The 71599-nt window shown below is 48.1% G+C and overlaps 2 protein-coding genes and 3 long non-coding RNA genes across 5 annotated transcripts; 2 read left to right on the top strand and 3 right to left on the bottom strand.

The window, feature by feature from the left end:
• Positions 1–23378: 23378 nt before the first annotated feature.
• Positions 23379–29201, bottom strand: LOC123070983 (aspartic proteinase 36). Its single transcript, XM_044494418.1, has 10 exons — positions 28634–29201; positions 26750–26879; positions 26372–26631; positions 25289–25516; positions 24854–25016; positions 24670–24743; positions 24483–24579; positions 24304–24364; positions 23827–23898; positions 23379–23722 (listed from the first exon to the last, which is right to left on the bottom strand). Exons 1-10 carry the CDS (start codon positions 28888–28890, stop codon positions 23556–23558), a joined length of 1509 nt encoding a protein of 502 aa, XP_044350353.1. The 5' UTR covers positions 28891–29201; the 3' UTR covers positions 23379–23555.
• Positions 29202–32967: 3766 nt separating this feature from the next.
• Positions 32968–35612, top strand: LOC123070982 (uncharacterized). Its single transcript, XR_006434062.1, has 2 exons — positions 32968–33844; positions 35377–35612. It is a non-coding gene; the product is annotated as an uncharacterized lncRNA (long non-coding RNA).
• A 4996-nt stretch (positions 35613–40608) lies between these two features.
• LOC123070981 (uncharacterized) lies at positions 40609–47570 on the top strand. The gene is made up of 2 exons (XR_006434061.1): positions 40609–42046; positions 42115–47570. It is a non-coding gene; the product is annotated as an uncharacterized lncRNA (long non-coding RNA).
• On the bottom strand, positions 46075–46906 carry LOC123070980 (uncharacterized). Its single transcript, XR_006434060.1, has 2 exons — positions 46530–46906; positions 46075–46394 (listed from the first exon to the last, which is right to left on the bottom strand). It is a non-coding gene; the product is annotated as an uncharacterized lncRNA (long non-coding RNA).
• Positions 47571–55497: 7927 nt separating the features above from the next.
• On the bottom strand, positions 55498–66794 carry LOC123070978 (conserved oligomeric Golgi complex subunit 1). Its single transcript, XM_044494417.1, has 6 exons — positions 64489–66794; positions 62760–62954; positions 57930–58219; positions 57659–57844; positions 56731–56911; positions 55498–56243 (listed from the first exon to the last, which is right to left on the bottom strand). Exons 1-6 carry the CDS (start codon positions 66700–66702, stop codon positions 56103–56105), a joined length of 3207 nt encoding a protein of 1068 aa, XP_044350352.1. The 5' UTR covers positions 66703–66794; the 3' UTR covers positions 55498–56102.
• Positions 66795–71599: the final 4805 nt, after the last annotated feature.

The raw sequence follows: 71599 nt of genomic DNA, 5'->3' as shown, positions 1-71599 counted from the left end.
AAGCTGTACTGCTTGTTCCCTTTCAAATCCGGCCGTTGTGGGATCCCTTCCTGCCAACATTTGGTAAGAGGACCAAGGCCACTATAAATAGGACTGTCCACCACCATAGAGAGGGGAGGGAAGGTCGAGCTGATCCACACCAGGTCACCCTAGATCAAGAACTCCTCACCTCCTGAGGTTGGTTCATCCACTGTACTAGTTCATCATCAGCCTACAAGGCAATCCACCACACCACACTGGATTAGGGTATTACACCACAACGGTGGCCCGCACCAGTATAAACTGTTATGTCTCTTTGTCTCTTCGGGCTTGACGCGCTAGGCTTAGGAGGTTTGCGAGTAGGTAGGTTGGGTAGGTTGAGATCTCCACACGCACCCTAGAGTTCGAACCTCTCAAGGGTTTGCGGAACCCGTAATCTGACAAATGGACTTGCTGACATAAGCGGTAGCGAGGGCTAAGCTTGCCACGCCAGAGTCTGATTCCTCAGATTCCTCCTCTTCCACATTATCCTTAGATTCAGCTTCAGAGTCCATTTCCTTGCCAATGAATGCTCGGGCCTTCTGGGAACTGCTCTTCTTGTGAGATTAAGACTTTGAAGATTTTGATGATGAAGACTTTTAAGATTTCTTCTTCTTCTTTGAGTCATCAGAATCATCATCTTTGTACTTCTTCTTCTTTGAATCCTTTTCCCACAAAGGACAATTAGACATGTAGTGACCAGGTTTTTGCATTTGTGCTAAGTTCTCTTTTTGTAGTCACGAGACGAGGAATCATCATTTCTTGAAGACTTTCCAAAGCGACCATGGCGAGAGAACTTCTAGAATTTCCTCATGAGCATTGCGAGCTCCTGGCTTAGTTCTTCAGGATCACCAAGGCTGCTACCAGAGTCTTCAGCTTCAGACTCAAAGACTGCCTTGGCCTTCAGTGCATGTGATCTTCCATAGCTCGGTCCATAGAGGTCTCTCTTCTTAGCAAGCTGGAACTCATGAGTGTTCAGTCTCTCGAGGATATCAGCGGGATCTAGTGACTTGTAATCAGCTCGCTCTTGAATCATCAGCGCAAGAGTATCGAATGTGGAATCAAGTGATCTCAGCAATTTCTTCACCACCTCATGATCGGTGATGTCAGTGGCACCAAGTGCTTGAAGCTCATTTGAGATGTTAGTGAGGCGATCGAAGGTTTGCTGAACATTTTCATTGTCAAGTCTTTTGAAGCGGTTGAAGAGATTGCGAAGAACATCAACTCGGTAGTCACGTTGAGTTGAGACTCCTTCGTTGACCTTGGACATCCTATCCCAAATCAGCTTGGCAGTTTCCAGGGCACTCACTCCGCCGTACTGTCCTTTGCATAGATGGCTACATATGATATTCTTCGCTTGAGAATCGAGTTGCTTGAATCTCTTCACATTAGCAGCATTCACAGACGGAGTGACAGAGGGAACGCCATTTTCCACAACATACCAAAGATCGTTATCAATTGCCTCAAGATGCATGTGTATCTTGTTCTTCTAGTAGGGGTAGTCCGTCCCATCAAAGGTAGGACACCCAGCCGAGACCTTGATCATGCCTGCAGTCGACATAACTAAAACTCCAGGTGGTTAAACCAAAATCACACAGAACAAGGGAGTAACTTGCTTTGATACCAATTGAAAGTGCGTTAAGTCGACTAGAGGGGGGGTGAATAGGCAATTTTTATAAATTCATCACTGAGGAATTTCAGGGTGAGGAAATTCCTAAGTCACGAACAACTAGCAGCGGAATAAGTACTCAGGTATAAGCATAACAGAGCAATAGCATAATCATCATGGTGAAATAAAAGACAAAAATAGAGTATAGGAAGCGTAAACACAGGATAAGCAGGCTGAAGACAATGTGACTGAAGAAATCGGATTGAGGAAATTGAGAAAGTCTTCAGTCAAAGTCTTCAAACAGTAATGATTAGGTTCATCAACATGTGAATGAGGAAATTAAAGGGTTGAGGAAATAGAACCGGTAGGCTTGGTGAAGACAATGATTTGGTAAACCAGTTCCAACTGTTGTGATAGTTGTACGTCTGGTTGGAGCGGCTGAGTATTTAAACTCGAGGACACACAGTCCCGGACACACAATCCTCACCGTATTCTCCTTGAGCTAAGATCACACAGACCTCGCCCAACACTCGTGGTAAGTCTTCATAGGTGACTTCAATCCTTCACAGACTTGGTCACTCGGTGATCCACAATTCCTCTTGGATGCTCAGACCATGACGCCTAACCGTCTGGAGGATACACAGTCCTTAAAGGTAACAAGCGTCAGTTCCACATAGGAACTATCTCTTTAGTGATGCTCAATCACTTTGGGTTTGTAGGTTTGGGTTTGGATTTGGGTTTTCCTCACTTGATGATTTTCGCTCGAAGTCCTCGGAGGATGGGATGCTCTCAAATTACAAGTGTCAGTTTCTCTCGGAGAGCCAACCAACTAGTGGTTGTAGGGGGCGGCTATTTATAGCCTCGGGGACAGCCCGACATGATAAGACATAAATGTCCTTCAATGATATGACCGTTAGGTGGTAGGATATTTTGGACAGCTGGCGCGTAGCACAACAATGGTTGGATTTTAGGTTCGAATTCCTCGAGGCTATCATGTTCCTCACTGTGTAGGCAATCCGCACTGGCGAATTCCTAACTCCTTAGTCAGGACAAATTCCTCAGAGACCAGAAGATCTTCATCTCTGTCACTGAAGAAATTGACTGAACTGATATGAGATTTCCAATGGCTTCACTCAAAAGGATTGGGTAGGTGTAGGATTTTGACATGAGCATCACTTGGAAATCAGTTTCCTTAGTATTACCTCGACCCCCTTTAACAGTATGGTGTTTCCTATGACCCAGGAAAGAGAAAATGAAACTATGAAAACAAAAGTCTTCACGCTTAATAATCCTCGCATGAATATCCAAGTCTTAAAGGTCACACCAATTTCTTCACTTTCAAAGTCTTCAGGAGAACCAAAGTCTTCAGCTGAAGACATTCATTTTTAGGGGTCGACATTCACTGTAAATATCAAACTCCTCATCGACTTATAGAGCCTGTGTACACTCACAAACATATTAGTCCCTTAACCTAGAAGTCTTCAATACATCAAAATCACTAATGGGCACTAGATGCACTTACAGTAGCCCTGGCTTTTTTTACGTGTTCAGACTTAGCATGTTTGCATATAGTACAGTTCCGAACATATGCATGTATGTCATGTTTCATTGTAGGCCCTGCAAGAAGACCTTTAATTCGCTGGTAAGTGGTTTGCAAACCTGAATGCCCTCTAACATCACTAGCATGTAAAGACATCATAATGGCCTGATGTGCTTCAGTGTTATGAAGCCAAATTTTGTTTCTGTATCTGGTGACCCCTTGATGGAGAAAGTACCCTTTGTCATTTGTTCCTGTCAGTGCCAGTTCCTACAACAAATCTTTGTCTGCAAGGAACAGTTGTAAGCTTCAATCACTACTGATAGCCATTTGGGTGTGCAAAGGAAATAGAAACTAATTACATAGGTGCATGGGACCTTGACACAACATCAACTACAACCTTGGCCAAACCTTTTCTCTAGGCAATGTTATATTGGAGATCCAACAGATTGAGAAATGCTTCATGTTGCATAGAGCTACTCAACTTTGGGTCTTGCAAATGTGTCAAGCTTTTGTGATTAGTGGAAATGGTGAAAGGGCTTGTTGTAGGTATGATTTCCATTTCTTTCTCTATAGCAAGTAACACAACCAAGCACTCCTTCTTGTGTGTAGGGAGGGCCTGGGACTTGGGGCATGTTTGGATCATTTCCTGGAGATGTTTTGTCTGGCCTGAACCATGCCTGAAACCTGTCTGGGAGTTGTTTGGTTGGTGACCTGAATAATTAGTCGCTGGCCTGGCCTGGAACACCCGGGCATGGTGATTAGCCACCCAGATGTACGAAATTGGATGCCTGGAGCGCAACAAAATCTGCCTGGTGTTAGTCGGGAGCATCACATGCATCATTCTAATGGGCTGGGGCGTCATGGTTGGGTCGATATGGGCCGCTGATGGTGCTTATTCACTTCGTATTACTTACCACGCTCAGGCCACCAACCAAATGTCTCTATGGTAGGCAAGCCTGACCAATCAAGATTCATCGATTTCTCAGGCATTGCCCAAGCGCTGATTTTCTCCAAGCATGAATGTGAGGATGGCAACCAAACTAGCCCTTAGGTCCTAGAGCTTTGCTCAGGTAAGAGAAAGGCTGGCCCTCCTGCATGAGCACAACTCCAATGCCTTAACTGTTAGCATCTGTCTCTACAGCAAAATGTTTCTGAAAGTCTGGAAGGGCTAACACTGGAGTTGCAGCAATGCTTCTTTCAAGTGATGAAAGGCAGCTTTAGTAATAGGGGTCTAAGTGAAGACCGTGTCCACATGGTGAACTTACCTCACACCACACGACTTGAAGAACTTTGTCTATGAACGTCGAAATAGAAAACTTACAACATGAGAGTTGTGTGGAACGAAGAGATGAAGCTAGTGGTCAAAGAAAATTTCAGAAGATCGATCAAGAGGGTAGGTGAGAGGGGTTAAATAGAACATGATCATATAACAGACACACATGAACGTGTTATAGCACAATACAATAGGAAGGTGTGAGCGTAGAAGCAAAAAACTTACAACATAAAAGTCGTGTGAAACAACGAGATGAAGCTAGTGGTCAAAGAAATTTTCAAACGGTCGAGCATGTGCAAAGAATTTGCTAAAATTCATCTAAAATGCACCAAACATGAACACAAAACTAAGGATTTGTTGTAAATATGCCCTAGAGGCAATAATAAAATGGTTATTATTATATTTCCTTGTTCATGATAATTGTCTGTTGTTCATGCTATAATTGTATTAACCAAAAACCATAATACATATGTGAATACATAGACCGTAATATGTCCCTAGTAAGCCTCTAGTTGACTAGCTCGTTGATCAATAGATGGTTGTGGTTTCCTGACCGTGGACATTGGATGTCGTTGATAACGGGATCACATCATTAGGAGAATGATGTGATGGACAAGACCCAATCCTAAACATAGCACAAGATCGTGTAGTTCGTCTGCTAAGAGTTTTCTAATGTCAAGTATCATTTCCTTAGACCATGAGATTGTGCAACTCCCGGATACCGTAGGAATGCTTTGAGTGTACCAAACATCACAACGTAACTGGGTGGCTATAAAGGTGCACTACAGGTATCTCCGAAAGTGTCTGTTGGGTTGGCACGAATCGAGACTGGGATTTGTCACCCTGTATGACGGAGAGGTATCTCTGGGCCCACTCGGTAATGCATCATCATAATGAGCTCAATGTGACCAAGGAGTTAGTCACGGGATCATGCATTACGAAACGAGTAAAGAGACTTGCCGGTAACGAGATTGAACGAGGTATTGGGATACCGACGATCGAGTCTTGGGCAAGTAACATACCGTTTGACAAAGGGAATTGTATACGGGATTGATTGAATCCCCAACATCGTGGTTCATCCGATGAGATCATACTGGAACATGTGGGAGTCAACATGGGTATCCAGATCCCGCTGTTGGTTATTGGCCGGAGAGATGTCTCGGTCATGTCTGCATGCTTCCCGAACCCGTAGGGTCTACACACTTAAGGTTCGGTGACGCTAGAGTTGTTATGGGAAATAGTATATGGTTACCGAAGGTTGTTCAAAGTCCCGGATGAGATACCGCATGTCACGAGGAGTTCCGGAATGGTCCAGAGGTAAAAGATTTATATATGGGAAGTCCAGTTCCAGTCACCGGAATAGTTTCGGGGGTTATCGGTATTGTACCGGGACCACTGAAAGGTGTCCGGGGGTCCACCGGGTGGGGCCACCTGCCCCAGGGGACTTAGTGGGCTGAACAAAGGGTGGGAACCAGCCCCTGGTGGGCTGGTGCGCCCCCCCCCCCCCAAAGGCCCAAGGCGCCTAGGGTTGAAAACCCTAGGGGGTGGGGGCGCGTCCCACCAAACTTGGGGGGCAAGCTCCCCCCTTGGTCGCCGCCTCGCCTTAGATGAGATATAAGGGGGCCGTCCAATCTCCCCTTCCCCTATAAATAGTGGGGGGAGGGCTGCCGCACCCCTTCCCTAGCGCAACCCCTCCCTCCCCAACACCTCCTCCTCCTCCGTACAGCTTGGCGAAGCCCTGCAGAAATACCACAAGCTCCACCACCACGCCGTCGTGCTGCCGGAGATCTCCCTCAACTTCTCCTCTCCCCTTGCTGGATCAAGAAGGAGGAGACGTCCCCGGGTTGTACGTGTGTTGAACGCGGAGGCCCATCCATTCGGCGCTAGATCGGATCTTCCGCGATTTGAATCGCCGCGAGTACGACTCCATCATTCGCGTTCTTGTAACGCTTCCGCTTAGCGATCCTCAAAGGTATGAAGATGCATTCCCTCTCTCTCTTGTTGCTAGAATCTCCTAGATTGATCTTGGTGACACGTAGGAAATTTTTTAATTATTGCTACGTTCCCCAACAGTGGCATCATGAGCTAGGTCTATGCGTATATTCTATGCACGAGTAGAACACAAATAGTTGTGGGCGTTGGTTTGTTTAATTTGCTTACCGTTACTAGTATTATCTTGATTCGACAACATTGTGGGATGAAGCGGCCCGGGCCAACCTTGCACGTACGCTTACGTGAGACAGGTTCCAACGGTAGATATGCACTTGTTGCATAAGGTGGCTAGCGGGTGTCTGTCTCACCCACTTTATTCGCATCGGATTCGATGAAAAGGGTCATTATGAAGGGTAAATAGCAATTGTCATATCACCATTGTGGCTTTTGTGTAGGTAAGAAACGTTCTTGCTAGAAACCCATAGCAGCCATGTAAAACATGCAACAATAATTAGAGGACGTCTAACTTGTTTTTGCAAGGTATGCTATGTGAGGTGATATGGCCAAAAAGATGTGATGAATGATATATGTGATGTAGGAGATTGATCATGTTCTTGTAATAGGAATCACGACTTGCATGTCGATGAGTATGACAACCGGCAGGAGCCATAGGAGTTGTCTTAATTTATTGGATGACATGCGTGTCAATGAAAACGCGTGTAATTACTTTACTTTATTGCTAACCATTAGCCATAGTAGTAGAAGTAATAGTTGGTGAGACAACTTCATGAAGACACGATGATGGAGATCATGATGATGCAGATCATGGTGTCATGCCGGTGATGAAGGTGATCATGCCGCGCCCCGAAGATGGAGATCAAAGGCGCAAGTGATATTGGCCATATCATGTCACTCTATGATTTGCATGTGATGTTTGTCATGTTTACATCTTATTTGCTTAGAACGACGGTAGCATAAATAAGATGACCTCTCACTAAAAAAATTCAAGGAAGTGTTCCCGCTAACTGTGCACCATTGCTAAGGTTCGTTGTTACGAAGCACCACGTGATGATCGGGTGTGATAGATTCTAACGTTCGCATACAACGGGTGTAAGCCAGATTTACACATGCAAAACACTTAGGTTGACTTGACGAGCCCGGCATGTACATACATGGCCTCGGAACAGGAGAGACCAAAAGGTCGAACATGAGTCGTATAGCAGATATGATCAACATGGAGATGTTCACCGATGATGACTAGTCTGTCTCACATGATGATCAGACACAGCCTAGTTGATTCGGATCATGAACATAGATGGATGTCTATCTGAGTGGGAGTTCATTAAATAATTTGATTAGATGAACTTAATTATCATGAACATAGTCTAAAATATCTTTACAATATGTCTTGTAGATCAAATGGCCCACGCTAATGTTTCCCTCAACTTCAACGCATTCCTAGAGAAAACCAAGCTGAAAGACGATGGTAGCAACTATGCGGACTGGGTCCAAAACTTGAGGATCATCCTCGTAGCTGCCAAGAAAGCATATGTCCTTGAAGCACCGCTAGGTGACGCACCCATTTTCCCAGCAACTCAAGACGTTATGAACGCCTGGCAGTCGCGTAGTGATGATTACTCCCTGGTTCAGTGCGGCATGCTTTACAGCTTAGAACCGGGGCTCCAAAAGCATTTTGAGTAGCACAGAGCATATGAGATGTTCCAAGAGCTGAAAATGGTTTTCCAAGCTCATGCCCGGGTCGAGAGATATGAAGTCTCTGACAAGTTCTACAGTTGTAAGATGGAGGAAAACAGTTCTGTCAGCAAGCATATACTCACTATGTCTGGGTTGCACAATTGTTTGTCTCAGCTGGGAGTTAATCTTCCAGATGACTCGGTCATTGACAGGATCCTCCAGTCGCTCCCACCTAGCTACAAGAGCTTTGTGATGAACTACAATATGCAAGGGATGGAGAAGTCCATTCCTGAGTTGTATTCAATGCTGAAATCAGCGGAGGTGGAAATCAAAAAGGAACATCAAGTGTTGATGGTGAATAAGACCACTAGTTTCAAGAAAGGCAAGGGTAAAAAGAACTTCAAGAAGGGCGGCAAGGGATTTGTCGCGCCCGGTAAATCAGTTGTCGGGAAGAAGCCAAACAATGGACCCACGCCTGAGACTCAGTGCTTTTATCGCAAGGGAAATGGTCAGTGGAAGCGGAACTGCCCCAAGTACTTAGTGGATAAGAAGGCCGGCAACGCCAAAGGTATATGTGATATACATGTTATTGATGTTTACCTTACCAGCGCTCGTAGTAGCTCCTGGGTATTTGATACCGGTGCGGTTGCTCATATTTGTAACTCAAAACAGGAGCTGTGAAATAAGCGGAGACTGGCGAAGGACGAGGTGATGATGCGCGTCGGGAATGGTTCCAAAGTCGATGTGATCGACATCGGCACGCTATCTCTACATCTACCTACGGGATTAGTTTTAAACCTCAATAATTGTTATTTAGTGCCAGCTTTGAGCATGAACATTGTATCTGGATCTCGTTTAATGCGAGATGGCTACTCATTTAAATCCGAGAATAATGGTTGTTCTATTTATATGAGAGATATGTTTTATGGTCATGCCCCGCTGGTCAATGGTTTATTTTTATTGAATCTCGAACGTGATGTTACACATATTCATAGTGTTAATACCAAAAGATGTAAGGTTGATAATGATAGTCCGACATACTTGTGGCACTGCCACCTTGGTCACATTGGTGTCAAACGCATGAATAAACTCCATGCATATGGACTTTTGGAGTCTCTTGATTATGAATCATTTGACACATGCGAACCATGCCTCATGGGTAAAATGACCAAGACTCCGTTCTCCGGAACAATGGAGCGAGCAACCAACTTGTTGGAAATCATACATACTGATGTGTGCGGTCCAATGAGCATTGAGGCTCGCAGTGGTTATCGTTATGTTCTCACCCTCACTGATGACTTAAGTAGATATGGGTATGTCTACTTAATGAAACACAAGTCTGAGACCTTTGAAAAGTTCAAGGAATTTCAGAGTGAGGTAGAGAATCAACGTGACAGGGAAATAAAGTTCTTACGATCAGATCGTGGAGGAGAATATTTGAGTCACAAGTTTGGTACGCACTTAAGGAAATGTGGAATTGTTTCACAACTCACGCCGCCTGGAACACCTCGGTATAATGGTGTGTCCGAACATCGTAATCACACTCTATTGGATATGGTGCGATCTATGATGTCTCTTACCAATTTACCGTTATCATTTTGGGGTTATGCTTTAGAGACAACCGCATTCACTTTAAATAGGGCACCGTCTAAACCCGTTGAGACGACACCGTATGAATTATGGTTTGGGAAGAAACCTAAGTTGTCGTTTCTAAAAGGTTTGGGGATGCGATGCTTATGTCAAGAAACTTCAAGCTGAAAAGCTCGAACCCAAGTCGGAAAAATGTGTCTTCATGGGATACCCTAAGGAAACCATTGGGTATACCTTCTACCTCAGATCCGAAGGCAAGATCTTTGTTGCCAAGAACGGATCCTTTCTGGAGAAAGAGTATCTCTCAAAAGAAGTAACTGGGAGGAAAGTAGAACTTGATGAAGTACTGCCTCTTGAACCAGAAAGTAGCACAGCTCAGGAAGATGTTTCTATGGTGCCTGCACCGACTAGAGAGGAAGTTAATGATGATGATCATGAAACTTCAGATCAAGTTACTACTGAACTTCGTAGGTCCACAAGGACACGTTCCACACCAGAATGGTATGGGAACCATGTCCTAGAAATCATGTTGTTAGACAATGGTGAACCTTCGAGCTATGAAGAAGCGATGGCGGGCCCGGATTCCAACAAATGGCTTGAAGCCATGAAATCCGAGATAGGATCCATGTATGAAAACAAAGTATGGACTTTGACAGACTTTTCGATGATCAGCAAGCCATTGAAAATAAATGGATCTTTAAGAAGAAGACTGGCGCGGATGGTAATGTGACCGTCTATAAGGCTCGGCTTGTCGCTAAGGGTTATCAACAAGTTCAAGGGGTTGACTACGATGAGATCTTCTCACCCATAGCAAAGCTGAAGTCCGTCTGAATCATGTTAGCAGTTGCCGTATTCTATGATTATGAGATATGGCAAATGGATGTCAAAACGACATTCCCTAACAGTTTCCTTAAGGAAGAATTGTATATGATGCAGTCGAAGGGTTTTGTTGATCCTAAGAATGCTGACAAGGTGTGCAAACTCCAGCGCTCCATCTATGGGCTAGTGCAAGCATCTCGGAGTTGGAAAATTCGCTTTGATGAAATGATCAAAGCATTTGGGTTTATGCAGACTTATGGAGAAGCCTGTGTTTACAAGAAAGTGAGTGGGAGCTCTGTAGCATTTCTCATATTATATGTGGATGACATACTATTGATGGGAAATGATATAGAACTTTTGGAAAGCATAAAGGCCTACTTGAATAAGTGTTTTTCAATGAAGGACCTTGGAGAAGTTGCTTACATATTAGGCATCAAGATCTATAGAGATAGATCGAGATGCCTCATTGGTCTTTCACAAGGCACATACCTTGATAAGATATTGAAGAAGTTCAATATGGATCAGTCCAAGAAGGGGTTCTTGCCTGTATTGCAAGGTGTGAAATTGAGCACGGCTCAATGCCCGACCTCGACAGAAGATAGAGAAAAGATGAGTGTCATCCCCTATGCCTCAGCCATAGGGTCTATTATGTATGCCATGTTCTGTACCAGACCTGATGTGAACCTTGCCGTAAGTTTGGTAGGGAGGTACCAAAGTAATCCCGGCATGGAACACTGGACATCGGTCAAGAATATCCTGAAGTACCTGAAAGGGACTAAGGATATGTTTCTCGTTTATGGAGGTGGCGAAGAGCTCGTCGTAAAGGGTTATGTTGATGCTAGCTTCGACACAGATCTGGATGACTCCAAGTCACAAACCGAATACGTATACATTTTGAATGGTGGGGCAGTCAGCTGGTGCAGTTGCAAGCAAAGCGTCGTGGCAGGGTCTACATGTGAAGCGGAGTACATGGCAGCCTCGGAGGCAACACATGAAGCAGTCTGCATGAAGGAGTTCATCACCGACCTAGGAGTTATTCCTAATGCGTCGGGCCCGATGACTCTCTTCCGTGACAACACTGGAGCCATTTCCCATGCCAAGGAGCCCAGGTTTCACAAGAAGACCAGGCATATCAAGCGTCTCTTCAAATCCATTCGTGAAAGTGTTCAAGATGGAGACATAGATATTTGTAAAGTACATACGAATCTGAATGTCGTAGATCCGTTGACTAAACCTCTTCCAAGAGCAAAACATGATCAACACCAGAACTCTATGGGTGTTCGATTCATCACAATGTAACTAGATTATTGACTCCAGTGCAAGTGGGAGACAGTTGGAAATATGCCCTAGAGGCAATAATAAAATGGTTATTATTATATTTCCTTGTTCATGATAATTGTCTGTTGTTCATGCTATAATTGTATTAACCGGAAACCATAATACATGTGTGAATACATAGACCATAAGCGAGGATGATGGTGTTTCGGTCTGGCGACGCGGGGGGCGATTCTGCGAGCGGCGACGCTCGAGGGCCCACGGCGGAGGAGGGCGGCTGGACGGTGGTGCGGCCTACCGAGGGGCGCGCGCGGTGGAGCGTGCCGTCCGACGGGCGGTCCCTCACCCTACCCCTCTCCGACAGCAGGTTCTGGGCGCTGGAGGGGATCGACTCCGACGGCGACGAGGAGGAGATGAGTAGCCAGGTAAGTGGTGGTGGTGGTTCGCCGAGGCCCCGTGCGGCGCTCTCGGTGGGTGACTTTGTCACTCGTGCGGAGGAGCTTGGGGGCTCCTTTGTGGCTGGCCACCGGCGCACCTTTGCCCCTGGTGGTCATGGCGGCGGCGCCTGGCGCCGCGGATCTGGCATCCGCCGAAGGGTGTGGATGCGGGCCCTGAGGGCCGCTCGTGTGTCCTGCCGGAGGTGGGTTGCCGGGATCTGGTGTTGGCTGGACTGCTCCAGGTCTCGGCGTGCTCGCCGGCGTTGACAGGGGTTGACGATGGCGGCGGGGATACCCATGGCAGGGAGCCGGGGATCCAGGCTAGGGTTTTGGGAGAGCCGTCGGCTAGGCCTGTGCCTTTGCTGGGCCTGGTGGACTGGCCCAGCCTACCAGGGAGTGGGCCGGGGGGCCCAGCGGCCATTCTGCCCGTCTCTCTGCCAGTGGGGGTGTAGGGGTGCTCCCTAGTGCTTGGGCCTGGCCAGCCTGGCCCAGTGGCCACGTGTGCGCCTGTGTCTAGGCCCAGGCCCACCGCAGAGGCGGACGCGCGGCCGCCCACCCATATATATAGGTGGGTGTGGCTGCCAAAGGGTGCCCTAGATCTTTCGCTAGGGTTTCCTGCCTCCCCCTCTCAAGTGTGGCGCTTCGGGCATCTCGCTCGCCGCCTGCATCGCTCCATCCCTCCCCCTCCCCTCTCCTTCTCATTCGCCGCCGTAGTGTGGATGGGATCCCGCCGCGTGGACAAGCCGCCCATGTCACCTCCGATCCCGGCGATGGAGCGTCAGCGCGAGCAAGATTTGCGGGCGAAGGCGCTCGCGAAGGTGCTGGCGCCACCGGCGGATGACGGAGGCTGGGGGCCGCCGCCTCCTTGGTGGCTCGTGGAGCAAGAAAGGAAGGCACAGGAGGAGCGCGAGCGCAAAAAGAAGAGGAAGGAGGAGTATCGGCGCCGGGGCCTGGAGCAGAAGAAGGAGCTCAAGAGGAAGGAGTCCCAGCTTCCTCCGAGTGGCGAGCGGATTGGGGATCCGTTGGCCAAGAAGCAGAAGCAAAAGGGGGTCGGCTTGGCGTTGCTGCAGTTGGTGGCTGGGCCGTCGGCTTCGAAGGGTTCGGTCGACGCCCCGATTCTAGTGGAGGAGTTCGACGGGCCGGAGTGCTTCAAGTGTGGCTGGGTGGGTCACTACCAAAACATGTGCCACTACAAGCCCCTTTGCATCGTCTGCCATGAGAAGGGGCACATGTCGGCGCACTGCCCCACGCAAGGGCGGCCTCTGTTGCTCCAGATCATGGGCAACGCCATCCCCGGCGAGGGATTCTTCTGCCTGCCCTAGGTGGAGACAGAGGGCGAGGAGGTTTGCGCCCCGCAGGTGGCGGACGCAGTGATCATCTCGGCGGCGCCTGGTCTGCTGTCGATCCCTCTCTTGGAGGCCAAGTTCCCCCACCTCTTCGAGGGGGAGTGGGATTGGCAGGTGACGGCCATCGGCGACGACTTGTTCTCGGTTGTTTTCCCCACCAAGGCCATGCTGCGGATGGCGACCCGCAGCGGCAAGTTGTACCTCTCCCTCAACGACATCATGACGGAAATCAAGGAAGCGCGTTCGGAGGAGCCCAAGGCCGAGATCATGTCGGACGTGTGGGTCAAGTTGTGGGGTGTGACGCCCAAGCACCGTCGTGTGGATCGCCTTATGGCTGGGACTGTGATGATCGGGCGCCCAATGGAGGTGGACAAGGCGTCCCTGGTGGGGCTCGGCCCTGCGCGGATGCGCTTCGCGTGTCGATCCCCGGCCAAGCTAAGAGGGTATGTCCAAGTGTGGTTCAACAGTGAGGGCTTCACCATTCGAATGGAGGCCGAGGCGGGGGGGCTGCAGGGCGCGGCTCCCCCTCCCCCTCCCACAGCTAAGGCGGACCAGGGGCTGGATGGCAAGGACAAAGACCGCGACACGAGCATGGGTGATGACTCCATTGATACCGCATCTTGGGACAAGCTCGGGCTCAAGGACAACGATGCTCCGGCCACGGCTCCGGCTGCTGGTGCCACGAAGGACCAGGAGGAGCGTCAGGTGGTGGTGGGCAGCAACGAGACGGACTTCAACCAGTACGGATCCAAATTATCGCTCGGCCTCGACCTCGACAAGGGCGTCTAGGCGTCGTGCGACTCGGAGGGCCGCTCGATGCTTGTCACTCCGGTGGCAGTGGAGGTGGGTGAGCCGCGCGCCTTCTTGACGCATTCCCCCAAGTCTGCGTCCGGCCTCGGTGGGGGCGGGACGCGGCTTCCCAAGAAGCCGACGGGCCGCAAGTCTACCCCGGTGGCGCCGGTGAGTCCACCCTCGGTTCGTGCGGGCACGCCTGCCTCACACCGCCCGGTGGTGATGGCGCTGGCCTCCCCTAAGGGCCCGGCTGGTGATCCCTCATCGGCCACCCCCCTCCCTGCCTCTAACGCGCTTCGGGCGGAGGTGTCCAAGGTGGCGCCCATATCCACGGCAAAGCGCTCCAAGGCGGTGGTGACGACTCCGGCGGCGCAGGAGCGGGCAAGCTCGCGCTTGAAGGGTGCCAAGGGCAACCTTCCAGCTCTCCAACGCGCCCAACTCTTGCTGGCTCAGAAGAACAGGGAAATCGAAGGTAATCCCATGCCCCGTTTTACGATCTTTGACAAATATTCCGATGAGTGTCTAGGGGGAATCTTAGAGGATAGTGGCGTTGTTATGTCTGATGAGGGTGAAGCGCGCGAGCTTCTGTCTCTCATCCGTGCTAAGGAAATCGCGTAGGCCGCGCTCGCCCAGGCATCGTCGGCCCGCGTTGCGCCAGCCGCAAAAGAAGCAGGGGCTTCTCTGGTGGCTGTTGCGCGGCCCGATCAGGAGGACTTAGCAGCAGATGTTGCGCCGTCCCCCTCAACCCGTCGTCCTGTCAAGACACGGTGAGTGGCCCAAGCAGTTACCGCTCACGGTATCCGCCTCCGCAATCGCATTATTTAATGTGTTTCATCTTCTGGAACATCCGTGGCTTCGGCCACGCTGGGAGGCGGGCCCAGTTAAAAGAATTCATTCGTGAAGAGGGGATCGACGTAGTAGGCTTGCAGGAAACCATCAAGGCTGATTTTAACCATCGGGATCTGTTAGCTGTCGACCCTCTTGAGCGTTTTGCGTGGCAGTGGGTGTCGGCATTGGGGCACTCGGGGGGTATGTTGCTTGGCATCAACCACGTGTGCTGCGAGGTGGTAACGTGGGACGCTGGTAGATTCTTTTTGTCTGCACACGTGCGCCACCGCGCAACTATTCGCGAGTGGGAGGTTATTGTGGTTTACGGCCCTGCCGATCACTCACACTCGCAGGAGTTCCTAGGGGAACTTCAGGAGAAGGTTGCGTCATTGGGGGTGCGTAACTTTCCACTACTGGTGGGTGGCGATTTCAACTTAATCCGTTCGGGTGCGGATAAGAATAACGACATCATTAACTGGACAAGGGTGTCCTTGTTTAATAATTCGATTGCTTCTATGGCCCTTAGGGAAGTGGCTAGCATGGGCGCATGCTACACTTGGACCAACAAGCAGCTTACGCCGGCCCGGTTGGTGCTAGACCGGGTGTTTATGTCCGTGGAGTGGGAGATGCTTTTCCCCTTGTGCTCTCTGCATGCCGAAATGAGGATAGGGTTGGACCATGTTCCCCTAATCCTCTCCTCAGGGGAGGAGAGGTTAAAACGTAGCCCTCGTTTTTTCTTCGAAACCGCGTGGTTAGAGTCTCCGGACTTTGAGCAAATCTTCCTCACCAAATGGGAGAACTGTGTCGCCCGGGTCGGGCACACGCATGGGCCTATGGAGTTCTGGATTACCGTAGGGGCGGTTTTGCGTGCGACCCTCAAAGGGTGGGGGGCCAACCAAGGCCGCGAAGATAAGCTGCTCCGATTGCATTTGACCGCGGACCTAGCCCAATTGGATGCAGCGGCAGATGTGCAGGTCTTCTCGGAGCAAGACTGGGCTCAGCGATACGCGTTACAAGCCTAGGTCGAGTCCCTCCTAAGAGCAGAGGAGGCGTACTGGCGTAGACGCGGTGGTCTCAAGTGGACTCTCAAGGGTGACGCGAACACTAAATACTTTCATGCCTACGCTAACGGCCGGCGCCGCAAGTGTGCCATTCTGAGATTGCAATCCGAGTAGGAACTCCTCTTGCGTCAACAGGACATCGTCCGTCACATCTACGAGTTCTACATCCAACTCATGGGCTCTAGGGAGGAGTCCCATGCTAGGCTGCAGTCAGATGTTTGGGACCCCGCGTTGCGGGTCACGGACAAGGAAAATGAGGGCCTGGGGTTGGCCTTCCTCCCTGAAGAGATTGACAAGGCAGCTCTTGGGATGAAATCGGACACCGCCCCCGGTCCGGATGGTTGGCTGGTGGCGATGTTTAAACGGTTTTGGCAAGTGCTTAAAGGACCAATTTTCGATGTTTGTAATGGGTTTATGCAGGGTACGGTAGATATCTCTCGCCTGAACTTTGGGGTTCTCTCTCTTATCCCCAAAGTTCCAGGTGCGGATCATATTAGGATTCTTCGCCCGATTGCGCTGATTAACGTCCCGTTTAAAATCTATGCTAAGGCTTGTTCTACGCGCTTGTCTCCGATAGCTCATTGTATCATTAGTAGGAACCAGTCGGCATTTATTCGTGGTCGCAACATCTTGGAGGGACCATTGGCCCTCCAAGAGATCGTACACTCGCTCAAACGTTCCCGCGAGCCGGCAATTCTTCTAAAATTAGACTTTGAGAAGGCGTATGATCGAGTGAACTGGGAGTTTCTTCGACAAGTCCTCCTGGACCGAGGTTTCTCGTCGGTTTGGGTTCACCGCATGATGCAACTGGTCTCGGGGGGCCAAACAGCAATTGCGGTGAACGAAGAAGTAGGGAACTTCTTCCGCAACAAGCGAGGGTTGCGTCAAGGGGACCCAGCCTCACCGTTGCTTTTTAACTTTGTGGCAGACGCTTTGGGCGCCATGCTAGACAAAGCCCATTTGGCTGGCCACATCAGGGGAGTGGCTGGCAACCTGATTACAGGGGGGGTGTCGCACCTGCAGTATGCAGATGACACACTCCTTCTTTTTGAGCCGGATACACATAGTATCGCAATGGTCAAAGCCGTTCTCTTGTGCTTTGAACTCATGTCTGGGCTAAAAATAAACTTCCACAAATGTGAAGTGGTGTCCATAGGGATGGACGCGGCCGAAAGTCAGCGGGTAGCCAACTTGCTTAACTGCAAACTTGGGCAGTTTCCGTTCACTTACCTTAGTCTCCCAATCGCGGCGAAGAAATGCTCGATTGACAATTGGGAACCTCTCAACTCCAAGGTTGCGGACCGGGTTTGTCCATGGAGAGGTAGATTTATGTCTTCAGGGGCTAGACTAATATTAACTAACTCCAGCCTCTCATCACTACCTATGTTTGCCATGGGTCTGTTCTTGTTGGCTGATGGGGTCCACACCAAAATGGACACCCCGAGGGCCCGTTTCTTTTGGGCGGGAGCGGGACCTAAACGGAAGTACCATATGGTTAAATGGCAAGCCGTTTGTCATCCCAAAGCCCAGGGGGGCCTCAGGATCATCAACTCTAAGTTGATGAACATTGCACTCATGTGCAAGTGGATCTGGAAGCTGTCTCATGGAGAGACTGGACTCTGGGCTGACCTCCTTCATGCGAAATACTTCCCGAACGGGAATTTCTTCGAGGCGGCACCTCATGGGTCTCCTTGCTGGAACTCAATCCAAGCCCTCAAACCATTCCAAGCCCTCAAACCATTCTTCGCCAGGGGCGCGAGGTTTGCAGTTAACAACGGGCGCTCCACGCGCTTTTGGCTCGACCTTTGGATTGGCCATCAGCCCCTATGGTCGGAGTTTCGCCACCTTTACCCCATCGCGGTCGAGCCCAACCAACTGGTTGCTTCGGCTCTTAGCTCCGCCCCGCCTCCAATCTACTTCAGAAGGGAGCTCTCGGGGCCGGAGCTGCTGGATTGGGATCGCCTTCGGGCTATGATCGCGGATGTTCGCCTATCGAATTCCGCCGACTTGGTCTCTTGGAGACTTACGGGCTCTGGCAAATTCACTGTCAGTTCCCTCTATAAAGAGCTATCCCGCGGTCATGTCCCTTCGGCTGCCACGGGGCTTTGGAAGGCTAAAATTCTGCTCAAGATCAAGATCTTCCTCTGGCAACTTTGCCAAGATCGCCTTCCTACCTCTATCAATATATCTAAACTCAATGGCCCTGCCTCCGGTCCTTGTGCTTTGTGTGGTGTCCCGGAAGATGCGGACCACGCTTTCTTCCGGTGCTCTTTGGCACGTTTTTCCTGGAGCGCGGTTCGTGAGGCCGCGGGCGTGGATTGGGATCCACGCTCCCGCTCCGAGTTGGTCTCCTCTCTGTCCTTGGTCCATGGCCCTTCGCTCTGGGTCATGTGCACATGTGCGGCGGCCATGTTATGGGCTCTATGGCATACTCGTAACAAGTTTACTATTGAGGGAGTGTTTCCCTCCCACCCTACTGACGTTATCTTCAAATGCATCGTGTTCTTGCAGCAATGGGCCCCACTGGGAAGACAACGGGACTCCGATCTCCATCACCAAGCTCTTGTACGCCTTCGCATCGTCTACTCGGCGTCTCGAGCTCCGTCGCCCACGTCTGCTGCATCATAGGGATGTGCAGCCCCTTTTGGTCGAGTTTCCTCCGAGCCTGCGTGCTCGTTTGCTAGGCCGGGTGTGCCTTGTATTGCACTTTATCTCGCCGCCGTTTTCTTAAGTTGCTGTGATCTTAGACCCTGCGAGACTAGTTTATGGTTCCGAATGTTGGTTTGTTATGTCATGCACGCTGCCTATGTTGTGGGCTTTATTAATTTAAAGCCGGACGTCCCTGACGTCTATGTTCTAAAAACAATACATAGACCGTAATATGCCCCTAGTAAGCCTCTAGTTGACTAGCTCGTTGATCAATAGATGGTTGTGGTTTCCTGACCATGGACATTGGATGTCGTTGATAACGGGATCACATCATTAGGAGAATGATGTGATGGACAAGACCCAATCCTAAGCATAGCACAAGATCGTGTAGTTCGTTTGCTAAGAGATTTTCTAATGTCAACTATCATTTCCTTAGACCATGAGATTGTGCAACTCCCGGATACCGTAGGAATGCTTTGGGTGTACCAAACATCGCAATGTAACTGGGTGGCTATAAAGGTGCACTACATGTATCTCTGAAAGTGTCTGTTGGGTTGGCACGAATCAAGACTGGGATTTGTCACTCTGTATGACGGAGAGGTATCTCTGGGCCCACTCGGTAATGCATCATCATAATGAGCTCAATGTGACTAAGGAGTTAGTCACGAGATCATGCATTACGGAACGAGTAAAGAGACTTGCCGGTAACAAGATTGAACAAGGTATTGGGATACCGACGATCGAATCTCGGGCAAGTAACATACCGGTTGACAAAGGGAATTGTATACGGGATTGGTTGAATCCCCGACATTGTGGTTCATCCGATGAGTTCATCATGGAACATGTGGGAGTCAACATGGGTATCCAGATCCCGCTGTTGGTTATTGGTCGGAGAGATGTCTCGGTCATGTCTGCATGGTTCCCGAATCCGTAGGGTCTAGACACTTAAGGTTCGGTGCTAGAGTTGTTATGGGAAATAGTATGTGGTTACCAAAGGTTGTTCGGGGTCCCGGATGAGATCCCGGATGTCACGAGGAGTTCCGGAATGGTCCGGAGGTAAAAGATTCATATATGGGAAGTCCAGTTCCAATCACCGGAATAGTTTTAGGGGTTATCGGTATTGTACCGGGACCACCGAAAGGTGTCCGGGGGTCCACCGGGTGGGGCCACCTACCCCGGGGGACTTAGTGGGCTGAACAAAGGGTGGGAACCAGCCCCTGGTGGGCTGGTGCGCCCCCCCCCCCCAAAGGCCTAAGGCGCCTAGGGTTGAAAACCCTAGGGGGTGGGGGTGCCTCCCACCAAACTTGGGGGGCAAGCTCCCCCCTTGGCCGGCGCCTCGCCTTAGATGAGATATAAGGGGGCCGCCCAATCTCCCCTTCCCCTATAAATAGTGGGGGGGAGGGCTGCCGCACCCCTTCCCCTGGCGCAACCCCTCCCTCCCCAACACCTCCTCCTCCTCCGTACAGCTTGGCGAAGCCCTGCAGAAATACCACAAGCTCCACCACCACGCCGTCGTGCTGCCGAAGCTCTCCCTCAACTTCTACTCTCCCCTTGCTGGATCAAGGAGGAGGAGACGTCCCCGGGCTATACGCTTGTTGAATGTGGAGGCGTCATCTGTTCGACGCTAGATCGGATCTTTCACGATTTGAATCGCCGCGAGTACGACTCCATCATCCGTGTTCTTATAACGCTTCCGCTTAGCGATCTTCAAATGTATGAAGATGCACTCCCTCTCTCTCTTGTTGCTAGAATCTCCTAGATTGATCTTGGTGATACGTAGGAAAATTTTGAATTATTGGTACGTTCCCCAATAGGATTTACAATATATTAAACTAGGAACCGATCGCTTGACGTGCATCTTTTTCATGTAGAGCTTAGAGCATCTCCAGCCACGCCCCCAAGAGGGCCTCCCCAGGCGTTTTTTCCGCGCCGGCGCCGAAAAAACGCCCCAGTCGCGCCCCCAAGATGCCGAATTCCGCCGGCTCGGCCCGTTTTTGCGCCGACGATCGCAGGCTAAACCCGGCGCACTTGGGGGCGCTCGGGGGCTCCGGCGCAAGGGAAAAGCGCTCCTGGGGCCACATTGTCAGGGGAAAAGTCAAGACACCCGCCCAGATTCGCTTCCGACCCCCCCCCCCACCCCCCCACCCCCCGCGCGCGACCGCCACCTTGCCGATCCCGGCGCCTTCCACTGCCCACCACAGCTAGATAGGTCATTTCCCGCCGGGAAAAAGAAGAGGTTTCGCCGAGGCAGCCCCTCCGCCGTCGTCCGGGCAACTTATTCGGCGTTCCATCCGCGCCCAGGGCATGTACACCGGCGGGGGTGCGCCCACCTCGCCCGCAAGGTGTTTGGTGATTTGCCCGGACCAGCGATGGACTCCGAAGATGAGGCGGCACTCACAACATTGTTGGAGGAGGAAGCCGAAGCCGACATCCAGGAGCAGGAGCATCTCATGGTGCTCGCCGCCCTCTCCGGCCTACTCGCGAGCAGTGAAAAGCCGCGGCGAGGTGGCTCGGTGCCTGGGCGGGTGAAAGCAAAGAACCGACATCGTCTGGAAGGCTACTGCATGCTCTACTCGGACTACTTCGCCGACGCTCCATTGCACGGTGAGAAAACATTTCGGCGCCGTTACCGGATGAGCCGAAAGGTTTTCCTCGGGATTGTGAATTCCATCCGGGAGTTCGACAGCTACTTCAAGTGCAAGATGGATTGCACCGGCACACTTGGATTCACCTCAATCCAGAAGTGCACGACAACTATGAGATGCTTGCATACGGAGCTCCCGGTGATTCACTCGACGACTATGGGCGCATGGCCGAGTCCACCACCATTGAGTGTTTCTACAAGTTCTGCAGGGCAGTGGTGGTAGTGTTTGGACCGTAATACTTGCGAACACCCAATGCGGAAGACACTGCTTGGATCCTAGCACAGAACGTAGCAAGAGGATTTCCTGGGATGCTAGGAAGCATCGACTGCATGCATTGGAAATGGAAGAGCCGTCCATTTTCTTAGCAGGGGTTGTACAAAGGCAGATGCAGTGTGGTACTTGAGGCAGTGGCCACACAGGACCTCTGGATTTGGCACTCTTTCTTTGGGATGCCAGGAACTCACAATGACATCAATGTCCTGCAGTGCTCCCCTGTCTTTGCCAAGCTTGTTGAAGGTCATTCTCCTTCGGTGAACTTCGAGGTCAATGGGCGGTAGTACAACAGGAGGTACTATCTAGCTGATGGCATCTATCCGAGATGGTCGACATTTGTAAGACCATCTCAAACCCCGTGCCAGGAGGCAAGAACGACTGGTTTGCGAAGGTTCAGGAGGCTTGCAGGAAGGATGTCGAGAGGGCATTTGGTGTGCTCCAATCTTGATTTGCTGTTGTCTGGTACCATGCTCAGACCTGGTTGAAAGATCAAATATGGGAGATCATGACTTGTTGTGTCATCTTGCACACCATGATCATTGAGAGCGAGCAGGAAGAGCCAGTGTTTGACACTGAACCATATTACAGGCAGGGTCCTCTTGCCCAAATTGATCACCAGCTACCGGTAACCTGGACTGACTACCTCAATATGCGTCAGAAGATCCGAGACCCACAGATGCATCAAGAACTGCAACACGATCTAGTGGAGCACCTATGGAGGCTCAAGGGCGAGGCCGGGGCGACGCGGGAATGACGTGTGATGAAATTTAAATTTTTATTTGTTAAATTATATAATTTATATTGAACTATTTGTTGAATTATTTGATTTATGTGATGAAACACGCCGAACTATGTGACGAACTAATTGATTTCTATTTATATGTAAAAATTCACGCCGAAACATGCTGAACCGCATCGAATATGGACCGATTCACGCAGATATCGGGCCTTTTTTTGACACAACTGGGCCGAAAACTGGGCCGGAATCGGCGCCTGGGGGCGACGGCTGGGTGCCCAACCGCCCCCAGCGCCGAGTATACCGCCGGCTCACCCCCCAGGCCGCTCTTTTTCGGCACCCTGGGGGGCCGAACGGCTGAAAATGCTCTTATATTAAATCGCAACATCATTATGTACTCCCTCCGTAAACTAATATAAAAACGTTTAGAATACTAAAGTAGTGATCTAAGTGCTCTTATATTAGTTTACGCTCTTATATTAGTTTACATATGGAGTAGATTAGAAGGAATTAGATGAAGGAGACTAAGGAGGTGAGTAGAACACAACAATTGCGAACCCTATCTGTTGCCAGAGCCATGCGGTCAAAGAACTTTGACTCCCTAGGGCCTCACTGGGGAAATGCAGCCTACCAAACACACTCTTCATGAATCACCGTCACATATGAAATGGCAATGATGTTCTAGATCAATGTGTGCAGGTTGTCCCGCCATGGCGGCCATAATATCCTCCTCTGTTTTCCTTCAGATTTGGAGGCAGCGGCAGCACGATTCAGGTACATGAATAAGGGATCCCATGAATAAATAGAACAACGCCTCTCAAGTAATCAGGTCGAAACACGTTCTGAGCACGCCACTACCATGAACGATAAACCATTTTTTACTTTTTTTCTTCTTCTCTTTCTCCCTGTAATTTATGTACAGCAAGAATGCTCGTGCCATGGGAAGGAAGGGGCGCAGCGACAACGGCATAGGCCCCGTTCGCTAAGTAAAGAATGGGTGTGGTGGAATCACAATGTTAGGTCAGTCAGCCAGTGTGCTATCTACTAAATAGGGCGCCAAAAATGAGCATATGCACAAGGGCGACGGCGACAACGGTAGGCACCAGACCGCTGTAGTGCCGCGGCGATCCGTTCACGTCAAACTGCCCCGTGTTCACGTACTGGTTCTTCCCCGATGAGGAGGTGACGTTGACCGACAACGAACCTGACAGAAGAAAAGGAAGACATCGTTAGCTAAGCCAATCAGCCTGGGCGTGAACTAGAACTGGTTGCCGAAGCCACGGTACAGAGGAGGAATTTTGAGCTTACAGTCGTAGTCCGCCCAGCCCATGCGCATGTTTCCCAAGTCATACACGAATATCTTATCCTTCAAAACAAGATCTGCAACAAAGGGGGCCAAATAGTTAGCAAGAAAACACCAGGAGTGGGAGATGGGCATCGCATCATTCCTGGGGCCATTCACACTGACTATACTCGGTTAATAGCTGCTGTCAAGCTAGTACTTAGGGATTACTAGTCAGTCAATGTTTGCATGAGGTAAATAGTCAGTTTTCCTGTCGGTTCAGTATTAGGGGGTTAAATCAAACGGCATGAGTCACAAGGCACGATCATTTTCCTAAAGCCTGGATAGATCTATATGGCATAGTTATGTTCATATTTGGCACCACTATTGAAATTTCTGTCAACAACTTAACTTAATTCAGATATCCATAACAGAATAGCTGCCTTAAAGTATAACAGCTATATACGCAACTTATAATGGCTAATACAGTCAACATGACTAACCTCCAAGTATAGTGATTCCCTGGCTCCTTTGCCAGCCAATGCACCACAATACATTATTATCCTACAAAGCATAATATGTCATTATTTCATCTGAGGCAAGTGCGCCCATAAACAGTTATCTAGACACACAATTGCAAAGAAATTTAGCAACGATGGCATCAAAAGGCTTGTTCACATACACTGGTAGCCTGCTGCAAAAGATAGTTCTCTGGCTTCACTGTCATTGCAACTCCACCTTTAAAATACAGTGTTGCCGTAGGAAATGACGAATCAACACTAGCAGAGAAGCAAAAGAACATTTGTGAGTAATTCAACATTCTGAAAGACATGCGCTGCTAATTTCCTTACACAGAGAAAGAGGAAAACCTGCCGCTCGTAACAAAACATTGTGTCCCCTTGCTAACAACAGAGCGTACAGATGGAGAGACTGCGGCAGCTATCTGCAGGCATCGATCAAGAGAACTAATGATGGTATATTTAAGTAATGCAAACTAGTTACATATTTGTTGTTCCATAAAATAAATGATGACATGTGTCATTTGGAGTTTACCGCGCTAATAAATGGATCATAAGCACCATCGACAAGGTATACTAATGTCGTTCCTGAATCCACAATTGTTCCTTGTGTGTTTGATGTTGCAAACAAGGAAGAATCAATGGGTAGCTTTTGACCACTAACAGCAATGCTTTCCAGAATCAAGTTATAATGAGGCCTACATTTCATTAAAAATACAAAAATAGCTTAGAATCAAAATGTTTCATAGTTTATTGCCACTAGAAATGTTATACGTACTTTGCAAGAAAAAAAATCTAGCTATATAGTTAGCCTCTCACAAGGGCATACTTAATGTTGGAATATTAATGTTGGAATATTAATGATGGAAACTGTTGCTTTCCACCCATACCTACCAGTTACAACAACACGGGTAAGAACATGCAGAATTCCTAAGTTACACACTCAATAATTTCAGGAAAAGGAACTTACTGTGATGGAACAAGTGGAGTAAATACTAATCCTGGTTCGACGATTTCACCAAGGACAAGAATACCACCACCATTATCTGAACCTTTCAGGCAATGGGAGAATGTTTTAGGGGATACACCAAGAGAGTACAGTTGTGAAATGACAGACAGTTCATGCTGTCCAAACCCAAAAATTCCATCAACTGCCCTATCTGCCTTCATCAGGTCACCTGACTGTGAGTTGCTACATCTATTAAAAAAAAAAGATAGTTACAACAACGAAAATAATATTGACCCTGTTAAGCAGCAAGTTTCAATATCAAGGTGACCTAATGTAGAATAGTATCACTAAGAAAAAGTGACAAACCATTCCGAGGCTGAGACTTTGTAGTGTTTAGATACATGTTAGGGGATAGCCTGTCAATCGACATTCAAAGATGTCCAGGTACTAGTCATATGCCAACATATTTTGGCAAGAGAATGAGAAAGAAGACAGTATAACCATTTTAACATTTGTTCATGGTGACCATAATGGAAATTGACTTTTTCCTAGTAATAACTGTTCTCTGGATATCAGAGCAATGAAAAGAACTATTCTTGCAGTAGGTACTAGAACCCTGCTAGTTGCAGGACATGCATTTTGTTGTCATTAGACCCATCAACCATGCTAACCAGATCAAGGAAAAGGACAGACCCAGTGCTAGAAGCTCCCACACCAGGTGGGGTCTGGGGAAGGATTACACGAGGCAAGCTTTACCCCTACACAGTGCAATGCAGAGAGGCCGCATCGAACCCAGGACCTCTCGGCACAAGTGGAGAGTACTTCACCACTGCGCAAGGCCAACCCTTCGCTAACCAGATCAACAAAGTGAACAAATTTTATCCACACCTGTGCCACAAAGCAGCAACATGTAAATGGTTCACATTATCAAGGAGACAATAACCCACATCATGTCAATGCTCTTGCCTGGCACAGTTGTTGCACCACTCTAGCCATGTTTCTAATGTTATCATGTATCTTAAGTAAATGATCATCAATTGTAAATGGTAAGTTTTCATTATCCAATAGGGGATTCAAAAAGTATAGGAGTCTAGGGAACTGTACCCGAAAACGACGGAGGCAGAAGAATTGGCAGTCTGCTCATTCCCCATGACAGTGTCGAAATACATAGTGTCGGACACATAGTATCCTGACGTGCCACTTCCATCACCATACGTGAAAGTGTAACCGCATGGGCTGCTTGGGGAGTCTGAGGGTTGGCAGAGTGCTTCCCCTGTCTGGAGAGCAGCTGTACACCTATCATCTGAGCATGGTATCCTGGATGATGTTGATGAAGAATCAGGGTTGAAGAATTCCAATTGGATCTGAAAAGCAAACCAAAAAGCAGTAATCCATCAGAATGAGCTTAGATAACAAGTAGTCCCATCTCAAGGGAGAAAAATATTCCAACAAACACAAGCCATTGGATAATGATTGACTCACATTGAGCCCACTTGATGTCGGGCAACCTGTGCAAGGGCTGCAAGCAACCCACAAGATATCACTGCCAGTGTCAATTTGGACAAAGTATTCCTTCGCAGGGTTTCCCAATTTTACACGTGTAAAATAGAGCCTGTAAAATAGAACTTTAGCATACGATTATACTTACAAAAGAGTGCCTATTACGGTATAGGTTGGCATGAAGCCCATGTACTACCAACAAACAGCAAGCCCAGTTGCAGAATGAAAATGAATGAGTTGATGAGATGATAATGCCTAAAAGGAGGTCAATTAATCACAAATCAGTAGTAACATTGAGGAACAAACTGACTTTTGCATCCTAACCAATTTGAGAATCGGCCAAAAGAAACAGAGTGCATAGCTGACTTCTGCGTCCTAAAACAGAATATTGCTACATGAGGGTGATGGATTAAACTCCGCCTATGTCTTCTAGGCATAGCCGGTCCCAAGCCCGGGTAAAGGAGGAGGGTTGTGATAGGCTTGGCGAGCCAACGTAAAAACTAGCCAGTCCCATGGGTATGAAACCCATTTGAGCGAGAGTAGTACTAGGATGGGTGACCTCCTGGGAAGTCCTTGTCAAAGGGTTTCATATCTAAGGGTTGTGATAGGCTTGGCGAGCCAATGTAAAAACTAGCCAGTCCTTTGGGTATGAAACCCATTTGGGCGAGAATAGTACTAGGATGGGTGACCTCCTGGGAAGTCCTCGTGAAAGGGTTTCATATCTAACCTACCCCAACTTGTTTGGGACAAAAGGATTAGTAAAAACTAAAACAAAAAAGGGTGATGGATTAAACACATGATATTCAACAGTCTAAAGGGAGTATTATCAATCACAACTGATATGTGACAAGGGTCTATGCAACTAAAACATAAGTCCTATAGCATTGGCGAAAACAGAACTGTTTCACTAAAGACTAGCACATGGCAAGTAAAAACGGGTGCCAATCCATCCATTATCTATCGTATATGGTGCTAGTAAAGCCTCTGCATGTACTGGCTCTAAACCGTGTAACGAAATGTATATCTCTGCACGGCTACACCTTACGGAATAACAAAATTAATGTGCAAACATAAGGTACATCAGTGGGAGAAATCCAAAACTGCATCTTCAACGTAAGGAATTGACCTTGAAGCAAAAGCAACCTAAGAAAATTAAAGAAACTGTGATGGGCAGAAAAATGTGTGGAGACGTAGGATCCAAGAGAAGCAAAGCATAGGAAAATGAGCTGTTTTTCTCTCAACTTACAGGCAATGAATTATTGTGGTGATTGGTACAGGCAAACGCGTCAGAATTGGACTCCCACAATCAAACAGGTAGAACAATGAAGTGCACAAAGACTTGGTGATATTGTCAGAATAATCACATTAAAACGATGAATCAAACGAACCTAAGAAATAAAAAGAAAAAAGAAAAAAAAAACAAGCCCGGGTTATTCCAAGCAACAGTTCAGCTGCCAAACAAACGGCCTGTGTTCCTGAGCAAACATCGCCGGAAGTTTGTAAAAATTAAGTATAAAGTTTGCAGAATGCACGCAATATCCACCCGCAAACAAACTCACTGAGTACGGCCATCAAACTACTATCAATTACAGTAGTATTTCAATGGTTATGACTACAGCTGAGTAAGCAGAAGGGATGTAACTGTCAATTACCCAAAAGAAATTTCATTTGCCACAATCGTCGAATCCACCAAGCAAGGAGACAATTTCAGCTCAACGCCCAGAACACAAAACAGGCTCGAATTCTCAACGCTTGCATCGATCACGCACACAACCGACCCACCCGAACCGAACCAAGCCAGACGAAACCAAACCAAAGCAGGAGAGGAAAAACAAAAAGGAAGAAAAAGGGAAGCGGCTCACCCACCCGACCATGTAGGGGTTGGCGGAGCCTTCGACGGGGAAGTCGACGACGCCGGCGACCGCGGGCCCGCCCCCGAGCAGCCCCCTCCCTTTGTGCCGCGCCCTGTCCCGCTCCCTGAGGTGCTCCGCGGGCACCCCGCTGTGCGGCAGCGCGCGCTCCAGCGTCAGCGCCGCCGGGAACGCCGCCGCCGCCCCGCCCAGCAGCGCCGCCGCCGCCACCGCCACCAAGGCCGCGACGAACACCACTTCCGGCGGCCTCATCGGGCAAGAGGGCCGCTACCCAGCCCCTGTCCCCCACCTCACCTGCCCGACGCGGCGAGGCGAAGGGGGAGCGGAGCGCACGCGTTGGCACGGCGGCTGTGCGTGTGGGCGTAGCAGCTCTGCACGGCCCTTTTGGCGGTCGAGGCCTCGAAACGGGCAATAATTCGGCGCCGTAGCCGGTAGGACTCCCCTGGTCCAGTAGTCCTGGCCTGCGAAATGCGGCAAGTACAGGGGGGTAAAAGCGGGAATGGATGGAGGGGATGGGATTACGTGTGGACTCTCGGCGTGTGCCCCTCTCCCTCTCTTCTCTCTCTCTTCGGTTGCGCCGCTTTAATAGGAGGGAGGGGGTGGGCAATCGACAATTTCTTGCTTGCGGGCGGGCGGCCTCCTTTCCTCTTTGGCCGCCGTCGCCTCCTTTTCCCGTCTCCTCCTCTTTTCTTTGGCCGCTTCCTTGCCTTTCCTTTCTCTGCCATTGACCAAACCCATGGGTTTGGTTCTGTTTGGTCTCTTCATTCAAACAGGGGCTGCTGCTGCTGCTACATGGTGATTCACATAAATCTATCTGATATACTACCCTCTTATATTATGGGATAGATTACAATTAATTAATTAATTAGTTGCAATATAGTCGCTATGTGTTCCTTTCTGTAGACATGATGGTGGCGTGTTGAAATATCCTACGAATTATTGTTGCGCATAATGTTGGACCAGAATGTGATGCCTTCGGTCTTGTAAAAGGAGGTCTTCATTGTCGTGGATATATTAATAACACATGGAGTATTTTGTAATAATTGGGCTTTGGTAGGTATTTGAATACGTTGATATTGGTTGTCGGACGCGTCATCCTATTGAACAAGAGCAGTCGTACCATCGTAGCCACACGTAATAGTTAACGGCGGTAAGCACCGTCAAAATGACTATAAAGGGCCGTTGGAGTCCATGCAAATTTCTAATGCTACAAGGCACAATGCTGTTCACTTAAATCCACAAAACTTGGGTCGGTTTCAACAATTTTCAATTAATTATTATATGTCATCCTCTCTTTTTTGCGGATAGAATAATATGTCAATATAGATAGAGGAACCAAATCAAATGGATGTGGTCACTAGAATTATACATTTTCTTATACAAGGCACTATATCAGATTAATCTATCTGATATAGATTACAATTGATTAATTACAATATACTCTCTCCTGTCTCATAATATAAGAGTGTTCTGTACACTGGTGTAGTGTACAAAACGTTCTTATATTATAGGACGGAGGCAGTAGTCGCTATGTGTTCCTTTCTGTAGACATGATGGTGGCATGTTGAAATATCCTATGAATTATTGTTGTGCATAATGTTGGACCAGATTGTGATGTCTCCGGTTTTGTAAAAGGAGGCCTTCATAGCCGTGCATATATTAATAACACATGAAGTATTTTGTAATAATCTTGCTTTGGTAGGCATTTGAATACATTGATAATGGTTGTCAGATGTGTCATCCTTTTGAACAACAGCGGTCGTACCATCGTAGGGACACTTAATAATTGACAGCGTAAGTACCGCTAAAATGACTGTGGAGGGCCACTTGAAGCGCATGCAGATTTCTTAATGCAAGGCAAAATGTTGTTCACTTAAATGCACAAAACTTGCATCGTTTTCAACATTTTTAATGAATTATATGTCATCTTCTTATTTTTACGGATAGAATTATATGTCAGCGTAGATAGGGGAATCGAATCAAATGGATGTGGTCACTAGGATTATACGTTTTCTTATATCCTTCTTGACCTTTGGCGTAAGATGAGATTTACATGGCGGCAAACAGGAGGAGGGTGGGGCTGTACCACCGTAGTGTGACTTTTCTTCACACCGTGTGCAAAACAGCATGATCCCTATGTAAATATAAGTTTCATAAAAATAAAACCGTCCACATAGGTTTTGGGAGATTCGCAAATCTATTAAAGAGACATGCATGTTTTTTTTAAGTCACAAGCATACGTGATAAAAGACACGGCAAGTGTACATAAAGTTCCATCAACAAAATCATCCAGCCTGCAAGATACAGTGTTTAATTTCCTTGCTTGGATATTGTCACACCTGGTCACTTGGCATGTGTGACTTGGCATCCTGCGGGTGGGACCGGTCAAGAGGTTGTGTGTGTGCGTTGCGTGAGTATTTAGCTGTCCACCTATGGCTGGCTGGGGCATGGATGTAGACCAATTCAAACTCTCTCTCTAATCCTTCCTCTGCAAGGAAAGTTCTTCTTCCTCACCAAGTTTCTCTCCCTCTCTCGCGCGAGTTCCTCATCCTCCCTCCGATCCCCTTCTCCTTCGTTCGTTACAGTTGGTAATCAGAGCCAATTTTGCCCAAAATTTTTCTCCCCGCCGCGCTGGTTGCAGATCGGTAACATCCACCGCGCCGGTGTGTGCGGCTCCGGCTAGCACACCCAAAATCCGTCGCGGGGTTCGATCTCCTTCGAGCAAGGCGACGGCGCCCTCCAAAGCGTCGGCGGCCACGCGCCAGGTGTTGGCGGCCATGGACGAGAGCACGAGCAACATTACCAAGATGCTCGAGTCCCTCATCACCAAGATGGACGAGCAGAAGGCGATCCACGACAAGCAGATCGAGGTTCAGGCCGCCTTCAACGCGCAGATCTCGCAGGACGTTTGGGGCCTTGCCCGGTAGATCGATCTCACTCAGGCGGACGTCGACGCCACCCGCAAGACGATGGAGGGCTCGGCATCACCGCCAGGATCGGTCACCACCGTGCTTCACCAGCCCGCCTCTACCCAGCAACCACCACCGCCCCCGCCGCCGCCACAGTCGCCGCGCATGACCGCCGAACCAGGTCGCGCGGCGGCCGCTCATCCACGCCTGGGGGATCATCGCCCCCCGTTGATTCCAGTGGCACCGCAGGGTGGATTCGTCGCTTCCGCAGCCATGCCGTCTCCGACATCGTGCTACCACGGCAACGACTACCACAAGACACCGAAGCACGATTTTCCGCGATTCGACGGCGCCGCCCCGTACCTATGGCTGGATCGCTGCCTGGCGTACTTCGAGCTCTACAAGGTGGAGCCCCACAAGTGGGTTACCACGGCGGCCTTGTACATCGGAGGCCAGGCTGCGCACTGGCTGCAAGCATTTCGTCAAACACGCCGCGGCCTCACCTGGGAGTCGTTTACAGCAGCCGTGCTGGAGGAGTTCGGCGCCGATGAGTTCGAGGTCGTCATGCACAAGCTGCTCCAGCTCCGACAGACCGCCACCGTCGCCGAATACCGCGCGACATTTGACGAGCAGATGTATCATTTGCTCGCTCTCGACCCGTCCATCAACACCAAATTCTTCGTCACTCAGTTCATTTTGGGCCTGAAGGACGAACTGCGTGCACCCGTTTGCCTGCAGGCGCCCTCGAGCATCACCAGGGCGTCGGTGTTGGCACGCATTCAAGAAGAGGAACTGGGTACGACCCGCGCACGCCCACGCATCACACCCGCGGGACGGCCTCCTCTAGCGACGACGCCCCTCCAGCCGCGCGCGGTCGCGCCCAACCGCGCGCTTGCAGACAACTACGCGCGCGAGCGGCAGCTGCGCGACTATCGCCGCGCCAACAACTTGTGCTTTAAGTGCGGCGACCGTTATTCGCGCGAGCACCGGTGCGCTCAGCCCGCGCAGCTGCTCACGATCAGCATTGGCGACCACGGAGAGGTGCTCTCAGACGACACCATCCACGCCCTGCAACTCCTGGACGACCCAGGACCGGTAGCACCGCCGGCCGATCCTGCCGTTGCCGCACCAGAGTGCTGCCTCCTCTCGTCGCACGCTCTGGACGGCACCGACTCGGCGACCACCATCCGCCTGCGCGCCCTGGTGGGCAACCAGGCCATGCTGCTGCTGCTCGATTCAGGGAGCTCCCACAACTTCCACTACAAGAAACCTGTTAATCCATGACGGATTTCTGTTGACGTTCCTAGAAACTGTCACAGATTGGCCAGCTGGGCCTAGCCAGGTCTAAACTTTTTCTTATATAAACTATTCAGACCGTCACGGATGGCTCCTGCTGATGTGTTGTATCCTATATGGCGTCCAAGCTGCTTTCTGATTGGTTCATACCACCCTCCCACGGATCGTGTATAACCACCGTCCATCGCCCCCGGATCCAACGGTAGGCACAGTCACCTCTCTCTCTCTCTCCCCTTTCTTCCTCCAACCCGAGCCGCCGCCGGCTGCTCTTCCATCGAGAGGAACGAAGCCCCTCCCTCCCCTGTGCTCTGTCTTCTATCTCACCTCCCGTGATCTCTGCCGTCCCACCTCCCCCGATTCATCTTCAGATCGAGGCTTCCGGAGGCTGCATCGAGAGTAGCACCGCCACGCCCAACTCCGCTCCCTTCCGGTGCTAATCCATGCTCAGCAGATCTGGTCGCGAAAAGGACGGCGCCCCACCGCCCCTGCTGGATCCGCCGAGCCAGCGGCCGGATCTATCGAGATGCGCCGGGATCCCGAGCCTTGTTCCTCCCCACCTTCTCCTCCGTCGACAGTAGGCAGCAGAGCAAGGCGCGGGCGACTGCTCCGGCCAGAGGAGGGCGTGAGGTGCGACGCGGCCTCACTGGGGCGTGACTCCGTCAGCCAGCACCGGCGCCCAACTGGGATCCACCGAACCCAGGCGCGGCCTACGGCGGGCGTGCGGTTTTGAGTTCAACAGGAGAGCTCGCACGAGATTGAGCGCTGCTCCCGTCTTCCAGCGAACCCAAAAGAGAGCAGAGGAGGAGATGACCAAGGGCGTTGGTCCGCCGATCGGCATCGACCTCGGGATGACCTACTCCTGCGTTGGCGTGTGGCAGCAGGTCGACATCATGGGCAGCGACCAGGCCACCATGGCAACTGCACCACGCCCTCCTACGTCTCCACCATCAGAGACGCCGCCAGGAACCAGGTCGCAATGAACTCCACCAACACCGTCTTCTGTACGTGCATCAATCTAGAATTTCTTCTAGTACGCGTCGTCGTTGCTCTTTTTCATATGCACACAATATGATAGTTGGGGTTGGACCTATGATTATTTGAATAATATAATCAGATGTATGTGTCGTCGAATCTGTCACGCAGTCCCTTTTTTATTATTAGTTCATATCTGCATGTCTATTCTCTGTTTTGAGATTTGTTTTGCTATGTTAGGTTCTCACTTGAGAATCGATGCCTTGAATTAAGTTGCGATGCTACCTTAGTATTATATTCCGCTGTTTCAGATTGAACATAGCTTTACTGTAGTATTAGATTCGTAAATTACCATAGGATCAGAATTACGCTATTGATTTATACATATTTTGAATTAAGCTGCATTATTAGATCCCCATGTTTAGTATAGAAGGGATGACTTGAATTATTGTCGAGAAACTACCTTAGGATTGAAATTATGCTACCTAATTTTGTATTTCTGTTCTTTGTTATCCTTTTGGAACAGTTGTTGTCCGCCGTAGCTTACTGAATGTACCTCCTTGTTCTAAAGAAACAACATGCCTAGATTATACTGTATATCTTAGTGGTATTTTGGGAAATTATGCTTTGTTTTAGTAAATCACGAAATTCATTGTTGAACCATGCAACCAATAGATTTAGATAATACCAGCTCATTGAATTTCGGGAACCATTGTCTTTCAAGATGAGAGCGACATAGTTTGAGATGATCTCTTCTACACCCAGATATTTTGATTTTGTATTCAGAGTAATCAAGGAGTGCTGATCTATTCCCTTAAGTAAAATCCAATTAGCTACGATTAACTTATATAATGTCATGAGAAATCTTGTTTCTTAAACATGTACATCTTTAGAAAATGTCTCTATTCATTATCAGTGCACAAATAGCCAGTAAAATTGTTCAACGTGAAGAACAGGGAAGCCTATTGGTCGGTTTGTAGCTCTCTGCTTAAGGATGGCATGCTGATGCATTTAGTCCACTTGAATTATGTAGCTGGTCTTATTTTTGCTAATACTAGCAGATAACATGTAAGTGGTTTATCGTTTCAAACTCCATTTGTTTAGAATGTAGGAATTCCCACAATGGGCATGATTGTAACATCAGCTCAATAGTGATGTATGAAGTTGTTGTGCTGGTGATAGTAGATTCTCATGGATTTATTGGTGCGCTAAAAGTTGTTTTGAAGCTAGTGGAATTTAGTAGTTTCTTTTTTCTGTTTTCTGCCTTTTTTCTTTTCTTTTGCCACTCAGACACACACAACAAAACTTTAAGCTGTGATATATGTTTGACAAGCTGCAGGCTTTTATGATCTCCCTTTCTATCTCATTCACAAGTCACGATACTTCACTGGTCTATTTCATTCATAGAAAATCCTTTGACAATGCCACTCTTTTATACCAAGTGTATGTTGTATCTGAGTATAATTTCTACGATTTCAATAATTTGAAACTTGCTTGTTTTGTTCAAATACATATGACGTGTCCATTATTTTCACTAACATCTTTGACCTTTGTTTTGAAGGTTCGCCACAGTTGAGTATTGGAGATCGTGTGTGATTGAAACATCATTTACATTGATCTTGGCGAGGACAACACATGGCTTGCTGGTCTTAAACATATTTTGTCTCATGTGACGTTTTCTGTAATTTTGACATAGGCTGTTATGGTTCTGCATGGTTCTTGTGATGTTCTAATTGTTGTCTTAATGTGACCTTAATGATGCTTAATTTGTGATTGGTGTGATTGGCGTACTCTTAATCAAGACCGGTTTTATTTTTTTAATCCGAATTGGTTCAAATGCTAATGGGCAGCCCAAAATAATAGGGCCAATGATAACATTGTCACACAACTAAAATTTGTGGGCCAACATCCTAATTGGGTCGATTACTTGAAGGCCCAGAATTGAAAGTGGGCTGGTAACTCTAAAGGCCGCCACGTCAGATCCTTGCCAGTTGCCATGTCAGATGATGACATGGCATGCAAGTTAACGCCGTTATCTGCCAGAGATCGGTGACAGTCAAAGACCGTCATAGATTTGTGACGGTTCACTTATTTGTCATGAAATGTGTGGTGGTCAAATTATGACGCGATATACATGATGGATTTTAAATTCGTCATGGGTGTCTTTCGATGACAGTTATGTGCTTATGTGTGACGGTATAAATCTGTCATGGATTAACAGATTTCTTGTAGTGTTCGTCAACAAGTCCTTCGTCGATCGCCTCGGGCTGGCAACAGAAGAAATGCCATAGGTGGATGTGCGTGTCGCCAACGGGGATCGCCTCACATGCAACCGCATTGTGCCAGAACTGTAGTGGTGGATGCAGGGGCACACTTTCAAAACTCCAATGCGCGAACTGGACATTGGTGCCTACGATGGCATCCTTGGCATGGATTGGCTTGCCCAGCACAGCCCCATGACATGCCATTGGCAGGACAAGTGGGTCAAGTTCACACACGATAACGAAGAGGTCACGCTGCGGGGCGTGCCCACGAAGGCGTCCACCACTCTCAAGGCGATCAAACCGGATGAGCTGCGCAAGATGATCGCGGGCAACGATGTTTGGGCACTAGCCATGGTGGACACTTGCGGACGTGCTCCCCCTCTGCGGCGTAAGTGCGCCAGCCAAACGCCGCTCGCTGATCTGTTGGACGAGTTCGTCGACGTGTTCGCGACGCCACAAGGGCTTCCTCCACACCATCAGTACGACCATGCCGTCACGCTGGTCGAGGGCGCGGTCCCGGCGAACACACGCCCGTACCGCTACTCTCCGCTCCAGAAGGACGAGATCGAGCGCCAGGTCAAGGAAATGCTCGACGCCGGTCTGATCACGCACAGCGTGAGCCCGTACGCTGCGCCGGTGCTCCTGGTCAAGAAGAAGGATGGCACCTGGCGGTTCTGCGTTGATTATCGCCGTCTGAACGATGCGACAATCAAGAACAAATTTCCCCTTCCCATCATCGACGAGCTGCTCGATGAGCTAGCTGGTGCCGCGGTCTTCTCCAAACTTGACTTGCGCGCCGGCTACCATCAAATCCGCATGCGCGAAGAGGACGAGCACAAGACGGCGTTCAAGACACACCACGGCCATTTCCAGTTCAGAGTCATGCCGTTCGGCCTCACGAACGCTCCGGCCACGTTCCAATGCCTGATGAACGCCATTTTCGGTAAGTATGTGCGCAAATTTGTGATAATCTTCTTGGATGACATCCTGGTCTTCAGTGAAACCATGGAGGAGCATCTCGAACACCTGCGCCTCGTCCTCGAGCTTCTCCGCGCCCACCAGCTCTACGTCAAGGAATCCAAGTGCACATTCGCCGCCGATCACATCGACTATCTCGGCCACGTGATCTTCAAGGAGGGAGTAGCCACGGACAAGGAGAAGATGAGTGCGATGGAGCAGTGGCCTACTCCGTCAAACGCCACCGATCTGCGCGGATTTCTGGGCCTCACTGGCTACTACAGAAAATTCGTGCCGCATTACGGCATTATCACGAAGCCACTGACGCAGCTGCTAACCAAGAAGGGCTTCAGCTGGACGGCGCCCGCCCAGGCGGCATTCGAGCAGCTCAAGACGGCGATGGTCACCACGCCCGTGCTCGCGCTTCCCGATTTCGACAAGCCGTTCTCGATCGAAACGGACGCGTGTGACACTAGCGTGGGCGCCGTGCTCATTCAGGAAGGCCATCCAGTCGCATACTTCAGCAAGGCCCTGGGGGTGCGCAATCAGCAGCTGTCAACATACGAGAAGGAGTTTCTGGCAGTGATGATGGCGATCGACAAATGGCGCCCGTACCTGCAGCGCGGCCCCTTCGCCATCCTCACTGACCACAAGTCCCTGTGCAATTTGGGTGAGCAGCATCTGGAGACAGAGCTTCAACGCAAGGCCATGGCGAAATTGGTGGGCTTACAGTTCAGGTTTCAGTACAAGAGAGGGCTGGACAACGGCGCGGCTGATGCCCAGTCGCGCGTCAGCAAGCAGCTCGATCTGGCCGCGCTCTCGACGTGCCAACCGGCCTGGCTTCAGGAAGTGCTCAATTCCTACTCCACGGACCAGGATGCACAAGATCGCCTTCAGAAGCTCACCTTGGCCAGCCCAGACGAGGACGGCTATGAGCTACATCGCGGGGTGATTCGTCGCCAAGGTCGTTTGTGGATAGGCGCCAACACCGCGCTTCGCACCAAGCTCATCGCAACGCTCCACAACAGCATGGTTGGAGGCCACTCTGGAGCCACGGCGACGTACCAGCGGGTGCGCAAGCATTTCGAGTGGCGGGGCCTGAAGCGCGATGTCGAGGCGTTCGTGCAGTAGTGCACGGTCTGTCAGCAGGCGAAGCATGAGCACTGCAAGCCAGCGGGGCTCCTGGCACCCCTACCAGTACCAACAGCGCCATGGGAGGATCTCACGATGGACTTCGTGGAAGGGCTGCCAGTGTCAGACGGCGCAGACACGATCATGGTGGTGGTGGATCGGTTCACCAAATTCGCTCACTTCATTCCTCTGCGCCACCCGTTTCACGCACCACAAGTGGCAAAGGCCTTCTGGGACAATGTCGTCAAGCTCCACGGCATTCCGGCGTCGATCGTCTCTGACCGCGACAAGGTATTCACCAGCAATCTCTGGAAGCAGTTGTTCGCTGGAGCGGGTACCAAACTGCTCTACTCCATGGCGTACCACCCACAGACCGATGGCCAGAGCGAGCGCGTGAACCAGTGCATGGAAATGTACCTCCGGTGCGCGGTGCACGACGCGTCGCGACAGTGGCGTCGCTGGCTGCCCATGGCTGAATTCTGGTACAACTCCACATTCCACGCATCGCTCAACTGCACCCCCTTCAAGGCGCTTTATGGCCGGGAGGCCAACCTGGGAGCAATGCCGGCCTGGCCAGCGGACGAGCATGCCGGCGAGGACATGGACTGGGCGGCACATACAGAGCACATCCGCGCCCAACTGGAGCGCGCCCAGCACAGGTTCAAGAAACAAGCAGATCGCAACCGCACTAAGCGTCAGTTCCAGGTTGGCGAGCGAGTGCTGCTGAAACTGCAGCCCTACGCACAGCTCTCGGTCGCCAGCAGGCCCTGTGCCAAGCTCGCCTTCAAGTTCTTCGGGCCGTACACTATCCTGGAGAAGATTGGTCTCATGGCGTACAAGCTTGCTCTGCCGGCCGACAGTCAGGTACACCCGGTCTTCCACGTGTCCCAGCTCAAGCCATTCACGCCCGATTATACGCCGGTGTACGCGGAGCTGCCGCGCGTACCGGATCTGTCTCTGTCATCGGAGGAGCCAACGCAGCTGCTGGAACGACGCATGATGAAGCGAGGGAATGCGGCCATTGTCCAAGTCAAGGTGCAGTGGGGCGAGGGCTCGCCGGCGGCCACCACATGGGAAGATTATGAAGTTCTACGGCAACGTTTTCCGGAGGCAGCGATTTGGCAAGACGCAGCTTCAAGCTCGCAGGAGGAGGCTCAATCTTAAGGGGAGGAGAATGTCACACCTGGCCACTTGGCATGTGTGACTTGGCATCCTGCAGGTGGGACCGGTCGAGAGGTTGTGTGTGTGCGTTGCGTGAGTATTTAGCTGGCCACCTGTGGCTGGCTGGGGCATGGATGTAGACCAATTCAAACTCTCTCTCTAATCCTTCCTCTGCAAGGAAAGTTCTTCTTCCTCACCAAGTTTCTCTCCCTCTCTCGCACGAGTTCCTCATCCTCCCTCTGATCCCCTTCTCCTTCGTTCGTTACAGATATATACCATTCTCTTAATATTACCTGTCATCACCGGATTTCTTGAAGCTTCTAGTGCAATTTTAGTATAAACTGAAAAAATAAACTCAAAGTTGGCATGTATTAGTACTAAAACATAGCAGTTAAAGTATACCTACTAACATGCCTACTTACCTTTTTTACGAGCAAACTCGCTTAGAAATAAAATTGGAAAAAAGAAAAATATTGTGTTGTCGGGACTGTTATTAGCACCACCTTGATCAAAGCTCCATCGGAACACTCTGAAGTCTGAAGCACATAAAAACAGGACATCACCAAAACCATTCTTACTTCTCGGGCTCCTTTGATTCAAAGGATTCTCATAGGAATTTACCAGGATTAGAATCCTTAAAAAAATCTATCTTGGTTGTTTGCTTCGTATGATTGAATATGAATCATATAGAAATTTTTCTCAAGGATTTATTTATGCTACTTCTCACAGGATTTCTTTATTGATAAAGGACATTTCAATTAGGGACATTTACATCTATGCCCCTAATTTGCGCCCACTCTTAGATTTATCTCTAATTTCAAAGCCTGCTCAAATTTGCCCCTCCGCCGTTAGGTGCACTTACAAAAATGCCCTTCTGTATCGTTACCGTTCGGTCAAAGCAGGTCAAAGCCGGTCAAAGGGCATTGACCGTCCTGAAAAAAATAGCAAAAAAAAACACTAAAAATCTGAAAATTTGTGAGATCAAAGATACTCATGTTCGCAAGGTGCGTGCAAATTTTCGTGCTGTTTGGGCATTCCAGGAGCTCGTGTCAAAAGAAAAGAAATAAATATGTAAGCATGTGAACAGTAAATTCAAAAAATAGCAAGAAAATTCAAAAAATATGAAATTTTTTGGCATCAAAGAGGCTACGGTCTACAAGCTGCGTGCAAATTTTTGTTGTGTTTGGACATTGGAGGGGCTTGTGGAGAAAAAACCAAAATTTGGCTCGGGAAAAAACTTGGGAAAAAATGACTATTTTGTTTTTTCTTGCTAGAGCTCCTCGCATGTCATTTGATCACAAAAACTTACAAGCACCTTGTGCACCCAAGCCTCTTTGATGCCAAAAAAATTCATATTTTTTTTATTTTTCTTGCTGTTTTATTTCAAATTTACTGTTCACAAGCGTGCATACTAACTGTTTTTCCTCGCCACAAGCTCCTGGAATATCCAAATAGCACGAAAATTTGCACGCACCTTGCGCACATGAGTATCTTCGATCTCACAAAACTTTAGATTTTTTTAAATTTTTTTGCTATTTTTTCAGGACGGTCAAAGTTGTTTGACCAGACGGTAAGGGCGCAGAAGGTCATTTCTGTAAGGGCACCTCACGGCGGAGGGGCAAATTTGAGCAGGCTTTTGAATTAGGGGTATATCTAATTAGGTGGTTCGAGTTAGGGACAGAAATGCAAATGGCCCTTTCATTTATATCGAGGTGATACAACCAAAAAAATGTCCGTTCTCTGCATAGCACGATAAACACGTTCAACACAACCAAAAATATTTACAGTAATAACTAAAATTTCAGCCTAAGGTGGGGGTAGATCCTATGTGAAGATTACACCGCCATTTATGAAGAGAGAAAACCTCTGTGGCCACATGCTTCAGCCATCATAAAAAAGGTCTTTGTCCTTCGGCCTCCGCAGGATATACCAAGTACGAAGCCATCACGTACATGCATGAATTACCTCCACAGGAAATGAAACACATTTATTATTGAAAACCACAATTCCTGATAAGTCACAATCACTACCAGAAAAAACCCTATAGGCAACCACTAGTGGCGCGGGGACGCAGGGTGAGCTCCTACTTACTTGTAGCGTGGGGTATAAACTCTGAACTGCTACTAAGTTGTTAGTAGTAGCGCGGGTTATAAATCCGCGCTGCTACTAACTGGTTCCCACCGTGCATCCCGGGACATACCATAGTAGTAGCGCGGGGTATAAACCTCATGATCCTACTAAGTTGATAGTAGTAGTTAAGTGGTCCCCTCGTGCCACCCAGGACATGTCATGGTAGTGGCAGAGGGTATAAACCCCAGGCTACTATTATCGACCTACCAACACATGTGTACACATAGCGCGTGAAGGCCCAAAACCCAAACTCACACTCTCCCGATTCCCCTTCTCCCTCCCACCAGCGATTCCCTTCCTCACCCATTGTCGACCTAGCACCTCGGCGCCTCCCCCAAATCCGGGCGACCTCCTCTCCCATCGCAACCCCCCTCCCTTCCACCTTCCTCCTCCTTCTTTGCTGCTAGAAGGAGAGGGAGATCCAATATTGCATCGTCCATGGTGGCGGCCAGATCTGCCATGGACGCAACCACTTGCACCTCCTCGCCGGGATAGGGCCTTGTGAGGACATGCAGACGCCATTGTCAAGGGTCCCACGACAAGCAGCAACATGTCACTAGGCGTTGACTCCGACTCCAGCGGCCACTGGTGAGTTGCTCCTCCTACTCCTCTCAATCTCTCTCTTCTTCTTCTAATCTTTTTCTCTTCTTTTGTAGCAACAATAGAGGATAGGAGCGGGGACGAGTTGGGTGGCAAAGCACCATCACCATGGATGATTTCATCCCCTCTAGGGCCAGCATCTACCATGGATGGAGAGGATGATGATGCCCAACAGTAGCATCCATGGATGGAGAGGATGATGACGCCCAACGGCAGCATCCATGGATGGAGAGGATGATGAGCCCAACAGCAGCATCCATGGATGGAATTTATTTTTTAATTCCTAATTAGTTAGTAGTAGCGCGGGTGGCAACCGCGCTCCTGCTAACTAGTTAGCTGCAGCGCGACCCGTGCCACTTCTAGACCTTTACCCCGCGCTACTACTAACTAGTTAGCTGCAGCGTGACTCACGCTATTGCTAGGCCTTTACCCCACGCTACTACTAACTAGTTAGCTGTAGCGTGACCCATGCTACTACTAGGCCTTTACCCTGCGCCACTACTAGGTTTTTCCCTAGTAGTGAATGCCCAACATAAGGCAACAACCCCAACAAGAATATGTGCACAAAATTGTCTGTTGATACCCCACAATCAGTTGCCAAACATATTATGTGCACTATGTGGGGGTAAAGATTTGAAGCTACGTGAACTATTGAACTATGGCCCACACTCTGAACGAGCAAACTTACACTCAAAAGGTGTTTAATAGACTCATCATGTTGACAAAACACACATTTCTTGCTACATTGCCAATTGCGGCATGACAGGTTATCTCTAATTATGATCACACCTCTGCTTAGAAATCAGAGGAATATCTTCACTCGAAGAGGAGTTTTGAGCTTCCATAATTTATTGTTATCAACTGGAACGACGGTGTGGACAATCGTGTCGTACTAGGACTTCACCGGAATCCTTTTTTTTGCGATACAATACAATCAAACTAACCAAAATCATGTAGGATCAAGATGATGATCATGACATTTCAATCCTTTGTTTTTTTCTATTCGCGCTTTTTCTAGAATCCTGTGAAAAAAACATGCCCTAAATCATACTACATCCATACAGCAATATTTCTCTCCCGCTAGGCCACCAGACGTCATGTCATCTACTAGGTCGATGGTGCTGGAGGTTGGCTTTGTGTTGTTCCAGGAGGAGCTCACGGTGCCCAAACCAACCGCCTCTCGTGTAGATGGAGTCATTTTTCAGTCTGGTTTCCGGCCCAGTGTCACCCGACCCGCATGCCTAGTTCTCTTGGCTGGACCAATCATCCTTCTAGACCATTTCACAAGCCATCCGAAAACAAGGCTGAATTATTCAGCCCCTCACATCCAGCAATAAAAATAATACAGCACATCACAACACTCCATGAGTGGGGAGAAACTTCTCTGCGTGAGCTGGGCAGCCACTGATCAGAAACAAACCCTGACGTCAAATTAACCAATGGCCTGTCGAAGATTAGGTGGGCAGAAATTGTTTGTTGATACCCCACAATCAGTTGCCAAACATATTACGTGCACTATGTGGGGGATAAAGATTTCAATCTACGTGAACTATTGAACTATGGGCCACACTGTGAACGAGCAAACCTAAACTCAAAAGGTGTTTAATAGACTCATCATGTTGACAAAATACACATGTCTTGCTACATTTCCAACTGCGGCATGACAGGTTATCTCTAGTTATGATCACACCTCTGCTTAGAAACCAGAGAAATATCTTCACTCGAAGAGGAGTTTTGAGCTTCCATAATTTATTGTTATCAACTGGAACATCGGTGTGGACAATCGCGTCGTACTAGGACTTCACAGGGGAAAAACCTTTTTTTGCGACACAATACAATCAAACTAAGCAAAATCATGTAGGATCAAGATGATGATCATGACATTTCAATCGTTTGTTTTTTTATTCCCGCTTTTTCTATAATACTGTGAAACAAACATGCCCTAAATCATAGTACATCCATACAACAATATTTCTCTCCCACCAGGCCACCAGACGTCATGTCATCTACTAGCTAGGTCGACGGTGCTGAAGGTCGGCTTTGTGTCGTTCCAGGAGGAGCTCACGGTGCCCAAACCAACCGCCTCTCGGGTAGATGAAGTCATTTGTCAGTCTGGTTTCCGGCTCGGTGTCACCCGACCCGCATGCCTAATTCTTTTGGCTGGACCAATCGTCCTTCTAGACCGTTTCACAAGCCAGCCGAAAACAAGGCCGGATTATTCAGCCCCTCACATCCAACAATAAAAATAATACAACACATCACATCACTCCATGAGTGGGGGAGAAACTTCTCTGCGTGAGCAGGGCTCCCAACGATCAGAAACAAACCTTGACGTCAAATTAACCAATGGCCTGTCAAAGATGGGGGGGGCAAATAATTGTTTGTTGATACCCCATAATCAGTTGCCAAACATATTACATGCACTATATGGGGGTCAAGGGAATACTTTGTTTTTGCCACTCTAGTTTTTGCCTACTTTGCTTATGCCATTCTAGAATTTGACTTCTCACTTTTGCCACTCCTACCTTTTGAGAATACATCATAAATGTCATTGGATGGCAAAAGCAATAATTTTTTATTTCAGTTTTGCCACTCTTAGATTTTGAAATGTATCACAACTGCCACTCTGAAAATTTTGTTTTTGCCACGGAATGGCAATTGTGATAATTGTCAAAAGCTAAGGGTGGCAAAAGTGATATGTCAAATTCTAGAATGGCATAAGCAAAGTGGGCAAAAACTAGAGTGGCAAAAACAAAGTTTTCCCTAAAGATTTCAAGCTACGTGAACTATTGAACTATGGCCCACACTGTGAGCGAGCAAACTTAAATTCAAAAGGTGTTTAATAGACTCATCATGTTGACAAAATACACATGTCTTGCTACATTGCCAATTGCGGTGTGACAGGTTATCTCTAGTTATGATGTTGCTGAGAAACGAGAGGAATATCTTCACTCGGAGAGGAGTTTTGAGCTTCCATAATTTATTGTTATCAACTGGAATATCGGTGTGGACAACCGCGTCGTACTAGGACTTCACAGGGGGAAAACCCTTTTTCTGTGGCACAATATAATCAAACTAACCAAAATCATGTAGGATCAAGATGGTGATCATGACATTTCAATCATTAGTTTTTTTTCTATTCCCGCTTTTTCTAGAATATTGTGAAACAAACATGCCCTAAACCATACTACATCCATACAACAATAATTCTCTCCCACCAGGCCACCAGACGTCATGTCATCTACTAGCTAGGTCGACGGTGCTGAAGGTCGGCTTTGTGTCGTTCCAGGAGGAGCTCACGGTGCCCAAACCAACCGCCTCTCGGGTAGATGAAGTCATTTGTCAGTCTGGTTTCCGGCTCGGTGTCACCAGACCCGCATGCCTAATTCTTTTGGCTGGACCAATCATCCTTCTAGACCGTTTCACAAACCAGCCGAAAACAAGGCCGAATTATTCAGCCCCTCACATCCAACAATAAAAATAATACAACACATCACAGCACTCCATGAGTGGGGGAGAAACTTCTATGCGTGAACTGGGCTCCCAAGATCAGAAACAAACTTTGACATCAAATTAAACAATGGCATGTCGTCGATGGGGTGGGCAGAAAATTGTCTGTTGATACCCCACAATCAGTTGCCAAACATATTACGTACACTATGTGAGGGTAAAGATTTGAAGCTACGTGAACTATTGAATTATAGCCCACACTGTGAACCAGCAAACTTAAACTCAAAAGGTGTTTAATAGACTGATCATGTTAACAAAATGCACATGTCTTGCTACATTGCCAATTGCGGCGTGACAGGTTATTAGTTATGATCACACCTCCGCTTAGAAACCAGAGAAATATCTTCACTCGAAGAGGAGCTTTGAGCTTCCATAATTTATTGTTATCAACTGGAACATCGGTGTGGACAATTGCGTCGTACTAGGACTTCACAGGGGGGAAATCCTTTTTTTCAACACAATACAATCAAACTAACCAAAATCATGTAGGATCAAGATGATGATCATGACATTTCAATCATTTGTTGTTTTCTATTCCCGCTTTTTCTAGAATCCTGTGAAACAAACATGCACTAAATCATACTACATCCATACAGCAATATTTCTCTCCCGCCAGATCACCAGAACGTCATGTCATCTACTAGGTCGATGGTGCTGGAGGTCGGCTGTGTGTCGTTGCAGGAGGAGCTCACAGTGCCCAAACCAACCGCCTCTCGTGTAAATGAAGTCATTCGCCAGTCCGGTTTCCAGCTCGGTGTCACACGACCCGCATGCCTAATCCTCTTGGCTGGACCAATGATCCTTCTAGACCGTCTCACAAGCCAACCTGAAAACAAGGCCGAATTATTCAACCTCTCACATCCAACAACAGAAATAATACTACTACAGCACAACATAGCACTCCATGAGTGGGGGAGAAACTTCTCTCCGTGAGCTGGGCATCCAATGATCAGAAACAAACCTTGACGTCAAACCAATGGCCTGTCGTCGACGGGGTGGGTAGAAATCTTCTTCTAGATGGCAGGTAGCAGCAGCGGTGGCGCGCCGTCGTCGTCGTCGCAAGTGGTTCGGGCTGAATGAGCCGGCCGGAGATTGTTGCCTTGCCTCGCTGCGCTGCTGCCTGCTCGCACCTATGGTGTGTCCTTGTCATCAGCTTTTGCCCTTCTTCGCCCACTGGTTTCGTATGCACACGGTTTTCTCCTGTGCTCTTGCCCAAAAATGGGTCCTGCGCCAAGTGCGTGTGTGCTCCCACTCCCTCTCCCTCTCCCTCTCGTGGAACTGGTAATGGATAAAGGGAATATAATTATGTGGTTGTGGGGTTGGGTTAGGTCAGGTGCATACTCCTGCCATTTGGTTTATCATCACTCATACATCCGTGTGATGCTTTTATCTTTTGAGCTTTTTTTTTCTTTCAAGGCGTTTGCTGTTTGTGGGCAAGCAAACAGATCGTGGTTAGCAGTCCCAAGCAAGCATGCAATGGTGGCATGCGAAGTGTCAAAGAAAGAATCTGCTCCTAGCAAGATGCCAAATGGCTCCCACAAAGCTTTCCATTTCGTGCGCCCGGTGCCGTACCAGCTCAGCTGTTGGAGAGGGAAAGCAAGCAAACAATAGTAGAGCAGTAACCTACCATGGCGAGAATGAAGAATGGTCAGGCGGAGCGCGCGGGCCAAGCAAGCAATTCGGTTGTGCTGCACGTTTGTTTCTCCCTCCCTCCCTCTTGCATGCCGTTGCCGCCAACGCAAGTTGCTGCGCTGCATGGGCGATGTGCTCCCAACATCCACACTATTGCCGATGCCCTTTGCTTCATTTGTTTAGTGCCAAGTTGATTAGGGATAAAGAGTTGACGGGAGAATGGGCTCCAATCTTTTGGTTTCTCTATGCCTTTGAGCAAAATTATTGTCTATGATCTATTGCGTTGTACTGGTTGGTACAGCTACAGCATTGCCACATTCCATTCAGACAGAATTATTTCCACTTAAATCAATATACTCTGCTGTTTGTTTGTTTGGTTCCTCATGATGATGATCGGGTGCTGGTCCGGGCATTAAAAAAAATCACTCATTATAAAAATCAATCATGCGACGCCTACTGCCGATGATGGTACTCCCTCGTCCACCCAATGGATTTAGCTTAATAGATTCAAATATTGTTATGGACGCAGGGGATCATGGAGCAGTTCAATTAACAATGTGTCCCCTTGTTGATGCTGTTGGTGGGACAGACCTAAGGACTTATTACATCTGAGTTGACTCGCAGCTACAAGCCTGGTCATTGTTCAACAACCGTGTTGATCCAGGGGTCAAATAAGTTAATGCAAGTTGCTTTTTTTTTGCGAGTGAGTTAATGCAAGTTGCTGCAAGACGGGCAGGAATGTTTACTTGTTCAACACATGTTGAACCCCCATAATCATCTTTTCCATAAAGAAAAAACATCGCATATGCTTTTGGCGAAAGCATTATTGTTTTTAGGGTGTTCGATGGCTCAATCGGTCCACGGATAGTTACTTCTCGGTCGATGTTGATAGTCGTCCAATCAAGATCTTCTCTCAACCCTTTCTAACTGCAGAAATCTCGTGTTTAGATCATGTAATCATGAGCGACGCTTCATAAATAGCAAAACCATAATCTTCTTTCCTCTTGTGAGAGGAAGCGGTGCATCTAAGTTGCATAGCACACAAAGTAGTAATTATTTTTGCTCCTTTACCCTTTCTATTAATTGCTCTGCCTTCAATTGGTTTGTGCAACGGGTATGTTTTCAAATGAATGATGAGGCAACTAGGCACTAAGCCAACTGGATCTCAAGGGAACAAAGAACTCTAGGGAGCCTTTGGTTACTGGGTGCAACCAGTGAGAGATGATAGCACGGGCTATATTTAACCGGTTCGGATGGCGGTCGCATAACATGATAGGAGTCTAGGGAGCTTATCCTTCATATTGCCGTACCGGTTGTGATTGTCAGCATGTATTTTTCTTTCTTTCGCTCTATTTGCGAGCTGTAATACTTTTATGACTTTGTGCTACTTTGTGGATTTGTTTAATAAGATGGCTGCATGCATCATCATGATGCAGAGGCCGGGGGTACGCCTCCATTTCCAAAAAAGAAAAGTAAAGACGGTTACTATAGTGTTAGAAGCATGTAAGTTGCAGTAGTATTGCTCTATCTACTTCAAGGAAATTTCATATTTTTTCTAAATGGAGGCAAAAAAATTGCTTCATTTCACTAATTAAGCAAAGAGAAAAAAATGTAAGTACTTATGTTACAAGATATTCAAAAGGTCCTTCATTCAATCTCTCAAAGATGATCATAGACAAAACGGAGAATTTCGAAAACCCATGTGCAACTCTCGTTCTGAAGCTCGAAGAACTGAGCATGAGGATAGAGGTGAATTCCGTCTTGTGGCATCCAACGTTGCGTCACCCAAGGAAGACAGGTTGACAAGGGCTCAATGTTGAGGATATCGCTTATCAGAAACTTATCAGTCGACCCATGATAAGCGGTAAATCGGCCAGTTTATCGGCATATCGGCCGATTTATCGCTATATCGGCTAATTTATCGGGTGATTTATCTTATCAGTTAGACAACGGTAAGCGATAAATCGGCCGATTTATCAAAATATCGGAAGAGGGATACCAAGCCAATCTTAGACCCTAATCAATTCTATGAGAGAAGCGGCAACGAAGAGGAGATCCTTCATCGTTTGTATACGCGTCTGTAGACGGGTATACTAGCAAGAAACAAATAAAATGCCCGCGGGTCAAAGAGGCATTGCTTCTTAATGAGAAGACAGAGCCTCTGTTAATTCATCAGAAGAAAGACAATTATTCTTTCAAGAGAATCACTCGATTAAACATATAGCTTCAGAAAGTGCTCTTCTGATGCCGAGCTCACACATGCTCCCTGATGAATAGTAAACTAAAAGAATTGCGAATGATTTTTGTTATAAACATTACTGAAATTTTTTAACTGCTTGCGAAATCTTGTGATGAAATGACATTCGTAGAGGTCTGGACAAAAATAACAAAATCGACGCTCCAAAATACTTCCAACAAAGAAAAACAAGTCTTTCTCGAAGCATTAAATTTTCTTTTTGCCCGGACCTCCACTATTGTCATTTCACCGCACAATTTTGATGCACTCAAAACATTCATCAATGTTTATAAAAAAATCATAATCTTTTCAATTAGTTTACTTTTTCAGTATTTACTGTTCATCGGAGAGCATGTGAGCTCGGATTCAAAACTCCATGTCCTCGGTGCATCAACTACGTCACCTAAAGGCTTAAGCAGTTAGTTAAACTGTCAACAATCCTCATTTTTCTACAGCTAATACTTGTAGCAGCGGCAGCTAAACCCCCAAAGGAAAACAACTATAGCTTTGGCGTTAAGCAACCTCATGGTGAGGGGGCACACCGGTTTGGAAAAGAGAAGATCCCGGAAACAAACCTGGGGAGAGATGGCTGCCGCTCCTTTTAACGCAAAAAACTGAGACCAATCACCCCACAAAAGCCGCCTCTCTCGCTCGGGGCCCCGCGTAGAGACAGAGATTGGGGAGAGAAAATAATAAAGGAAAGTAACACTAATAAAACACAAGTTAGCCAGGGGAGGGGAGTACTCCTGCTTTTGTACGGCAGTTTTCAAAGGCGTGCTGCGAATTCGGGGACCGGCAAGGAATCATCTGCACATGTTCAATGCCGGATCTGATCTTGTAGGGGCAAAACTAGTGCCAAGTACTTTTCGACGGCACACCCAGCATAGAACTTTGAAGGTGTCCTGTACTACTGAATTACTTACCGATCACATGTGTGTGTCTGTTCAGTCTCTGTCACTTGCCAATAACCCCGGGCGATCTTTTCGTGCTGGCTCTGAAAAATCGATCCAGTCGGGTCTTCAGGAACCGTTTTTTGTCGGCTTAGGCCTAAATCAGTGTCGGTGGACTCAGGCCGAACCCGGCACGCTGAGGGGCGCCCGGGGGCGCCGGGGCGGACGGTTTTGGCGCGAAAGAGCCACGGACCCGCCGAGTCAGCGAGACACCGCCTCGTCATCACACCTTGGTTTCCCGCGTAGAATCAATGGCAAGGCTGCCGTCGGTCAGCCTTGCCATTGATTCCTCACGGGCGGCGCGGCGACGCCTCCCTTCCCGCCACGCGTACACACATGGCGCGGCTATATAAGCCGGTGGCCTCCCCCGCCTCTGGCCACACCAGCCCTAGCCGCCCCGCCGTCGAGCTCTCCCTCTCCCGTGCGCAGCCGCCGACGCTTCTTCCCCCCTCCCTCCCTCTCTTCCAAGCTCGATGGCCGCGCGTTTCCCCGGTGACGCTGCGGCGGCCAACAGCTTCGGCCGCCGCTCGCTTCACGAGTGGGAGGCCTGGCTACTGTTCGACGCGAACATCCCGGCGCCATCGGACATGTGCGCCGGGTCGACGGGGTGGAGACTCAGCAACGGGGGAGTGCCCATTCCTCCGGTGCCCGACATCGAGGCACGCCCCGCCTTCTTCGCCGCCGAGGTCGAGCGCGTGCAAGCCTCCCTGACAGAGGAGCAGCTCGCCCTCCCCCAGTACGCCGCCGACAACCACGCGGCGTGGGCAACGTACTTCCAGCGCCGCCAGGAACAGGGGCCAACGGCTGGAGATGCTCTTATGGTGAGGTGCAAATGTCAGGTGGAACTGCAAAAGACTAAAGATTTTGAAAAATAGCTGTCCATGATGAATTTGTCTAGTAATAGTAGTATACAGGCACCGGAGTCTAAATTTCTTCTGAAAAAGGCAAATATGATTTGCCGCGTTCATTCATTAATTAAGAGAGAGCTTAGGTTCCATACAATCCTAAAGGTTCCCCATGAAACACAAAACCCTAATTAGCTACTCTCCCAGTCCCTCCCAGGTCGCCCCTGCAGGCGACGGGAGGGAACCCTAGCCGCCTCCCAACGCCCCTCCTCCTACACCTTCCCTCCCTGCCACCGCCAGAGGGCGTGACCGGCGAAGCTCAGCCAGCGCAGGCGACGGCAGGGCTCTTCCGCCCCTCGCGCGTGGATCTGATGCAGGCCGGATTTGATGGACAAGGGCGTCGCGATGCGGAGGTCGCGGTGTTGCGACCAGATTCCTAGTGGCTACGTTGGGAGGCGCGTGACGTGGATGTGGCCTTCGGTGGTGGAGCCGTGCTGGGTCTTGGCGGCGCGGCGATCTGGCCCAGATTCGTGGTCCCAAGCACGAGGCGGCGCGGGCTGTGGACGGCGATGGCGGCCGGTTGGTGCTGTCTTCTGGGCAGTAGTGGCGGACGATGATGGTGGATTGGGGCTGCGATGGTGGTCCTCAGTGTTCCGGCGGTTGCGCGCGTCTACTCGGCGAGGCACCGCGCGATTCCAGTCAGCTACTAGCTACTGGGTCGGGATGGCACGACTACAGGTGAAAATCGCGTCGACTTCGGTCTTGATGGACAATGGTGGCGTCATTGACATTGTTTCCTTTTGAGGCATCGTCGTTGCAGGCAACGTCATCTTCCTCGGGCTGCTCCGGGGGAAACCCTCCCTAGATCTGGGTCTTCCCGAATTGGACGATGACAACATCTTTGATGTTGTTCTCCCTCTTGGGGGCATTGTTTCGGAGCAGGTGCGGACTGGAAGGGCCCAGTGGCGGAGTGGGGTTTCACTCCACACCGATGACAATGATCTCAGCGGCGTGGCGTAGTGGAGTCTCGGCGTCCGATGCGGATTGACGGACTCGCTCAGGGGGACGGTGCTGTTTGGCGTCGTGGTGGTGTCGATGACAGGCCTCTGAGAGTGTGCCGAACCAGTGTGTGTGCCCCAGACCCGACATTGTGGCTTGGTTTGGTTGGGGCCTCCGGCTTTAGATGCTAGGTTTAGGTATGAAGTCGGTTTGGTATTCGGCTCAGATTTTCGGCACCCCTTCACCAAGTGGATAGGAGTAGCGACAGATGTTGCCGAGATGGTGGCTTCAGATTTACTGATGTATTATTTTGTAAGGTCTTTATGAATAATTAAGTGACTGCATGCATCGCCCAGATACAGAGGCCGGGGTTCATCCTCCTTTTAAAAAAAACTACTCTCTCAGCACAAATCAATTTTTATTTTTTTCAAAAACAACATCAATCAAGTTACTCAAGTGCTTAGCACCCGCCTTGACACATGTGCTTAGATGTTGAAAAGACCGGCATTGCAAATGTGTTGGTGAAGACCCTTGCTTTGCGCGTGTTCCAAATTTCCTGGGCGACAAGCATCGCGAGCGAGGCCATGCCCTTACAGTTGTCACGATTTTCTTGCATGAAGCGCTCCCACCACCACTTGACATTGTTGATGCCCACCCAAGAGATAGTAGTATGGAAGCAATGGTGCCCAAACCAGTCGCGGGCCAAGTTGCATATCCCATATCCGGAGGAAGAAGCGGCACCGAAAGATGATGCGACCGGGTAATTTGCTAGGTGGAAAAGTTGCAGCCCAAGACTAAAACGAAGATATTGCACGGCAGGCCCACCGGCAAATTTTAAAGAGGGGAGACTGGAGAACGTGTGTACTCTGAAGTCTAGAAGGTGAGGTAACTCCATCACATCGCAGCTCAGAGCCACATTTTAAAAATGAAATCAAGGATGTGATGAGCCAGGCGCCTCGCTGGATGAAATCCACGCTAAAGAGTTGGATTCGGTGGGTGCGGCGTCGAATCAGCGGGCGTAGAATAATGGGCGGATTATCTCCAAGATATAAAGCTCGTTGCATGAGCTCCTGTAGAAACCGATCAGGGGTGTTCGCTTTGATGGAATGGCCGAGTGCATGGGCCTTGCCACCTTGGCAGGATCGGAGTTTTTGGACGGGGGAAAAGGCCGCAAAAGTTGGGACAGCACTCATTCACGCACAATATAAATGCACTGTGAGTGATATGATACAACAACCAACGATTTCTTCGTTTGTCCGGGTAAAACATTATCAGACGTGCACATCACTCCTCGTCGGCCGGCTGGACGGGGGGGGGGGGGGGGGGGTCGTTGGCGGCTCGCTGTCCGGGTCCGTGCGCGCCGGATCACCGCATACGTCAAGGCAATCAAGGAAAGGGCAACGCCTTTCCTTCCGCTTCAGATACTTTTTGAAATCCGTCAGAGAGAGAGAGAGAGAGAGCGGGCAGACGTCGCGGGCAAAGCAACGTCTCATCCACCGGCCGCAACGCCGTGATGCCAACAGATTTCAATTTCTCGTGCTAACCCACTCTTTCTGCGTGCGTGCTCCTGAATATCACTCTTATGCCTAATTTGCTTCAGCGTCCGTCCGCGGACAGAGAACCAGTCCATGAACATAGATGCGGAAGCTGGCCATTCAATGCTACCCGCATACACTTGAAACCGTGTTCAACACACCGAACGAAATTCATGAAAATCCAAACGGAATTCATCAAAGTTTAGATATAAAATATCATAAATCATCTCTACATAGCATGCAAATAAGTCTAGTACAATACAAATTCGACGAGATTAACCGGATGTTCAAAAAAAATTTCATGAACGGCTTATTTCGTCCCACACATACTACCCCTTCAAACTTCATCAAACGGTGTATGCACCTAAATCACAGTCTCTCTATCCTGTGATACATCACGGCAGCGCTACGGGCTACACAATATGTAGAGCAACATTGAGTGAATGAATGATTCAATCGACAAGTTGAGCAAGAAGAAGCAAAACTTACGGTCTCCTTCGCTGCCACGCGCAATGGCCATCTTGCCTCCAACCGAGAAACAGGTGTCACAAAACTTGGTGATGGTGGTCTGGATGGCGTACCATCGATACGATAACAACCTCACATTGTGTTGTTGGATGATGAGCATGCCGTAGGGTGCAATGTGCTTTTGAGCGTGAAACGAATCATGCACATGCTGCCAAAAGAGCCCTCTTCTGTGCCTGCCTACGAAATCCGTGGATACAGCCAACCACGCATCACACAACAACTCATCCTCCATGGTCAGAGTACCCCGTCATCCTTTGTACTATACAAAAGCGACATGATGTTTGAAAAATAGCTCAATGGCATTTGACTGAAACACTTGTCGGGTGTGGTGTCTACCATGGACGTCATCGATGGGAAGGAGTGTACCTGGCCATGAACGGGTCCTGGGTGGACGGCGCCGTTATAAAAGGCGAGCGGGTGCATCGGTGCCGGTTATGAAGGTCCGGCAATGCATGTGTGGCGGCAAGAGAGGTACATCAGTGGCATCGAAGGAGGAGGTGCGAATGCAAAACAAGGGGAAGAAAAGGCGGATCAGAAGAAAATGGGCCCGGAAGGGGGATTTAGTGGGCCGGGTAGTAGGAGTCCTACGGACTCAGTGCAAAGCACCCCCAACTTTGCTTTCCATCCAACAGGCCAACTTTGCTTCAATTTGCGGGAAAAAGTATGTCTGGACCACTCGACGGACCGATACGGGATAAAGAACACTGTCCGGACTTATGCAAAATTTGCGGAAAAAAGTATGTCTGGACCACTCGACGGACCGATACAGGATAAAGAACACTGTCCGGACTTATGCAAAATTTGCGGGAAAAAGTATGTTTGGACCACTCGACGGACCGATACGGGATAAAGAACACTGTTCAGACTTATGCAAAATTTGCGGGAAAAAGTATGTCTGGACCACTCGACGAACCGATACGGGATAAAGACCACTGTCCGGACTTATGCAAAATTTGCAGAAAAAGTATGTCTGGACCACTCGACGGACCGATACGGGATAAAATACGAACCGATACGGGATAAAGACCACTGTCCGGACTTATGCAAAATTTACAGAAAAAAGTATGTCTGGACCACTCGACGAACCGATACGGGATAAAGAACACTGTCCGGACTTATGCAAATGGTTCGAGGGTTGGCGTTAGAGATGTCCTTAGGCAATAAAATTTAGTCCAAAGGTACAGTGAAATAAAACTGGCGACCCTTTTGAAAGATAGAATACATGTTTTATTGCTATTTGCAGTGTACACAACTACTTACTACACATCAATTTGGAAACACCACAACAGCAGCCTCACAACTGTTCGAATATAACATCCTCCCAAACCGCCGAGACCAAAAACAAGAGAAAAGAATGGACTCCAAAATTCTCTTCATGAATCATGAGGCCTTAAATGTACACAAGTTGATCGAGACGCACCAAAAATGGTGAGCTGGTATCATTACAAAGCTGCACTTGCTCTCTCCGATACGCCTTCAAATTGCACGCAGAAAACACGTAGAAAAAGCATTTGATTCCTCCTAGTATCAGCGCCTCCTCCATCTCTACAGGCTGGAAGCAGGCCGCGCCGTCAGATCTGCTTGAGCTTCTCCCCGGATGCCCACCGATCAGATAAAATGTAAGAGGCAAGCATGGATGTGCTGACCATCAACAGGCCAACTATGTGTCATCATTCTGTAAGCAACAGATTCCCAATGACAAATCTCACCCATCAGCAGTGGTGATGCCATTATCTTGTTATGTGCATTTTCGTTTGTTGATGTATAAGAGGACGTATGGACTCGAGACCTTCATTCACACTACTTTGACTATGAATCATATCGGGCCCCAGATGTGAAAGATGAGAAGAACCCAGCTGCTGGTCCAGGAAGAATGTCGCTCAGCCCTACCTGGCCATCAGAGAGCATGGAACCCCATCTAGATGTGTTCTCCCCAAATTTGCTCCCAACCTGATATAAAAACATTGCATGGATATGTTTAGCTGGGCATTGCTGCTTTTCAATTAGACAGAAGTTCAATGTCTAAAACCTAGTCGACAGGCTTGATGAAGGGAGATGACAAAACATCTTAATTTAACAATCAGTATACAAACTGAATACAGAATCCTTCCAGTTCTGCCTACCAAACTGGACCTAACGAAATTCAACCATATAGAAAAGACAAGGTTGACTTGATACAAATAGTATGTGCTAGTGACACTCAATACATGAATCCATACGATGTCCATAATTCTCTTTACGTGCTTAACTGAATTAACTCAGGATAACTTCCTACATGACTATGCAGTCCCAGGCCAACCATAATGAGTATTGACATATAGGGCTACATTTATGAGAACCTACACCATGCATTATCACCATTGGCTAGTTTCGCTACAACTTTTAAATTTAAGAGCCAACAAAAAAGGGTGAAAAAACATATGGCTGGTTACTTTACCTGCGTAACAAAGGACTTGAGCAATGGAGCTGCACTTCCAAGACTTGCATTATTATCATATTCTGATATGGTAGATCTTTCCCCATTTGAATATGATGATTTCCAAGGGTTCCTAGATGTTGAATCATCAGATGGAGACTGTAGTGATGACTTGGGTGTTCTTGATGATAGAGCTGGGGCACTGCAAGCGGAAAAGGTGAATAGGGAAGCAGTTAGTCTAAAAACTAGCATATTTGTTCATTACAGCCAAATCACACAATGAAAAATAAGGAACACCCACCAGAGGCCCAAAATAACAATCAGAAAAATATAGTAACAACTATCCATTAAGCCATCCTACAGGCAGAAGCCAAACTGAAAACATATCTTTGACAATTGACCATGAGTGTTTTGTCAATTTTATAGCTGACCCTGCCTAATAAGCTAGAGGATAGTATCCACTTAATTAATAAGAAAACAATGACTTAAAACCTGTCATGTGACCACAAGGTATATACTTAATTTCATCCAGAAGTTATGACTTATGACTGCAACATTGGTATGTCAGACAGGTATGCCATACAGATGTTTGTTATTGACATTTTAGCAAACTAGTTTATGCAAATTGGTACCAAAGAGCGGTTTGTACTCGTTGGTGCAGAATACGGAAAACCCCATGCGACACCATTCACAACAACTCAACTGTCAAGTATGCAGTATGACAGTACGCACCCCAGGATGTAGGCATTCAACTTCTATTGTTTATATTAATTATCACTACTATTAATAATATCATCTCATAAAAAATTGAAGGATAACACAATGATGTGTCGGAAATTAACAAACTAAGATATTATCATATTATAAAAGATGCACCATGCTCTCTCTAAAAACTGGACCATGGAACTAACAATTGTACGTTTACAGATTAGACAGAACAATTGTTTACCTGATTGGTAGGTACTTGAATCTTGGAACCTGGGAGCACCTCATAATATTTGAATCTGTATTTGTTTTTGTTGGTAACTTTTGTGCCGCACCAGTATACATGTGATTCAGTTGAACCAAGAAACCAAAAAGAACAACGCAGCGCTTGTAAGATTGCTTCTCATTCTCCCATAAGTAAGATTCATACCTGTTACAAGGGAGAGACATGTTTCATTTTTTTAGTACGTCGATCATATACATGTATAATAATTTCAAACAGAGAAATTACTTACGTAGCCCAGTCTATTGGATCCAATCTCTGCGAGAATTTATTGATCAGCTTGTTTATAGGCTCTATGGTAGCTGAATCTGCCTGGAATTGTGATTGTTTTCTCCTGAAGGTAGTCTTAGCATTGTCCTGTTTTATCTTTGTTTCAGAAGGATTGGCCGAAGAGTTTTTGCCTCCGGATAGGATATCACCAATGAAACGGAGATCTAGCAGTATTTGCAGAACTCCTTTTTCTGAAACCTGCGAGTTACTTGATTCGATAGATGCCAAAAAGTTTTCGTAGATACTGATAACCTACATGAGTTTAACCAGATGTTAGGTCCAATGATTACATTTCTCGAAATAAAAGGGCCCAATGATTACATTGGCTTTAAGTCCTATAGTGCACTTTTCATATTCAAACTTCAACAACACAGCTAGAGATGGAAAGGGTAATTGACAGAAATATTTGGATAAACAATCAGGTTTCGACTTGGTCACCAGTTCTTATCGTTGAAATATTGACGTGAGTCACATGATGTATGCAGGCAAAATAAGTTCACAAGTCACGATATCAAATAATCAACATTGTATTTGTTTAGTGCTGAGGGTCATCCAGATACACAAGCGTCTAGAGTGGAGACATAGTGACCAACCAAATCAAAGCTTGATCACAAGGGAATCAGCTGAAACTATGAACTTTAATGAAGTTATCCAAATTTGACATAGTATATATCCCTATGAATGTCATTATGGTGTGACAAACATTTATGTGAACTCCAAGATATATGCCTATAGGCTATAGCTATAGCTATTAGTAGTGCCCATTTCCATTAATGCTGTCGAGTAGGTAATGAACTTTAGAGTTATATCATTGCGCCAGAGCTTGTTATTGCAGGGGTTTTGCAGGAGGAGGCTTTATATCAGTACATTGTTGAACAAATGCTACCCTGGAACATTACACTAAATGACTGACCTGTGTGTTATGCATTGGTCGCATTATTTCCTCAAAATTATTTACCTCTTGTTATAAGACTTTTGAGGAGGCAGACACAAAACATGATGGAAAATTGACAAGGAATGGTGCAATCTAGTTCTTAGACATCCCTCATTACTGAAGAACATGACACCCCAATATCTCAAGTAAGATGCACTAATGTATTTGTTGATAATTAACCATTTACTTTTGATCAGCTTATTATGCTCAAGTTGATTAAAATCTGAGGGGTTCAGAATTAATAATAGTATCAATCATCATCAAAATAATAAAGCAAATTGGGTTTCGTTCGTCCGTCATGGCATTTTTCAGAAAAGTCCCTCTATTCAGAGAATTCAACCCGCAGTCCTGTTTTAAGTTAAAACGAATCATTTTTCATAGTTTACACAAAAGTCCATGTGTTTTGTTGAAATCAACCCGCAGTCCAGATTTAAGTCACATCCGAACCGTTATTTTACATTTTTCGAAACCCCCCTGATGTTTTAGGTAATTCATCTTCGAATCATATTTAAGTCAAACAATGAAGTACAAGATGGCGAAGAAGGCCGCAAAGCGAGCTGTTGGTGAAGCAAGGGGTCGGGCATATGAGGACCTCTACCAACGGTTAGGCACGAAGGAAGGTGAAAGGGACATCTATAAGATGGCTAAGATCCGGGAGAGGAAGACGAGGGATATTGGCCAAGTCAAATGCATCAAGGACGGAGCAGGCCAACTCTTGGTGAAGGACGAAGAGATTAAGCATAGATGGCGGGAGTACTTCGACAAGCTGTTCAATGGGGAGAATGAGAGTTCTACCATTGAACTGAATGACTCCTTTGATGAGACCAGCATGCGTTTTGTGCGGCGCATCCAGGAGTCTGAGGTGAAGGAGGCTTTAAAAAGGATGAAAGGAGGCAAGGCGATGGGCCCTGATTGTATCCCCATTGAGGTGTGGAAAGGTCTCGGGGACATAGCGATAGTATGGCTAACCAAGCTTTTCAACCTCATTTTTCGGGCAAACAAGATGCCAGAAGAATGGAGACGGAGTATATTAGTACCAATCTTCAAGAACAAGGGGGATGTTCAGAGTTGTACAAATTACCGTGGAATTAAGCTGATGAGCCATACAATGAAGCTATGGGAGAGAGTCATTGAGCACCGCTTAAGAAGAATGACAAGCGTGACCAAAAATCAGTTTGGTTTCATGCCTGGGAGGTCGACCATGGAAGCCATTTTCTTGGTACGACAACTTATGGAGAGATATAGGGAGCATAAGAAGGACTTGCATATGGTGTTCATTGACTTGGAGAAGGCCTATGATAAGATACCGCGGAATGTCATGTGGTGGGCCTTGGAGAAACACAAAGTCCCAGCAAAGTACATTGCCCTCATCAAGGACATGTACAATAATGTTGTGACAAGTGTTCGAACAAGTGATGTCGACACCGATGACTTCCCGATTAAGATAGGACTGCATCAGGGGTCAGCTTTGAGCCCTTATCTTTTTGCATTGGTGATGGATGAGGTCACAAGGGGTATACAAGGAGATATCCCATGGTGTATGCTCTTTGCGGATGATGTGGTGCTAGTTGACGATAGTCGGACGGGGGTAAATAGGAAGTTAGAGTTATGGAGACAAACCTTGGAATCGAAAGGGTTTAGGCTTAGTAGAACTAAAATCGAGTACATGATGTGCGGTTTCAGTACTACTAGCTGTGAGGAGGAGGAGGTTAGCCTTGATGGCCAGGTGGTACCTCGAAAGGACACCTTTCGGTATTTGGGGTCAATGTTGCAGGAGGATGGGGGTACTGATGAAGATGTGAACCATCGAATCAAAGCCGGATGGATGAAGTGGCGCCAAGCTTCTGGCATTCTCTGTGACAAGAGAGTGCCACAAAAGCTAAAAGGCAAGTTCTACAGGACGGCGGTTCGACCCGCAATGTTGTATGGCGCGAAGTGTTGGCTAACTAAAAGGCGACATGTTCAACAGTTAGGTGTGGCGGAGATGCGTATGTTGAGATGGATGTGTGGCCACACGAGGAAGGATCGAGTCCGGAATGATGATATACGAGATAGAGTTGGGGTAGCACCAATTGAGGAGAAGCTTGTCCAACATCGTTTGAGATGGTTTGGGCATATTCAGCGCAGGCCTCCAGAAGCTCCAGTGCATAGCGGACGGCTAAAGCGTGCGGAGAATGTCAAGAGAGGGCGGGGTCGACCGATTTTGACATGGGAGGAGTCCGTTAAGAGAGACCTGAAGGATTGGAGTATCGACAAAGAGCTAGCTATGGACAGGGGTGCGTGGAAGCTTGCTATCCATGTGCCAGAGCCATGAGTTGGTTGCGAGATCTTATGGGTTTCACCTCTAGCCTACCCCAACTTGTTTGGGACTAAAGGCTTTGTTGTTGTTGTTGTTGTAATGTTTTTTTAAATCATCCATATCTTTTAAACCGTAACTCCGATTTGAACATGTTATATATGAAATTTGATTAGAAAAATATGTAGAATATGAATATGAGATTATTTTCACCTGTTAAGTATATTAAATATTATTTTGGAATATATTTAAGTCAAATAAATGATTTTCTAAGTTATCGGTATCTTTTAAACGGTAACTTTGATTTTAACATATTATATATGAAATTTTATTAGACAAATGTGGAATCTGAATATGATGTTAATTTTACCTGTTAAATATTTTTTAAATATCGTCTTGGGAGCAAACTTATAATTTATAGCGTAAGATCCGTTTTTCTTTCGTACCGGAGGCGCCCCGGATTGCAAATAAACACCCCACTATAACAATATAGGGAAAAGAAAACATCGATAACTACACATGCATACCTCTGAAAAATGTCGCAAGGGAAAATAACAGATTTCTCATCGCGAGAGTGAGAGAAAGCGCGCGCGCGCGAGAGAGAGAGAGAGAGAGAGAGAGAGAGAGAGAGAGAGGGAGGGGGAGGGAGGAGAGAGGGAGATAGAGACACCTTAGGATTAAACATATTCAAACACTTTTTTTTGTGTGTGAACACCCAGGCCATCGCCGGCGAGGGTGAGAAGGAGGATAAGCGACAACACAAATATGATGCCTCGCAAAAATAAAGGAGATGGACCTATTGTGGTGTTGGGTGATGGTTGTTGGGTTAAGAGTGTGTGTTATGTTTTCTCCCCCGTTGCAACGCACGGGCTCTTTTGCTAGTAATAGTATCAACTACTCCCTCCGTCCACGAATAAGTGTACTTCTAGCGTTTGTCCTAGGTCAAAGTTTTAAAACTTTGACCAACTTTATAGGTTAAAGTACTAGCATTTATGGCACTAAATTAATATCACTAGATCTATTTTGAAATGTACTTTCATAATATTATTAATTTGATGTCATATATGTTATCACTCTTTTGTACATAGTTGGTCAAAATTTCAAAACTTTGACTTAAGACAAAAGCTAGAAGTACACTTATTCGCGGACGGAGGGAGTATCCTTGAATTATATTGCCAAAATACATATACATTATCTCATAGAGCCGAGTCTTCAGTAATACTGTCAGAAAATAAAGCATGCTATTATTCAGCTATAAAGTGAAAACCAGCAAACAGAATATGCAACAATGATTAGTTAAAAAATAGTTTTGTCATGCTTAGCTTCTGGGTCAAGAACACAACTAGGGAAGGTAGTTACAGAACTCAACAATAAGTGCTAACAAACACAATAAGTTACTGTTTTTTATGCAGATGCATGGTAAAACAGCTTAGGTACAAATGCTGCAAATAATTCTTTGGTTCTTGGCTTGAAAATTCTTTGGTTCTTCGCTTGAAATAATGAAGTATCAGAACAATAATGAAGTGTTATGCATCTTGATAAATTGTTACCATATAACATACCTTCTGTAGTAAATCCCAGGCAAATTTATGCAATATAATTCTGTCCAGGATGTGCCCTCCAATTTTATGAATCTCCAGACATGCTTGGTAAAGAAAGGATATAATGTACAGTGAAGGCATTGATGGAAGAGCTATTTGCATCTCCAAGGGACCATCGGTAGATTCCTCTTGTTTGATGACTGTAACTTCCCATCCCTGACAAGGAAACCATACAGTGTAATTAAAACGACCAGCACTGCATATCTATGTGAATACATAAACAAGATAAGATGTTCCCTTTTTACAATAAAATAGATGGAGCAACAGAGTGATGCTGAAATCTTTAAAAAGGATGTAACCCCTGAATATATACAAACCCACTCCAAAGTACAACTATGACCAAAACAATTATTTAGCGTCTAGAAAAGGTGCGCCTTTACATATCAACCTATCAAACATCCTATGAGATACTACTCTAAAAGTGTGGTTCTGCCGACAGGCAAATTCCTCTTGTTCGATAAATTCTGCAAGTATTATTATTATATCACTTAATCAGAGAGAATGCCCTGCCTCAGTCATGTCCAGTAGGTTGTACAATTCTTACAGTTGTTATTGTTATGTGTCACTAATGTTGCTCTAGATATATATATCTTCATACCTCGCTAAAGTTTAAAGGGCAGCCCGGTGCATGTAGCTCCCGCTTGCGCAGGGTCGGGGAAGGGTCCGACCACTTTGGGTCTATAGTACGCAGCCTTTCCCTACATTTCTGTAAGAGGCTGTTTCCAGGACTTGAACCCGTGACCTCATGGTCACAAGGCAGCAGCTTTACCACTGCGCCAAGGCTCCCCTTCGTACCTCGCTAAAGTTTCCCCTAATAAAAATATGAATAGCATTTAATGACATAACTAAAACCGAGTACATGATGTGCGGTTTCAGTACTACTAGCTGTGAGGAGGAGGAGGTTAGCCTTGATGGCCAGGTGGTACCTCGGAAGGACACCTTTCGGTATTTGGGGTCAATGTTGCAGGAGGATGGGGGTATTGATGAAGATGTGAACCATCGAATCAAAGCCGGATGGATGAAGTGGCGCCAAGCTTCTGGCATTCTCTGTGACAAGAGAGTGCCACAAAAGCTAAAAGGCAAGTTCTACAGGACGGCGGTTCGACCCGCAATGTTGTATGGCGCGGAGTGTTGGCCGACTAAAAGGCGACATGTTCAACAGTTAGGTGTGGCGGAGATGCGTATGTTGAGATGGATGTGTGGCCACACGAGGAAGGATCGAGTCCGGAATGATGATATACGAGATAGAGTTGGGGTAGCACCAATTGAGGAGAAGCTTGTCCAACATCGTTTGAGATGGTTTGGGCATATTCAGCGCAGGCCTCCAGAAGCTCCAGTGCATAGCGGACGGCTAAAGCGTGCGGAGAATGTCAAGAGAGGGCGGGGTCGACCGATTTTGACATGGGAGGAGTCCGTTAAGAGAGACCTGAAGGATTGGAGTATCGACAAAGAGCTAGCTATGGACAGGGGTGCGTGGAAGCTTGCTATCCATGTGCCAGAGCCATGAGTTGGTTGCGAGATCTTATGGGTTTCACCTCTAGCCTACCCCAACTTGTTTGGGACTAAAGGCTTTGTTGTTGTTGTTGTATTTAATGACGTAACTAGTTAGTAGATATGACAGTGTGATATAACTAAGAATGATCAAATGATTCAAACAACAAATAAAAAACGAGCGATACTGAGGGTGTACCCTTAAAGGAGTTGATGAGGATAATGAATCATCTCTATTTAGAGCATATGAAAGAAGGTCTGATAATTCAGCAGACACCCATGTTATCCACAAAGTGTGAGCCGTAATGCACAGTGCCTTTAGGGTCTTATTGAGTTCATCAAGTCTGGGATTGGAGCTATCATCAGCACCAAACAAGGAAGCAGCAGCAGCAGCAATAGATTGTCTTCTGGGGCTTTCAGAAAATTGCCTTCCAGGACTCCTAGGGCTGTCAAATTGTCTTCTGGGGGTAAAAGGTGATGACGACTCAAAAGATGCTCTTGAATGTCTTGGCGTGGGCGATGATAACCTGGCAAATGCTGCACCACCAGAATCCTTTACCCACTGCCTTGGGGAGCTTAGTATCAGGGGTACATGACTTGAATGATATCTCAATGCAAACAAGAGGCGGCCAATGAAGAGAGACCGCTCCACAATAACAGATGCAGCAGGCACGTTGTCATCCCCCTTTTTCGTTCCCAATGCATCAGAAAGGTTTCCAAGTTCGGCTTCTAATTTGTCCAGTACTCCCAAGATGGTCTTATAGCATTTCTCCTGGATGAATGGCACCAACTCCTTCAATCTCTGTACTGAATTGTGTGACTCAACAAAGCTTAAAAGGTCCTCAAGAATACTCTTGCATTTGCCGTCAATTGCATTCTTGATGCGACTAACTTCCGGCCCAAAATACGAGGCTAGGCAGCTGTGGAAGTCATTCTCGTCAGCAATTGGTTTCAAATGTGCCAAAATTCCACCTTTCTTGATCTTAGATTCTGAGAACCATACGCTGCCCCCAGTCGAAGCTTTTTGCACATGCACCAGGAAATCAGCAGCATCCTTAGGACCAGCATTAGCACCAATAGCCTGAATCGATTCCATCACATTAACACTACCAACCAAGCTATCAAACTCTGAATGCACAATGTCCTTCATCCGTTGCACAAATGCTTCCTCCATCCAACCCTCAAAAATATCCTTGCCTTCTTTCAAGATTAACCCACGGATTTGATCCCATGGGGATTCAATCTCTGATCCAAACACACTCTTCAGCCACTGCTCCAAACTCCCTTCCAGTCCTGTTCTGTCATCTAGTTTCTCACGAATGAGCCTTTGCGCGGAGCCAAGTCCCTCCCCACTCCCGATGGCATCAACTAGCCTTTGCGACCCGGCAATCCCACCAAACATCTCATCACAACATTCCTTAAGCCAATCTGTACAGGTTCGTGCCACGGTATCCGGCTCAAGTAGCACCATGGTAGCCTCAAGCTGATCCCAGTGTTCTCTCCACAACCGTGCCTCCTCGTCTGGGTCTGGAATGCCACCGAACAGCTGTGCAGGGGGCGGCGACTCGAGCACTGTCTTGTAGAACATCGGCAAGTCGGTGAGCGCAGGCACAAATAGCTGCCCGACGTGGCCGAGAGTGACCCGAACGATCCCAGCAACATCGCACAGCACGGAGGTGTAGGAGGACGGATCCGAGGCTAGCACGGTCAGAGCTTGCGAGATCCAGGCGCGGCGAGAAGAGAGGAGGAGGAGCAGCGCCTGGGACGGGGTGAGCGACGGCGCGTCGATCGCCGCTGCAGCCGCGAGTGCGTCGGCGTGGGCCGAGACAGGGAGGCGGCGGTCGGCCAGGCGTTCGCGGGCGCGCTGCGCGATCTGGGGCCGGAACGCCTCCACTAGCTGCGCCTGGTGCGCGAGCAGCGGGAACCGCGCCGCCGCGGCGGCGTCGCGGGAGAGCAGGCGGTGCACGACCTGCGCTCGCATGTAGCGCCCCGCGGCCTCCAGGAGCATCCCCTCGTCGAGCCGGCCCCAGATGTGCTCGGGCGTGTCGACGAGGTACTTGGCGCGGGCCGCCGCGGCGTATAGCCGCGCGCGGCCCCCGGAAGAGGAGGACGAGGCGGCGCTGGCGCTGGCGCTCGGGGCGTCGGCGGGCGGGGAGAGCGACGAGAGGGAGTCGGAGACGCGCGAGAGGTTCTCCGAAATGGCGTCCGAGGACTGCTTGATGAGCAGGATGGAGTCGGCGGAGTCGAGGAGGTCGCGGTAGCTGCGGCCGACGAGCTGCCGGAGCTCCTCCTCCTTGGCGGAGATCTCGCGGCGGGTGGCGGCCTCCACCTCGCGGATCTCGGCGACGCGCTTGGTGCGGAAAAGCTCCTCGGCGTCGGCCACGCCGCCGCCGGAGGCGGCCGCGGCGGGCATCGTGGCCGCGCTTGGCTTCGGACGCGCGGCGAGATCCAGGAGGGGATCGGGATTCCGGGGGCGGGGGTGGGAGGGAGATTGCTTACCAGAAAGATGCACGTTCGTTTCAGTTAGCAGTGGGCTTTGGGAGGGCGCAGGTGGACCCATGCCGCGCGTTAGGGCCGTGGGGCCGTCATGTAAGCGAGGTAACAACTGTTTTTTTTTTTGAGGAACAGGTAACGACTGGTGAACCAGGGAGATGTTCCGTAGACTCCATGGATTTTGGGCGGCACTTGGGAGGGCGCAGTGGGCGTTTCAGTTAGCAGTGGGCTTTGGGAGGGCGCAGGTGGACCCATGCCGCGCGTTAGGGCCGTGGGGCCGTCATGTAAGCGAGGTAACAACTGTTTTTTTTTTTTGAGGAACAGGTAACGACTGGTGAACCAGGGAGATGTTCCGTAGACTCCATGGATTTTGGGCGGCACTTGGCACATAATCCGTAGACCTCTGCAAGAAAAGCTCAAGCTCGTGAGGAACTCAAGATCAACTCGTTTATTGGATTGATTCAAAATTGACTCGAAAAAATGAGCTGAGTATATACGCGGAAACAAGTTGATTCGAAAAAATGACTCGTTTATGTAGCTCGATGGCGGAACAAGTTGGTTTTAAGCCAACACTGGCTCACTTGATTTTAACTCAATAGGCGGATGTCTCAACATAGCCGGTCCCAAGCCCGGGTAAAGGAGGAGGGTTGTGATAGGTTTGGCGAGCCAACGTAAAAACCCAGCCACTCTTATGGAGATGAAACCCAAAAGATTTTCGTTGGGGCGTAACCCTCTCAGCGACGCGCCACATCGGAACCCGGGTGTGGTGGAAAATGGGCAAGGGCCGGGCCGTCACCCCCCAAGTGGCGCGTCGTATCTTGATCCGGATACGGTGGCAAGTGAGCGAGGATCGGGTCGTCGCATCCTTAGTGGCGCGCTACATCGGCGCCCGGATGTAGTGGAAAATGAGCAAGGGTCTTCGCATTTGACTCGACGAGTGCGAAGGGTAAGGAAGCTAGCCGAGCCTAGGAGGATTCGCTTAGGTAGCTGGAACGTAGGGTCTCTGACAAGGAAGCTTCGGGAGCTAGTTGATGCAGCAGTGAGGAGAGGTGTTGATATCCTTTGCGTCCAAGAAACCAAATGGAGAGGACAGAAGGCGAAGGAGGTGGAGGATACCGGCTTCAAGCTGTGATACACGGGGACGGCTGCAAACAGAAATGGCGTAGGCATCTTGATCAACAAGAGCCTCAAGTATGGAGTGGTAGACGTTAGGAGACGTGGGGACCGGATTATCCTGGTCAAGCTGGTAGCTGAGGACTTGGTTCTCAATGTTATCAGCGCATATGCCCCGTAAGTAGGCCACAATGAGAACACCAAGAGGGAGTTCTGGGAAGGCTTGGAAGACATGGTTACGAGTGTACCGATTGGTGAGAAGCTCTTCATAGGAGGAGACCTCAATGGCCACGTGGGTACATCTAACACAGGTTTTGAAGGGGCGCATGGGGGCTTTGGCTATGGCATCAGGAATCAAGAAGGAGAAGATGTCTTAAGCTTTGCTCTAGCCTACAACATGATTGTAGCTAACACCCTCTTTAGAAAGAGAGAATCACATCTGGTGACTTTTAGTAGTGGCCAACACTCTAGCCAGATTGATTTCATCCTCTCGAGAAGAGAAGATAGGCGTGCGTGCCTAGACTGTAAGGTGATACCTGGGGAGAGTGTTGTACCCCAGCATAAGCTGGTGGTTGCTGACTTCCGCTTTCGGATTCGTGTCCAGCGGGATAAGCGTGCCAAGGTCGCTAGAACGAAGTGGTGGAAGCTCAAGGGGGAGGTAGCTCAGGTGTTCAAGGAGAGGGTATTTAAGGAGGGCCCTTGGGAGGAAGGAGGGGATGCGGACAATGTGTGGATGAAGATGGCGACTTGCATTCGTAAGGTGGCCTCGAAGGAGTTTGGAGTGTCCAGGGGAAGGAGAAGCGAACATAAGGATACCTGGTGGTGGAATGATGATGTCCAAAAGGCGCTTAAAGAGAAGAAAGATTGCTTCAGACGCCTATACCTGGATAGGAGTGCAGACAACATAGAGAAGTACAAGATGGCGAAGAAGGCCGCAAAGCGAGCTGTTGGTGAAGCAAGGGGTCGGGCATATGAGGACCTCTACCAACGGTTAGGCACGAAGGAAGGTGAAAGGGACATCTATAAGATGGCTAAGATCCGGGAGAGGAAGACGAGGGATATTGGCCAAGTCAAATGCATCAAGGACGGAGCAGGCCAACTCTTGGTGAAGGACGAAGAGATTAAGCATAGATGGCGGGAGTACTTCGACAAGCTTTTCAATGGGGAGAATGAGAGTTCTACCATTGAACTGATTGACTCCTTTGATGAGACCAGCATGCGTTTTGCGCGGCGCATCCAGGAGTCTGAGGTGAAGGAGGCTTTAAAAAGGATGAAAGAAGGCAAGGCGATGGGCCCTGATTGTATCCCCATTGAGGTGTGGAAAGGTCTCGGGGACATAGCGATAGTATGGCTAACCAAGCTTTTCAACCTCATTTTTCGGGCAAATAAGATGCCAGAAGAATGGAGACGGAGTATATTAGTACCAATCTTCAAGAACAAGGGGGATGTTCAGAGTTGTACTAATTACCGTGGAATTAAGCTGATGAGCCATACAATGAAGCTATGGGAGAGAGCCATTGAGCACCGCTTAAGAAGAATGACAAGCGTGACCAAAAATCAGTTTGGTTTCATGCCTGGGAGGTCGACCATGGAAGCCATTTTCTTGGTACGACAACTTATGGAGAGATATAGGGAGCATAAGAAGGACTTGCATATGGTGTTCATTGACTTGGAGAAAGCCTATGATAAAATACCGCGGAATGTCATGTGGTGGGCCTTGGAGAAACACAAAGTCCCAGCAAAGTACATTACCCTCATCAAGGACATGTACAATAATGTTGTGACAAGTGTTCGAACAAGTGATGTCGACACCGATGACTTCCCGATTAAGATAGGACTGCATCAGGGGTCAGCTTTGAGCCCTTATCTTTTTGCATTGGTGATGGATGAGGTCACAAGGGGTATACAAGGAGATATCCCATGGTGTATGCTCTTTGCGGATGATGTGGTGCTAGTTGACGATAGTCGGACGGGGGTAAATAGGAAGTTAGAGTTATGGAGACAAACCTTGGAATCGAAAGGGTTTAGGCTTAGTAGAACTAAAACCGAGTACATGATGTGCGGTTTCAGTACTACTAGCTGTGAGGAGGAGGAGGTTAGCCTTGATGGCCAGGTGGTACCTCGGAAGGACACCTTTCGGTATTTGGGGTCAATGTTGCAGGAGGATGGGGGTATTGATGAAGATGTGAACCATCGAATCAAAGCCGGATGGATGAAGTGGCGCCAAGCTTCTGGCATTCTCTGTGACAAGAGAGTGCCACAAAAGCTAAAAGGCAAGTTCTACATGACGGCGGTTCGACCCACAATGTTGTATGACGCGGAGTGTTGGCCGACTAAAAGGCGACATGTTCAACAGTTAGGTGTGGCGGAGATGCGTATGTTGAGATGGATGTGTGGCCACACGAGGAAGGATCGAGTCCAGAATGATGATATACGAGATAGAGTTGGGGTAGCACCAATTGAGGAGAAGCTTGTCCAACATTGTTCGAGATGGTTTGGGCATATTCAGCGCAGGCCTCCAGAAGCTCCAGTGCATAGCGGACGGCTAAAGCGTGTGGAGAATGTCAAGAGAGGGCGGGGTCAACCGATTTTGACATGGGAGGAGTCCGTTAAGAGAGACCTGAAGGATTGGAGTATCGACAAAGAGCTAGCTATGGACAGGGGTGCGTGGAAGCTTGCTATCCATGTGCGAGAGCCATGAGTTGGTTGCAAGATCTTATGGGTTTCACCTCTAGCCTACCTCAACTTGTTTGGGACTAAAGGCTTTGTTGTTGTTGTTGTTTAGGCGGATGTCACATAGTTATATTAGATAAGGAAAATGCTTTCTTTCCACCGACTGAATAAACGCACGGTTAAACCGCCTCACCATCTAACACGTGTCCCTTGTGTCCCTACGCTTGGTCAGCCTTACCTGCTCCAGAACAGTCGCGAGCCATTCATCTCTATCGCCTTGCTCCTCTATCTCCTAATCTATCTATCTCACCTTGCTCCTCACATTGGGCCAAGGGCGCCTGCCGCCGCACCCATGGAGACCGCGTTACAGCACGCCACCGCTGCTGTAGGCAACCATCAGTTGTGGCTGAAGGAAATATGCCCTAGAGGCAATAATAAAGTTATTATTTATTCCCTTATATCATGATAAATGTTTATTATTCATGCTAGAATTGTATTAACCGGAAACATAATACATGTGTGAATACATAGACAAACATAGTGTCACTAGTATGCCTCTACTTGACTAGCTCGTTTATCAAAGATGGTTATGTTTCCTAGCCATGGACAAAAGAGTTGTCATTTGATTAACGGGATCACATCATTAGGAGAATGATGTGATTGACATGACCCATTTCGTTAGCCTAGCACTTGATCGTTTAGTATGTTGCTATTGCTTTCTTCATGACTTATGCATGTTCCTGTAACTATGAGATTATGCAACTCCCGTTTACCGGAGGAACACTTTGGGTGCTACCAAACGTCACAACGTAACTGGGTGATTATAAAGGAGTACTACAGGTGTCTCCAAAGGTAAATGTTGGGTTGGCGTATTTCGAGATTAGGTTTTGTCACTCCGATTGTCGGAGAGGTATCTCTGGGCCCTCTCGGTAATGCACATCACTATAAGCCTTGCAAGCAATGTAGCTAATGAGTTAGTTACGGAATGATGCATTACGTAACGAGTAAAGAGACTTGCTGGTAACGAGATT

The sequence above is a fragment of the Triticum aestivum genome, chromosome 3B, assembly GCF_018294505.1.
Source record: "Triticum aestivum cultivar Chinese Spring chromosome 3B, IWGSC CS RefSeq v2.1, whole genome shotgun sequence".
NCBI classification, from domain to species: domain Eukaryota; kingdom Viridiplantae; phylum Streptophyta; class Magnoliopsida; order Poales; family Poaceae; genus Triticum; species Triticum aestivum.
Note: the sequence above shows the minus strand (reverse complement) of the source record. Positions and strands in the feature narration are given on the sequence as shown.

Coding starts and splice junctions, on each gene's coding strand:
- LOC123070983 (XM_044494418.1), bottom strand. CDS start 28,890: ATGAGGCCGCCGGAAGTGGTGTTCGTCGCGGCCTTGGTGGCGGTGGCG. Junction 24,365..24,482: donor TTTTGCAGCAGGCTACCAGT/GTATGTGAACAA, acceptor TATGCTTTGTAG/GATAATAATGTATTGTGGTG. Junction 23,723..23,826: donor GGGCTGGGCGGACTACGACT/GTAAGCTCAAAA, acceptor TTCTTCTGTCAG/GTTCGTTGTCGGTCAACGTC.
- LOC123070978 (XM_044494417.1), bottom strand. CDS start 66,702: ATGCCCGCCGCGGCCGCCTCCGGCGGCGGCGTGGCCGACGCCGAGGAG. Junction 58,220..62,759: donor CCTGGGATTTACTACAGAAG/GTATGTTATATG, acceptor AAACTCATGTAG/GTTATCAGTATCTACGAAAA. Junction 57,845..57,929: donor GATCCAATAGACTGGGCTAC/GTAAGTAATTTC, acceptor CCCTTGTAACAG/GTATGAATCTTACTTATGGG.